This window comes from Xenopus laevis, chromosome 8S (genome assembly GCF_017654675.1).
Source record: "Xenopus laevis strain J_2021 chromosome 8S, Xenopus_laevis_v10.1, whole genome shotgun sequence".
Classification (NCBI taxonomy): Eukaryota; Metazoa; Chordata; class Amphibia; order Anura; family Pipidae; genus Xenopus; species Xenopus laevis.
Genome location: NC_054386.1, coordinates 592,321 through 664,409, shown reverse-complemented (window position 1 = coordinate 664,409; position 72,089 = coordinate 592,321). Strand labels below are relative to the sequence as shown.

Sequence of the window (72,089 nt, the reverse complement as noted above, 5' to 3'; positions counted from 1 at the left end):
TAAATTCAAAGTCTTTCGGCGAGTATCCTTGGCTCTTGGACAACTCCTCTGATTATTTTTGGACTCCTCTGTCAGAAATCTTGCGAGGTGCACCGGGTCGTGGCCAGTTTAGGGTGAAATGATGTTCTTTCCACTTCTGGATTATAGCCCCAGCGGTGCTCACTGGAACATTCAGAAGCTTAGAAGATATATCTGTAACCAATGGCATCAGTATGTATTACATCAATAAGGTTGCAAAGGTCTTGTGAGAGCTCGTTGCTTTTACCCATCATGAGATGCTTCTTGTGTGATACTTTGGTAATGAGAAACTTTTCTATAGGCCATCAATTAGGACTAAACCAGCTGATTTTAATTTGCACTGATAGTAACAGGATTGCTATAAAAATACTGACAGATTTCAGCTAGGCTTGCCACCCGGCTGGTATTTTACCGGCCTAGCCGGTAAAATACCTGCCAAGGCCGGGGCCGGTATTACAAATTTACGGGCAATGTAGCTGTCGGTAAATTTGTAATACGATCAAAAGGAACCCTCGGCCTGCCCCCAATCCCCTGCAACTTACCTTTTTTTTGCCTCTTCTAGCGTCCGCAGGTCTCCGTCACGTGGCCCGCCCCTTTTGATGTCACGCCCACCCATTTGAGGCCCCGCCCCCCAGCAGCCGGTAAAATTTTTTATAAAAGGTGGCAACCCTAATTTCAGCAGGTTTCTTGGCTTTCCATGACTTTTTGCACCTCCATTTGTTCAATACTTATTCCCTGTGTCATTTCAGTTTATTACACATATCTTCATTTATGGACTTATTTGTTTTACATTCTTTGTATTTCTGGATAATTTAGGTTCTTGTTGACATCTGGTGTAAATTTCATGTCAATAGCCCCATTAGAAATATATTTACTTAGAAAAACATTGACATGTTCAGTACATATTTTTATTGCTGTATTTAGTTGGGTAACATTTCAAGTAGTGCCTTATTTTAATCCATGAGTTGTATGGAATTCAATGTTGCAGATGTCGCACTGGCTTAATATATTAAATTGTATAGAAAATATCTTTTCTTCATTTTGTTTTGTGACAAGACCTACAAGTCTCACTAAATATTGCCTTTGAGTAGTTCCTCTGCACCAAACCATTATTATGGGTTAAAGGGATACTGTCATGGGAAAAAAAAATTTTTTCAAAATGAATCAGTTAATAGTGCTGCTCCAGCAGAATTCTGCACTGAAATCCATTTCTCAAAAGAGCAAACAGATTTTTTTATATTCAATTTTGAAATCTGACATGGGGCTAGACATATTGTCAATTTCCCAACTGCCCCAAGTCATGTGACTTGTGCTCTGATAAACTTCAATCACTCTTTACTGCTGTACTGCAAGTCGGAGTGATATCACCCCTCCCTTTCCCCCCCAGCAGCCAAACAACAGAACAATGGGAAGGTAACCAGATAGCAGCTCCCTAACACAAGATAACAGCTGCCTGGTAGATCTAAGAACAACACTCAATAGTAAAAACCCATGTCTCACTGAGACTCCTTCAGTTACATTGAGAATGAAAAACAGCAGCCTGCCAGAAAGCATTTCTCTCCTAAAGTGCAGGCACAAGTCACATGACCAGGGGCAGCTGGGAAATTGACAATATGTCTAGCCCCATGTCAGATTACAAAATGAAATATAAAAAAATCTGTTTGCTCTTTTGAGAAATGGATTTCAGTGCAGAATTCAGCTGGAGCAGCACTATTAACTGATGTGTTTTGATATAAACATGTTTTCCCATGACAGTATCCCTTTAAGGAAAAAAGTAGATGTGTAAATCCTGTAGGCTTGTAGAATGATCTTATTTAGCTGGAGGTGAGAGAGACTGATGGAGACTGCAGGAGGGAGTGGAGGAGGCCGATGGAGATAACAAATTAGGTGGCAGAGACTGATCCAGACAGGAAGTAACAAGGATTTCATTTAATTGAATATATTCAATATATTTCTAAAATTGGAGAACTGCAGAACAAAATTTAATTATAGTGTGCTTGACTTGAACTGAAATAATTGTTTGACATTTTTAGCATTTAAACTTTTTTTTTTAATTTATGATTTGTATAATCTCACCCATTATGTTGTACGAGATTATGGAAAACATTGTAAGACTATAGGGGTCATTACCGACAGACTGGGGACCAAAATGCAGAACCGTAAAGGAGACTCATTGAGCAACACTTCTTTCTCCGCTCTCGCTGCCGTATGCACAGACTTCAGTGTCGTAGATCAGGTGGTACAGAGAAAAACAATTCATGTTTAAATGAATCTTTAGTACTGTCAGGACAGTAAGACAATAAATCAGAAAGTATAAGTAAATGTTTGAAAAACATATTTATCTTGGCAAGAATGTCAGCTCCTCGTAGAGGGTCCATAGAAGAAGAGTAGCATTATGCAACATATCATCAATAGGTTCATCATATTCCTTCTCCTTTACTCACACACAAAACACTTTTTCATTGACAAGATGGAAATGAAAGGCAGAAATTGTAAGTAGTAATAATGGACTCTTCTGAAACTATATGAACATTCAATTCTACCACAATGTGTTCTTCACTCTTGTACTGTTGTATGCCAGTAACCATGCATTGACAGACATAATAATATATTAATATATATATATAATAATGACTCTTGTCTCCCGGTGTGTCATCTGGATCTTTCTTTTTGCGGACGTTAGATGTCTATTTTGAGTATGAAGAGAAGCTTATGAGTAAGTCTAATGTGGATAAATCTCTTTTGGACATCATTTCTGACCCTGATGGTGAGTCTGAACGTAATCCACTTCTAACAACCCACCGTACGTGTCTTTAGTTACTTGTTTTGTTTTAAAGATACATTAATGTTGTGTTTTTTTAACATTGTACAAGGAAATGCCCACCATATTTTTTACCAAAATGCAGAATTAAAGGGCTTCTGTCATGATTTATATTACAGTTTTTATTTCTAAATGACACTGTTTACACTGCAAATAATTCACTGTACAATATAAAATGTCATTCCTGAAGCAGCAAGTGTATTTAGTTGTAATATTGGTGTGTAGGTGCATCTCAGCTCATTTTACCTGGTCATGTGATTTCAGAAAGAGCCAGCACTTTAGGATGGAACTGCTTTCTGGCAGCCTGTTGTTTCTCCTACTCAATGTAACTGAATGGGTCTCAGTGGGACCTGGATTTTACTATTGAGTGCTGTTCTTAGATCTACCAGGCAGCTGTTATCTTGTGTTAGGGAGCTGTTATCTGGTTACCTTCCCATTGTTCTGTTGTTAGGCTGCTGGGGGTGGTGATATGAAGTGACTGAAGTTTATCAGAGCACAAGTCACATGACTGGGGGCAGCTGGGAAACTGACAATATGTTTAGTCCATGTCAGATTTCAAAGTTAAATATAAAAAAAATGCGTTTGCTCTTTTGAGAAATGGATTTCAGTGCAGAATTCTGCTGGAGCAGCACTATTAACTGATGTTTATTGAAATTTTGTAAATGAATGACAATATAATGTAGCCCTGCACTGATAAAACGGGTGTGTTTGCTCCAGAAACACAAATAGGTTTTATATATGCTGTGTAGCCATGGGGGCAGCCATTCAAGAACAGGATACACAGTAGATAACAGATAAGTACTACTATAGATTATATAAAGAAGCCGCTGTGTAGTCATGGGGGCAGCCATTCAAGCACAGGATACACAGTAGATAACAGATAAGTACTACTATAGTTTATATAAACAAGCTGCTGTGTAGCCATGGGGGGCAGCCATTCAAGCACATGATACACAGTAGATAACAGATAAGTACTACTATAGTTTATATAAACAAGCGTCTGTGTAGCCATGGGGGCAGCCATTCAAGCACAGGATACACAGTAGATAACAGATAAGTACTACTATAGTTTATATAAACAAGCTGCTGTGTAGCCATGGGGGCAGCCATTCAAGCACAGAATACACAGTAGATAACAGATAAATACTACTATAGTTTATATAAACAAGCTGCTGTGTAGCCATGGGGGGCAGCCATTCAAGCACATGATACACAGGTGATAACAGATAAGTACTACTATAGTTTATATAAACAAGCTGCTGTGTAGCCATGGGGGCAGCCATTCAAGCACAGGATACACAGTAGATAACAGATAAGTACTACTATAGTTTATATAAACAAGCGTCTGTGTAGCCATGGGGGCAGCCATTCAAGCACAGGATACACAGTAGATAACAGATAAGTACTACTATAGTTTATATAAACAAGCTGCTGTGTAGCCATGGGGGCAGCCATTCAAGCACAGAATAAACAGTAGATAACAGATAAATACTACTATAGTTTATATAAACAAGCTGCTGTGTAGCCATGGGGGGCAGCCATTCAAGCACATGATACACAGGTGATAACAGATAAGTACTACTATAGTTTATATAAACAAGCTGCTGTGTAGCCATGGGGGCAGCCATTCAAGCACAGGATACACAGTAGATAACAGATAAGTACTACTATAGTTTATATAAACAAGCTGCTGTGTAGCCATGGGGGCAGCCATTCAAGCACAGGATACACAGTAGATAACAGATAAGTACTACTATAGTTTATATAAACAAGCTGCTGTGTAGCCATGGGGGCAGCCATTCAAGCACAGGATACACAGTAGATAACAGATAAGTACTACTATAGTTTATACAAACAAGCTGCTGTGTAGCCATGGGGGCAGCCATTCAAGCACAGAATAAACAGTAGATAACAGATAAATACTACTATAGTTTATATAAACAAGCTGCTGTGTAGCCATGGGGGGCAGCCATTCAAGCACATGATACACAGGTGATAACAGATAAGTACTACTATAGTTTATATAAACAAGCTGCTGTGTAGCCATGGGGGCAGCCATTCAAGCACAGGATACACAGTAGATAACAGATAAGTACTACTATAGTTTATATAAACAAGCTGCTGTGTAGCCATGGGGGCAGCCATTCAAGCACAGGATACACAGTAGATAACAGATAAGTACTACTATAGTTTATACAAACAAGCTGCTGTGTAGCCATGGGGGCAGCCATTCAAGCACAGAATAAACAGTAGATAACAGATAAATACTACTATAGTTTATATAAACAAGCTGCTGTGTAGCCATGGGGGGCAGCCATTCAAGCACATGATACACAGGTGATAACAGATAAGTACTACTATAGTTTATATAAACAAGCTGCTGTGTAGCCATGGGGGCAGCCATTCAAGCACAGGATACACAGTAGATAACAGATAAGTACTACTATAGTTTATATAAACAAGCTGCTGTGTAGCCATGGGGGCAGCCATTCAAGCACAGGATACACAGTAGATAACAGATAAGTACTACTATAGTTTATATAAACAAGCTGCTGTGTATTCTTTTAAAAAACTTGAATCTTTTGGTGTTACAGTGCCTTTAATTATGCACCAATACTTGTGTTTCCCTCTCCTTGATCCACCCACAGTTTAAATGGCAGTAAAGTCTAGAATCAGTCCCAGCAGATGTCGGCACTTCCCGAAACCCACACATCACCTCTTCCAACTAATTATCAACACTTGTAAAACTGTCATCAGTCCTACAGCTTCATGTTCCTCCCAATGTCCTCTTCTCCAGTTACCCCTTGACTGGCCAAGTTTTTTCATAAAGTCCTTTTTCAGAAAAGGGTGATGCTCTTGCCTATCCTTGACTTCTTCAACCAGACACGTTTTATATCTTAGGAGAAAGGTTATGTATGATATAAAGAGACTATTTTTCAACTGTCCATCAGCAGTGACCTTCATTTATTAAAGAATCTGTTGACATGCAGTCTCCGATTTATCTTGCCCGAATTTGCTATTCCAGCATTTGTTTATTCCAAAATCTTGTTTGGATTCAGAGGAATGAATCCATGGAGTCAACAGACTGTGAGCCAGACTCTGTGTTTTACAGAGAAAGCTGCCAGACCCAGGCTGAAAAAAAGTTCATTATTACTCAATTAAAAGACATTTGGAATAACTGAAGCCATTAGCTTACTAAATATAGCCTGCCTGGAGTCTGAGTGTTTAACCATAAGTAAGAAGAAGAAGTCTGGTCAAGTCCATGTCAAGAGCAGCAGTGTCCCTGGGGAAGGAGAGCTCATTAGTATGGATACAATTATTAGCCATGTGTTTGTCAGTTGCTTGTATTATATCATAGCAGAACACATTGCCTTCATAATCAACCTTTCATTCAAATAAATCCTGCTAACTGTTCTGGATGAAAGTGGAACAAAAACATCTGAATCATTCTACATTTCACAGAGTTTATTCTCAATGAGTACAGCAAGGTCCTGACATCAAGCGGTCACTTATCTTCGTTCCAATACCGTGTGCAGATCTGTTACACCATCTTATTTCAGTATAAAACCTAAATCTCAGGGGCCGATTCACTAACTTCGAGTGAAGGATTCGAAGTAAAAAAACTTCGAATTTCGAAGTGTTTTTTGGGCTACTTCGACCATTGAATGGGCTACTACGACCTTCGACTACGACTTCGAATCGAAGGATTCGAACTAAAAATCGTTCAACCATTCGATAATCGAAGTACTGTCTCTTTAAAAAAAACTTCGACCCCCTAGTTCGCCATCTAAAAGCTACTGAACTCAGTGTTAGCCTATGGGGAAGGTCCCCATAGGGTTTCCTACGTTTTTTTGATCAAAGGATATTCCTTCGATCGTTGTATTAAAATCCTTCGAATCGAACGATTCGAAGGATTTAATCATTCGATCGAAGGAATAATCGTTCGATCGTACTATCTGTGCTACATCCTTCTACTTCGAATATCGAAGTCGAAGGATTTTAATTCCCAGTCGAATATCGAGGGTTAATTAACCCTCGATATTCGACCCTTAGTGAATCAGCCCCTAAATGTGAGAATAACTATGTTGAAAACAAGTTTGCAAGTGTGTGAGTTTTATTTGACAATAACATTTTTCAAAAAGATTACTACCCCTACTATTACTATTACTACCCCTCCAATGCCACAGAATGTAGTTCCACAGTATGTCGTTCATTGATAAAAAGACAAAAGTCCAACCGTTCCAAATGAACCCTAGTGCATATATGGTATTTTCAGTCAATGGGATGACAATGAGGTGTGAGTGAGAGACCCTCTTATTTAAATAATGGGGATCCAGCAAAACCTGATCACGCATGCAGAACATTTGGGGATTTGTATCAAGGCTCCATCAAAGGCGATGTCCAAGGACCTTTAGAAAGAGTTGTTGATGCCCATAAAGCTGTGAATGGTTACAAGGCTATCTCTGAAGAGTTTGGGCTCCACCAGTCGACCATCAAACATAACTCCAACTGCCATGCGTCTAATAGTCTGAGAGGTTCCAAAGGAACCCTGGGTAACTTCTAAGCAACTGATTTCTTTTCAATAAATACATTACCAAATAGAATATGTTTTGTTTCATTTGTTTAACTAGGTTTTCTTCATGCACTTTTGATACTTGTTTGAAAATCAGATGGTTTTAGGTCACATTCATATAAAAAATATAGAAATTTAGGGTTTATAATGTTTTAAGTGCCACAGTCAGGGGCGATCCGCCAATGAGGCGAGCTGAGGCGCTCGCCTCAGGCGGCATCGCCAGCTAGGTTTCCAGGGGCGGCAAAAAGCCGCTCCTGGTGCCTTTAAGAGCCGAATTTCCGGTTTTTGAACCGGAAATTCGGCTTTACTAGGGCGAGAGAGCGCAATTGCGCTCTCCGCACTAGCGTTGCTGCCTCCCCCCCGGAAATCGAATCGGGCTGGGGGGGCGGCATTACTGGAGCCACCTCAGGCGGCAATGGATACAGAAACGGCGCTGGCCACAGTTTCTCAATGCCTGTAGTAAACTAACTGTAAATCTTAGGATCACAATAGCCTTGGATATTATGTCTGTTTAAGAAATCATTCAATCTACTCATAAGATATTGATAGAATCTGCAACATCCCCCTGCAGGGCATTCCAGAAATTCAACGCTCTCACCGTAAAGAACCACCTACACTGCTTCAAATCAAAGTTCATTCTAAAGAGGTGACTTGATAGGTGACTATTTGTCTAGAATTCCCTTTGTTGCACCTGTAAAGAGTAATGATGTCCCCGCTTCTAGTGCCTTTTCTCCAATGACAGAAACCCAAACCTTGTCAGTCCCTTTCCTTTTACCAGTTTAGTTGCACATCTATACTCCCTTGAGATAATGCCGTTTTTTATGACAGACACATTACTTTATTTGCTTTACTAGCCCCTGCCTAGAGTTACTAGGGATGCACTGAATCCAGGATTCGGTTCGGGATTCGGCCAGGATTCGGCCTTTTTCAGCAGGATTCGGATTCAGCTGAATCCTTCTGCCAGGCCGAACCGAATCCAAACTCTAATTTGCATATGCAAGTTAGGGGCTGGGAGGGAAATCACGTGACTTCTTGTCAGAAAACAAGGAAGTAAAACATTTTCCCCTTCCCACCCCTAATTTGCATATGCAAAGTAGGGTTCGGATTCGGTTCAGTATTCGGCCGAATCTTTCACGAAGGATTCGGGGGTTCGGCCGAATCCAAAATTGTGGATTCGGTGCATCCCTAATAGTTACCCAGTTTATCCACAAAGACTCTTCTCAATTGTGGAGACCCCCCAACACACCATTACCATTTAGACACATTTAGGGGCACATTTACTAATGGTCGAATATCGAGGGTTAATTAACCCTCGAAGTTAAATCCTTCGACTTCGAATATCGAAGTCAAAGGATTTAGCACTATTCGTTCGATCGAGCGATCGAAGGAATAATGGTTCGACCGAAGGATTTTAATCCATCGATCGAACAATTTTCCTTCGATCAGAAATTAGCTAGAAAACCTATGGGGACCTTCCCCATAGGCTAACATTGAAGCTCGGTAGGTTTTAGGTGGCGAAGTAGGTGGTCAAAGTTTTTTTTAAAGAGACAGTACTTCGACTATCGAATAGTCGAACGATTTTTAGTTCGAATCGTTAGATTCGTAGTCGAAGGTCGAAGTAGCCAAAAAAATACTTTATTCTAATCCTTCACTCGAGCTAAGTAAATGTGCCCCTATGTGTATAACTTACATTTATGTTATTTCTGTCAAACGTCACAACTTACATTTATCAGCATTAACCCTCATCTGCTCATTTTCTGACCAGTTCTCCAGTTTTATCTAATTGGAACTTCTAGTTATGCACAATTTAGTACTGTCTGCAAAAATACACTATTTACAATGCCAACCTTAAGATCAAGTAATATTGGTCTGGAACATATTTGTACTGGGATAAAAAAAAAATTGACATAAAAATAGATTACAAAGAGTGGTTGTGAATAAAACATTTACTAATTTTACCACTGTTTTTAATAAACCAATGGGCCACGGTCCAAGCACAGACATTTCAGGTCCACAACTGACAAACTGGTCCAATTACAGAATGTTCCATTTACAACCATTCTTTGTAATCTATCTTTCAGCCAGTTCTCTATGTACAAATATTATGATCCAGGCCAATATTCCTTAATGGAATCTGTAACCTTCTATGTGGCACTGTATCAAATAACAAAATCTTGGTAAATCACATCCACTGCCATCCCTGTCTAGGCTTCTGCTCACCTCCCTGTAGGAGACAATTAAATCGAACTGTCAAGATCTATTATGCATAAACCATGCTGGCCCAAACTTATAGTATTCTGATTTGCAATGTATTCAATTAGCTTATCTTTTATTACACCCTTCAAAAGCTTTCCTACCACTGCAAGCCTACATTTTTACAAGATGGCAGGGCAGGGCTTTTTCAGAAAGTCCCAGAACCAGTGCAGTTGTTTCCAAAAAGGATTACTGGCCTCCAGTTAAGGCAGTTAAAATTGATAATGTCACTGTGGCACATGGATGTTTGTAACCATTGATTTAGTATTAGGGAGAACAGGGAAGTTGACGTCTCAAACAACAGCCGCTTCACATTCACATGAATAAAAAAGGTACTGCCTATGACAGAAATTGTGATGTCAGTAAAGCATCATTTAAGAAAACATGGCTTTCATGTTCAGAATTGACTGTATTTAACACAAGCATATGGTTTTGATACTAAACTCTATAGTTAGTATAGATATGGGGATATATCATTTATGTGACAGTAGGGAGGGGTGTGTGTATGGGGCTGGGTTTTACTTTGGAGGGGTTGGACTTGATGGACTTGTCTTTTTTCAACCTGATTTAACCATGTAACTAACTATGTAACTAACTATGTAACTAAGTTCTGAAGAATTCCATTGTACACTACAGAGCTTATCTGTTATCTGCTGTACATACTGTGCTTTTCCTCATTTTTCAGCTTTAAATGGCTGCCCCCATGGCCCGACATGGATTTGTGGAAAGGCCACAAAGGCCCGGGACTAGGGTGTCAGAATTTTAGGGGGGCGGCATGCTGCCCAACCACACCCACATTGGTTCAGTAGCCTGTACACAAAGCAAGGGGAGGGGATAGGGGTGATGAACTGCAGCGGGTATAGGGGCACCTGCTATTAGAGTTGCCACCCGGCTTAGCCGGTAAAATACCTGCCAAGGCCGGGGCCGGTACTACAAATATACCGGCAATGTAACTGTCGGTAAATTTGTAATACTGCCCCCAATCCCCCGGAACTTACCTTTTCTTTTGCCTCTTCTATCTTCCGTGGCGTGGCCCGCCCTGGCCCGCCCATTTTGACATCACGGCCCACCCCTTTTGATGTCATGGCCCACCCCATTGTGTCCCCACCAGCCGGTAAAGCAGTTTAAAAAAGGTGGCAACCCTACCTGCTATGTGAATCAGACCCTGCCCTTGGCTACACAGCAGCCTGTTTATATCATCTATTGTCGTCTTTCTGCAGCAAACATACAACATCTCCAGTGCAGCACAACAATACATTTTATTTCAATTCCTTTAATAGGTAAAATAAAAAGAAATAGACATGTTTTACACAGACCCTCTATTCCACAGACTGAATGGATACCATAATAGTCTGTCTCTGTTTGCAGGAATTACATCTAAATGATATCCCCTCATCCACCTCTCCTACATTGTGAAGTCCCTGTGCTGTGCCCTATTGTCTATGTACAGCCCCAGAATCTCTTCTCAATGGAACAAGACGACCCAGGGGTTGTATTACACTGTGAGATGAAGTCGGAAGTAAGCCCAGAATTCTCATCTGTTTTAGACTTCCATTGTAATATGTGTGATGTATAAGTTCTACAAGAACATTTGCATTTACCCAGGATTCATAAGGTCATTATTAGATAGACACAAGCAGTCAAGTTTCCATTCCTCGTTCAGTAAATGTTTCACGGCCCAGTCCTTAGTACTTAATGCAATACTTACGATCAAATCAGAAATAACATCAACTTCCATTTGTGCTGAAACTAGAGACAAGTTTTGAGTAATCAGAATACTGACAGATTAATCCATACAACAACGCTTATTAAATATTTCGATACATTAGGGGGCAGATTTATTAAGGGCCGAATGGTAAATTCTGATTTGAATTGGTTGTAAGAAGCTCTACCCCTTCTAACTCACTATACCACAGTGTGACAGGGTGTGGTCACAGCACCTCTTGGCCAATAACTGGAAAATGCAAATTACAATTAGCTACATGGGCATCTGCCCAGCAACTAGGCAGATCAAGAAGTGTAGGGATTTAAAGCCATACGGGCACATTAACCCTATGGGTCCCTACATAATGGTACAGTAACCCCCAGCATAACATTATCCCACCTTGCAATAGAGCAGTATTTCAATTATTTAGTCAGATGGTGACCTTGAGTAATTAATAGAACTGTAATCCCCCAGATTTTAGTCAAATGAAAATATAGTTCTTTTTAAACCTGATTGGCCTGTTTCCCAAATGGATGGGATAGTCCTGAACCCCACTCCCTGCTCCCTGAATCAGGAATTGAGCTCAAACTCCCTTGTTCCCATTGCTCTTCTGCCAGAATTTCATGATACCAAAGCCGGTCCAAAAGCTTTGTATGTAAATGTGCATTTTGCTATTGTGAGAATCGTGCAGCGTCTTCTAGTCCTAAGTATTTAAATGGGTTGTTCACCTTTGAGTTAACTTTAAGGGGCCAATTCACTAACTTTGAGTGAAGGATTCGAAGTAAAAAAACTTCGAATTTCAAAGTGTTTTTTGGGCTACTTCGACCATCGAATGGGCTACTACAACCTTCGACTACGACTTTGAATCGAAGGAATCGAACTAAAAATCGTTCAACTATTCGACCATTCGATAGTCGAAGTACTGTCTCTTTAAGAAAAACTTCGACCCCCTAGTTCGCCATCTAAAAGCTACCGAAGTCAATGTTAGCCTATGGGGAAGGTCCCCATAGGCTTTCCTAAGTTTTTTTGATCGAAGGATATTCCTTCGATCGTTGGATTTAAATCCTTCGAATCGTTCGATTTGAAGGATTTAATCGTTCGATCGAAGGAATAATCCTTTCATCGTTCGATCGCACTATTTGCGCTAAAATCCATCGACTTCGATATTCGAAGTTGAAGGATTTTAATTCCCAGTCGAGGGAATTAAATAAAAAAATTAATTAACCCTCGATATTCGACCCTTTGTGAATCGGCCCCTAAGTATAATATAGAGAATGATATTCTGAGTCAATTTGTAATTGCTTTTGATTTTTTGTATTTGTGGTTTTTGACATATTTGGCTTTTTATTCAGCAGCTCTGCATTTTTTAATTTCAGCATCTGGTTGCTAGGGCCCAAATGACCCTAGCAACTATGCCTTGATTTGAATGAGAGACTGAAATATGATTTAGAGAGGGACTGAATAGAAAGATGACTAATCAGAAATAGCAATAACAATATATTTGTAGCCTTACAGAACATTTCTTTTTAGAAGGGGTCAGTGACCCCTGTTTGATAGCTGTAAAGAGTCAGAAGAAATAATTTGAAAACTGTAGGAAATAAATAATGAAGATGAATTGAAAAGTTGCTTAGAATTAGCCTTTCTTTAACATAGAGGTTAACTTAAAGACGATGCACCCCTTTAATTGATGTGAGCACTATGGGGGAGAGATTGGGGAATTCTGGTTGGATTGGGAATACTGTATGCTGGGGGATGTATTACTGGTGCAGCCTTGATTCAGAATATTCACCGTGTGGGAAAACTATAAAATAGCTCATACCAAACCCATATAAATACACATTCTGTTTCATCAGATATTCAGTGTGACTATTTATGGCTACATAATATTAATATGGGTATTTATTCTCAGACCTGCATTTTCCCCTCTCCATTTCTCCCCAGTAAATCCGCGTATTGTTATTTTGTTCAGGACATGTCACCGTTGTGTTAATCGTCACAGCCTGAAGCCATTAAATGAGTCTGTCCCCTTCCAACGTTAACATTTCTGCAGACTGAGACGTGGGCCGAGCGAACGCACCTTTGATGCTTCCCGGGCGGCGTGATTTATCATTGCGTTCATTTGTGGTTCTGGTTATTTATTGGATCCTTTACTTGTTTGTCTGTTTGTTTGCGGCTGGAACAGCAGAAGATGCGGTTGTTCCTGATCTATTACCTTGCGAGGAACGCGGCAATACACATTAACAGAACTTTCCTTCAGCTGGGAAATATTTGGGATGGGTTCACCTGAAACATTCTCCATGTGTCGCTATTTATCAGCACAGCCCTGACAACTGAGAACACAAACTTCCTGGCACCTTTCGGAGGATTCCATTTTTCTTCTTCGTTTGGCTCGAGAAACGACGCGTGAGCTTTAACCGTAGGGCAGTCACATGATAGACATTTAGAAGAGTAAAGGTGGCCATACACGGGCCGATAAAAGCTGCCGACAGACCATGTCGGCAACTTATTGGCTCGTGTATGGGGCCCCCCATATTTGTTGATGCGGTCCCGCGATCCGATCACCCGTTTGGGCATCGTTAGGATCCGATCGATTGGATCAGCCGATATTGCCCACCTCAAGGTGGGCATGTCTGATCTGATGCTGATTAGTATCATATTAGTATCATATTAGTATCATATTGGCAATGGTCAAAAACAACACAAGGAATGCAGGTGCTGCCATATACCTTTGCTAACATTAAACTGAGAGCTTTATATCATGAACAAAAGCCAGCTCCTATTCTCCTAAGAGTAGGAGATATTGACTGAGGAAATCTGCATGCTTCTTCTGGACTCCTGAAACATACTGGGCCGTCAAATCTAGAAGATGGGCCCAATCCAAAATTGGGATTGTTTCCATGAATAAAGTCTTGCTCTTCGTTCCTCCCTTATATATGCTTTACTGTCCGTTCTGACTTTCACCGCAGCCCCTAGGAGTACTTGAAAGACTGAAGAGCTTGGAAAATTGCTTCCAGTACATTGGATGGGGTTCTGAACAGTTCCCTGGACCAAGTCCCCTGCACATGAAGATCTAGAAGATGTGCTCCCCAACCTAGGCCTGAAGCATCTGTGAATATCTCTATCCATGAAGGCTCCTCGAGAGGAAATCCTGCCCGGAGATTGTCAGGAACTGTCCACCACACCAGATGTTTTTTGCAATCTTTGGTAATCCGAATTGTCTCTGACCAGTCTTGATTCACTGCATTCCATTGCCTCAGAAAGGACAGCTGAATAGGTCTCATCCTCCATTTGGCCCATTTGACTAGACCTATAGTTGAGGTTAAGAGACCCAGGAGACTCACGGCTCAAGTGATTGATTTCTTCAAGAACTGAGTCACCTGATAGACCAACTGATAAATCTTCTGGGCTGGAAGAGAGATCATGCCAAGAAGAGTATCGATATGAGCTCCCAAATATATCATCCTCTGAGATGGAATCATCTGACTCTTTTGCACATTTATGATCCAGCCAAACCTCTCAAGTGCTGCTTGTAGACTTTGTTAATTTGTATATCCCACATTAACACCATCTCCCTTCTGCTATTAAAGACGCATGAATTGAGTTCAATTGGTGGTTTTGATTCCGTAGTGTAGTGTTTGATTTAATTGCTCTCCGCTGAGCTATTTATTCACATTCATTTAATCAATGACACACACAGGCTGGGTTCTATTAATACTAGGCAGGAGTTAAGTTGTTTAATTACCAGGAGCCTTAATTGTGATTAACTTTTTATCTCTGGATCAGCAATTGGCGTTTTCCTTCCTTGGGACCCAATGGTTGTAACGGGCAGGGTGTATTTTCTATGATGTACCTTAAAGAAGTGGTTCAGCTTTGAGTTAACTTTTAGTATGTTATAAAAAGGTCAATTCTAAGCAACTTTTCAATTGGTCTTCTTTTTTTTTTTTTTTTATAGTTTTGAAATGATTTGCCTTCTTCTTTTGACTCTTTCCAGCTTTCAAATGGGGGTCACTGACTCCATCGAAAACAATTGCTCTGTAAGGCTACAAATGTATTGTTATTGTTACTTTTTATTCCTCCTCTTTCTTTTCAGGCCTCTCCTATTTATATCCCAGTCTCTTATTCAAATCAATGCATGGTTGCTAGGGGAATTTGGACTCCATTATCACGAAAAGCATAAATCCATCGAATCATTTAGGATAAGATTACCGCTTTCCAAGTTGGGTCCAGGTGCTCATGCCCCAGACCTTCAGCGATTCACATCAAAAACAGCATTAAGCAGGCACCAATCCGGGACACGAAATGCGTCAGGCTTTATCCTTTTAGATGTAGTGTATAATAAAGTATCATACTTTTAGATTTAATTTTTGGCTCATTGAATCAATTTCTGTTGGATGTTCCAGATTGGTGACTGCCTAATGCTGTTTTTGATGTAATTTGGACCCTAGCAACCAGGTGGCTGAAATGACAAAATGAAGAGCTGCTGAATAAAAAGGGAAATAACTCAAAAACCACAAATAATAAAAAATTAAAACCATTTGCAAACTGGTTCCTCAAAATAGAGGACGGGTTTGTTTCCTCTGTAGTTACACCACTGTGTAACATGAATGTTTCAATTCTTTTTGACTCAACCTGGGTTAGTTCCCGTTCAGACATTTTTTTTTGTTGCTGGTTTTGTTCATGATATTGACAGTGGTGCAAATAAATGTAGGTAGGTGACATCACTCGACTTCAAAGCATTTTAAAAGAAAAAGGATTTATTACTTAAAGGGAATCTGTCGTCATTTAAAAAAATTTTTTTTTTTTGCATTTTTATAAAAAACACACATCCATAAACACTGTGTGGCAAATAAAATGTTAATCCACAAATCCATGCATAAGTTATTTTAGTTTGTATTTTGTCATGGGGGCTTCCATTTGTGCTCATTACACATTCATCGTGTGCTGCTCTAACAGCAGGCCCAGCATTACCTGTGTGCTTGGAGGCAGCCACTCCAGGTCCCTGCACTACCACATGAGAATCTAGCCCCTCCCCTCTCTGCCCATGCGTGTGATGTTTGGAGGAGAGAGGTCACATGGTTTGCAGGGAACCAATTACTTTCACTTTCCTACGTCCTGCTCTACAGCTGCACTAGCAGCCCCTCCTCCCACTTTTTACTTAACTACTTACTGCCTCCTTTCTCCTCAGCTATTTTAACCCTTCCTAGACTTCCTCTTAAATTTTCCTGGTTTTCAAGTATGTCCTTATTTTATCCTTTTTTCTATTCCCTGTCATCAGTCCTGGGAGTGGACTCCTGTGTTTCTGCCATTCATTTTTGTGTAAACAAATATAATAAACTATCTATAGAAAATATTTTTTCCAGTGTCCAAAATGAATTGTGTGTGTATGTGTGTGTATATATATATATATATAATACACAAAAGCCATGAATATCCTGTAAATTATATCCATATAAACGGTGAGTTCTGATGTCATCAGTTATAAACGGTGAGTTCTGATGTCATTTCTGTCACATGACTCATTTAAATTTGTGTATTATAATAAATAAAGTACCCCCAGTTGTAAAATATGAGGATATTAGAAGTTACCTCGGAGTTCCATGACCTGTATAAAAACACTCGGCCTTCGGCCTCGTACTTTTATATGGTCATGAAACTCCTCGGTAACTTATAATATCCCTATATTTTACAAAAGGGGCTACTTTATTCACTATATATATTTTTTTTTTTAAACGTAAGTGGGGGCAGTGATCACAGGACTATCTTATTTCAGTTCTGAAGTGGTGTCAGTGGGAGCTTATCTTGATTCCTGCCTATTGTACAATTGACAGGCTCAGCAGACAAGGCTCTATTTACATTACAGCAGCTTGTAGGAGGGAGGGGTAATGACATCACTCCAACTTGCAGCGCAGCAGTAAAGTGTGACTGAAGTTTATCAGAGCACAAGTCACGTGACCTGAGGGCAGCTGGGAAACTGACAATATGTCTAGCCCCATAGCAAATTTTAAAATTAGATATAAAAAAATCCATTTCTTGTTTTGAAAAACGGATTTCAATGCCAGATTCTGCTGAAGTAGCACTATTAACTGATAGATTTTGTAAAAAAAAAATTTTCCCGCGACAGTATCCCTTTAATGTCTGCAGTTATTAGTTTGATCCCTGGAAGAGTAAAAGGGTGTCAGAAATAGATGAAATAAGGAGCAAATGCGCTGTGAGTGCAAAGCAGAATCTTGTACTAACACGGTTTACTTATTAGGATACACAATGTACTTCCAATGTTGCCTGCACTTCCACAAACCAGCAGACGACGGTGATTAAAAAGAAAGAAACTTTATTTCCCCAACTTATTAGGATAGAAATGATCTTTCTTTAAGGTTTCATTTACTGTAGTTCTCCTTTAAGTTCTCCTTTAAAAGATTTATTACTTTCAATCACACGTCAGGTTTCCCAGTACTACAACAATCCTGGCCTTGCTAATTGCTCTTGTCTTTTTCTTGTTCTCATTTAAATTGATATACTGCATATTTAACCTATTCTCAATATATACACCTTTAGGTGGGAATAATTGTGTATATTGTGTATACAGCGCAGTGATTTTCCCTCATTCTACATGGCCTTTTTGTGTGGCCCTGCCCATATATTATGTATAAAACATTTCCCTGGTTTTACATTTTTCTTTACACCATTTTCTCTGGTTCCCTGAAAAATGTAAAATTCGCTTCTTCATAGTAATGGTAACGGAAAAACATAGGGAGTTTGCAATGTGATTGTTCTACTGGTTATGGCCCTGATAATTCTGTTCTGTTTAATTCCAGACGGACCTTGAACAGTATCGCAAAGTAGTTTCCTTGCTGTATCTTCTCATTGATCTTATGTATCTGGGCTTCTTTTTTGCCACATTATTCAAGGAAGTTTCCAGGCATCTGCTATCTTTAAAGAAGAAGGAATACAATTGTCTACTTGGGGTGCCAAAAGTTAGTCACCCCCAAGTGACTATTTAACTTACCTGACACCCCTGGCTGGTGTTCCTATCAGCAGAAAACTGCACGGGCCCGGGGTTCTTCTAGTGAGCACTGCAGAGCCATCTTTTTCCTGTTTCTTCAGTAGGGATGTAGCGAACTGTTCGCCGGCGAACTAGTTCGTGCGAACTTCGACTGTTCGCGTCCGCCGCAAGTTCGCGAACGTCGCGCGACGTTCGCCAATAGGCGTTCGCGTCAAAATCGTTCGACCATTCGACCATTCGATCGCTAAAATCGAACGATTTTCGTTCGAATCGAACGATCGAAGCCATTGGATTGAATGAAATCATTCGATTGAATGGCTTCGATCGTTCGATTCGAACGAAAATCGTTCGATCGAACGATTAAAATCCTTCGATCGTTCGAATCGAACGATTTTCGGATGTTCGAAGTTCGCGAACTGTTCGCGAACTGTTCGCATTTTTTGCCGGTGTTCGCGAACGGCGTTCGCGAACACATACTCGGCAGTTCGCTACATCCCTATTCTTCAGGTCTTCTTGCGGCTGAACAAGCGCATTAAAGCAAAAAGCCAAACTTTAACGAAGAAGTCAGCTCTTTTGCTCTACTGCGCCTGTGTCTGCCCGGGGAATTGAAAAACGGAAGAACCAGGAAGTGGATCTGTCCATGTTGGTCGCTAGAAGAACCCCGAGCCAGTGCAGTTTTCTGTTGATAGAAGCACCGGGGTGTCGGGTAAGTAAGTAAGTAAGTAGTCAATTGGAGTGGTAACTTTTGGCACCCCCAAGTAGAAAATAATATACCTTTTTCTTTAAATCAAAATATCGTTGTCAAAGATTAATAAACGACTCTGGTCATCTACTTAGAGGGCCAAACCTCATGGATTGTAGATTAATTTCCAGAAGAATTTTACTTAACTACAGCCTGTTGCCATATTTTCCACCCAAATGTTTCTTCAGCCAAATTCTTTATTCTGAATGGGTTCAAACATTAGTAGAGGACATTTCTTTAACATCTGATTCTTCTTTGACTTGACCTTCTGCCAACTCATCCAAGGCCTGTCTCATAGTGCACTTAACTGATCTCCTCATCTTGCCATTTATACAGAGCTTTTCCGCACCTGCCAGCTATGGGATTGGAGCTGCTAAATCCAAAGGGTAATATGAATGTGAATTACTGGTCTTTACTAGAGAATAGGGTGACTGTGACTGGTTGGCAGTTGGGCATCTGCAAACTTGCTTGAAATCTTGGGAAAGTTGATAGAACTTCCACATTGTGATGATAATCAATTCCTTGTTCCAGTTATGTTGCCCCAGATGAATTCCTCGTAAGCATTTTTGGGCAGTGTGGGTTTTGAAGCAAGTATTACCTGCAGTGCTCACTATTACTCTTTTTACTGCCAATAAAGCCAGTAGCACAATATGGACTACTGGGTTATATAAAACTGAAGAATTATCAAATTCTTGAAATTTCCTGAGCCAGGAATTTTCCTAGACCCAGGTATTCATAGTAATGTCTACAGGGCAGCCATCAGGGGGGAACAGGGGGGAGAGTTGTAGGGGGCCCCTGAGGGTAAGGGGGGCCCGGTCATGCCATACTTACTTGATTAGCCGGCCCCCCCCATCTTTCTGAGAACTGCTGACTTCGGGAAGGCATGGACGTTTAAGAGGCCCTGGCCACCAATTTTCTTATAATGTGGGGGGGGGGCCTGACCACCAATTTTGGCCACCAGTTTTTTTTCTCATGTGGGGTCCTAGCCACCAATATTTTTTAATGGGGGGCTCTGGCTACAAATGTTTTTTTATGGGGGGCTCTGACCACCAATATCTTTTTATTTTTTATTAACATGTGGGAACCCTAGCCACCAATATTTGTTTTGTTTTTTTACTGTGTGGTGGGGAGGGCGGACCTGTAGGTGGGGCTTGCATTGGGCGCAGCCCTGGGGGCCCAGGAAATTTTGTCGTACGGGGCCCTGCGATTTCTGATGGCGGTCCTGAATGTCTACAATGATTCTACTCTTGGTACATTTTACCATCTTGCTTTTTAATTCCAGCCAGCTCTCCCAGGTCATGAATACAGGCTCACCGTTTGTGATGGAAGGAGTGAAAACCCTGGTTCTAAAGCAGCAGGTACAGAACTTTAAGGATAAGCAGCCATTGCTCTAGATAAAAACCACCTTGGACAGACATCTACATCTTTGGGACAGTGTAACAAACTGTTCAGCAATAACTTTTACACCTCTGCATGAGCCATAGATAAAATATAAAGTGAGTAAATCCAGATAAGACTTGAATGTACAGAGGAAAAAATCTGCCATGTCTTGAATTTTAACTTAGTTTTAATTAACTTAGTTTGCCTATTCATATAAAACCCTGAATTTGTTATTTTGCGTTGGTGTCAGAAGAGTAAACAAGATGATCTGCCAACTAAGACTGTGCACGGTCCTTCATCATCAGTAAGAGATTATTAGCCAGTGTGCTCAGAAAGTATATGCTTGTTGCTGTAGTTATGGCGCCCAAAAGCTAATATGGCTGCATGGGAGAGGTACGCTGTACTGTACATGCAATAAAGAGACATGACACCATAGCTGGAGTGGAGAAAAGGCCGCAGCATTTATTATAACTCAATAAACTTTTAACAGCAGATTCATTAATGCCAAATAAATGAATATAAGCACATTAGAGAATGTGAATGTATGTATGGCAATGACACCTAGCCAGCCTCAGTCCATTTAACAGGCCGCCTATTGATTGACCATTTGTGAAAAGGCTCAGCCTTATCCAACTCCTAGCCATGAGCCCTTTGTTTAAACCTCAAATTTCCCTCCATGCTGCGACCATTTTTTTAATTTTTTTTTTTTAATTTTTTTTTTTATAATTTGATTTATTTATTTATTTTTTATGATAAAATCATATTTTAACATATTTAGGGAGGGTGGGTGGGGGATTCAAGTGAACAAGCTATCCAGCCGCCAGAACAAGAAGAAGAGGTATCTCTTCTGGCACCCCTTTTTATACCCCCGAACTTCCCGCTCTTAAGATCACATGGTTACAGGATCCAATCATGCCCTGAGATAACCTTGCCCTTTGACATCATAACCCCAGCAACTAACACGTGACAGCTCACCTTCTGTCCCACATTAACCAATGCACTGCCAACAACCCTCCCATGCAGGTCCATGGGAAAATGAATTTCCCTGCACCTCACATTATCTGTCCATAATTCCCTAAGGGGCCCATTTACTTAATTCGAGTGAAGGAATAGAGGAAAAATAGTTTGAATTTATAATGGTCAAATATGGCTACTTCGACCATCGAATGGGCTACTTCGACCTTCGACTTCGAATCGAACGTTCCGAACAAAAAATCGTTCAACTATTCGACCATTCGATAGTCGAAGTACTGTCTCTTTAAAAATTTCTTCGACCCCCTAGTTCGCCACCTAAAATCTACTGAGGCCAATGTTAGTCTATAGGGAAGGTCCCCATAGGCTTCCTAACAATTTCCTGATTGAAGGAATATCCTTCCATCGATGGATTAAAATCCTTCGAATCGTTCGATTCGAAGGATTTAATCGTTTGATATAACGATTATTCCTTCGAAGATTTTACTTCTACGGTTGAATATTGAGGGTTAATTAACCCTCGATATTCGACCCTAGGTAAATGTGCCCCAAGTGTTCTGTATTCCACTTCTTCTCGTGGTCAATCCTGGTGATTTGGTCACTGTTCCCTTTAGAGGGAAGAAAAGTCTATACTACCCAAGTTTCTTTAAAACTAGTTTCACTATGAAATACTTTATATTTTTGCATTTTACAGATATGCCAATGTTCCAGTGTCAAATAGAGAGAAGTCTGTCACAACTGTAATACATCTTGTGCCTTTATAAACAGACCCCTTTGTGGTATCTTTATATAATACACAAAAGCCATGAATATCTTGTAAATTATATCCTTATAAACGGTGAGTTCTGATGTCATCAGTTATAAACGGTGAGTTCTGATGTCATTTCTGTCATATGACTCACTGAAACTTGTGTATTATAATAAATAAAGTACCCCCAGTAGGGATGTCGCGGACTGTTCGCCGGCGAACTTGTTCGCGCGAACATCGGCTGTTCGCGTCCGCCGCAAGTTCGCGAACGTCGCGCGACGTTCGCCAATAGGCGTTCGCGTCAAAATCGTTCGACCATTCGACCATTCGATCGCTAAAATCGAACGATTTTCGTTCGATTCGAACGAAAATCCTTCGATCGTTCGAATCGAACGATTTTCGGATGTTCGAAGTTCGCGAACTGTTCGCGAACTGTTCGCAATTTTTGCCGGTGTTCGCGAACACATTATCGGCGGTTCGCTACATCCCTAACCCCCAGTTGTAAAATATAAGGATATTAGAAGTTACCTCGGAGTTCCATGACCTGTATAAAAACACTCGGCCTTCGGCCTCGTACTTTTATATGGTCATGAAACTCCTCGGTAACTTATAATATCCCTATATTTTACAACAGGGGCTACTTTATTCTCTATATCTTGGATCATATGGCCGTTCTAAAGTACATGCGTTTAAATGTGCCCACAACATATGCTGTCATTCTGATTTCATCTGTTTAATATTAAAATCAGATATATAAATAAATGTGCCCACATCTTCACCTGTGTTACTCTCACTAGTTTTGTTCAATTTCTCTCCATGACTATCCCAGTACTAGAGTTTATATGTGTGATCTGCAGCCATTAAGCTTATACGTAACAGAATCCTTCGATTCGAAATCTTAGTCGAAGGTCGAAGTAGCCCATTCGATGGTCGAAGTAGCCCACAAAAAACTTGAAATTCAACGTTTTTTAACTTTGAATCCTTCACTCGAAGTTAGTGAATCGGCCCCTTAGTGTTGTGTGAGCCCTGTTGCAAGTGATGGGTTAATCTAGGGACCTTCCCCTTCCAAGCAGTTTTCTATCCTGTTTGTTTTGGAGACTTAAAACAAGAAGCTTTGTGATGTGCCTGGACATTTGATACAAGCCCTGGGCACAGAACTTTCTGTCACACATCACGCTGGGCCAGTAATAAATATATAATGAAATGTCAGCTGTTTATTCCAAAGCACAAGCCTCTTTGGGCAGTGGGAAGGAGACTGTGGATTCATATATTTGTCTTTTACTGTCGCTTTATGTTCTAGGCAAGGGGATGAAGTGTCTGCTGAATGATCAGTCTCTCTCTCAGCTTAGATTCCATTTTATATACAAACTTTCTTTTAGAATCTGCCAGTTACCAGGATCCTGGACAGTATAATGGAAGTCTAATCGGGTAAGAAGACTACGTGAAGGGGCACATTTACCTAGGGTCGAATATCAAGGGTGAATTAACCCTCGATATTCGACTGCCGAATTGAAATCCTTCGACTTCAAATATCGAAGTTGAAGGATTTAGCGTAATTCGTTCGATCGAACGATCAAAGGAATAATCGTTCGATCGAACAATTAAATCCTTCGAAACGAACGTTTCGAAGGATTTTAATCCATCGATCGAACGATTATCCTTTGATCAGAAAAACCTTGTAAAGCCTATGGGGACCTTCCCCATAGGCTAACATTGTCCTTGGTAGGTTTTAGATGGCGAACTAGGGGGTTGAAGTTTTTTTTAAAGAAACAGTACTTCGATTATCAAATGGACGAATATTCGACTGATTTTTAGTTCGAAACGAAGGTCGTAGTCGAAGTAGCCCATTCAAAGGTCGAAGTAGCCAAAAAAACATTCGAAATTTGAACTATTTTTCCTCTATTTTCCTCTATCCCTTCACTCGAGCTTAGTGAATGGGCCCCTGTCTGTATAGAGAAAAAGAGTGGGGATATTGGCTAGAATGAGATTATGAAAGTATGGGACACTTCCCAATTAATACCTGATTACACTTATCTCAAGCAACTGAATTCTGATTCGATTTATTTTGTTCAAGAATTAATCATGTTGCCCCTGTACAGAATCATTTCTGATCTGCTTCTTTATAGTTTACTGATAATATCAGAAATATGAATCTTATATTTTCTGTTTCATGTGTCAGTTTTCATATGATTTCTTATAATACTGGGATGGGATCCAGAAATCAGTTATACAGAAAGCTACAAATTACAGAAAGACCATCTCCCATAGACTCCATTATAATCAAATTATCCACATTTTTAAAAATAATTTCCTTTTTCTGTGTAATAATAAAACAGTCGCTTCTACTTGATCCCAACTAAGATATAATTAATCCTTATTGGAAGCAAAACCAGACTATTGGGTTCATTTATTGTTTTTATGATTTTCTAGTAGATTTAAGGCATGAAGATCCAAATTATGGAAAGATCCATTATCTGGAAAATCCCAGGTCCCGAGCATTCTGGACAACAGGTTCCATACCTGTACTTGATCCAAACTAAGATATAATTAATCCTTATTGGAAGCAAAGCCAGCTTATTGGGTTTATTTCATGTTTATATGATTGTCTAGTAGACTAAAGATATGAAGATCCAAATTACAGAAAGATCTCTTATCTGGAAAACCCACACATTCTAAATAACAGGTCCCATACATGTACTTTAAAATGAGTGGGCTCTCTGTAGATGTACACACACACATTGGACATGTTCTATGCTCTGCTCTTGCTGAAATCCTCCTAGATGCCTCTTGGTTTACAAATAAATATGGGTCTCAGAGGCCTTCCCTGTATTTTAAGCCATCTCTTGTCCATGTTGGCTACTTGTGTTTGTTTTTGATGGTATCTTTTATTTTTATTTGCTCCAAGCTACAAATGTATTAATTCATGTGTTTTGGAAAATACGCGCCTTGCAACCAAACCCCGTCCAAAAAAATATCTCCATCTGCCAAAATCCATGAAAGGAAACGTCTGGGGCAGTCTGTCTGTGTATCACTTGTGATCGGAGTGTCCCAGGGTTGTGCAGTGCACTCAACATGTACATACACAGTCCTACACCGATTTACTCTTCATTCAACATAAGGGCTACTCAACCCAAGCCACAAAATAGTTGCCTGCATTGAGAAATGTTGGAGTACATATTGCACTTCTCATTAAAGTAGTTGGGTTTGTTGAAAAGGTTGAAAACCTGTATCGCATTATGGCTCCCTAAGACCTTATGTTGTCTTCTCCTGGCCTCTGCTATACAGTATATTCATTTGCATGATCATAATAGAGCTCTGCGTGCTACAGTGTATTGTCATATCACATGGCACAGTAGGCCATCGTAGAGATTTATTAGTTGGGTTCAGGTTCATTAAGGGTAAGGGCACATGAAAAAAATATATATAATATAGATGGTACCACTCGAATAAATCAAAAAGTGTCGTTGTTAAGTAAATAGCAAGGAGATCCACTCACAGTTCACCTCAGTCCCAAGGTGCAAAATTCAAGACACTATGGGGCCGATTCACTAACTTTGAGTGAAGGATTCGAACTAAAAATCATTCGACTATTCAACCATTCGATAGTCGAAGTACTGTCTCTTTAAAAAAAACTTCGACCCCCTAGTTCGCCATCTAAAAGCTACCGAAGTCAATGTTAGTCTATGGGGAAGGTCCCCATAGGGTTTCCTAAGTTTTTTTGATCGAAGGATATTCCTTCGATCGTTGGATTAAAATCCTTCGAATCGTTTGATTCGAAGGATTTTATCGTTCGATCAAAGGAATTATCCTTCGATCGTTCGATCGTACTATCTGCGCTAAATCCTTCGACTTCGATATTCGATGTCGAAGGATTTTAATTCCTAGTCGAATATCGAGGGTTAATTAGCCCTCGATATTCGACCCTTAGTGAATTGGCCCCTAGGGGTGGTCACTATGTAAATCTGTGCAGCCCTGAACTGCAAAACATACAACTGAAAGGTTGGATACAAATCTGATTTTTCCATAATATCCAATTCAATTGGATACAACTCTGTTTTTTCCATAATAGTTTCAACTTATTGTTGGGTGTTATCCAATCACAAAGCAGTTTTTTTTTATGATAGTATGCTTGGTAGTGACTTTTATTTACAATGGCCTATCTAGCATTTTCTGAGACCCCACAAGCAAAATTATTTCTGTTAATCATTCGGTAACTAATTATCAGTCAATCCCCCAATGGACCCCTTATACCTCCCAATCCTGCAGCCAAAGAGTCTGTTTCCTTTATAGTAATACGTCTGTTAAATCTGTTTTATAATGCTGTCATTATAAACCGGAAGTGATGTCATTATAAACCAGAGGTGCTGTCATTATAAACTGGAAGTGATGTCATTATAAACCGGAAGTGAAGTCATATACCTGCACCCGGAACTTCTATCTGCAACCCGCAGGGTACCGCAGGTTTTCGCAGGTACCCGACCCGCTGCAGGACTCGACCCCCTGCATAGAAAAACATGCAGAATCCACCAGCTAACAGTCACATAACAGACCAATGGGATATGTTTGTATGCTAGTAATGTAATGTAATTATCAGCCCGCAAGGACCAAATGTGGACAAGCTCAATTTGCCTGTTTGCCCTGTTTGTCTTATCTGAAATTTTCATTCCACTCGAACCTCGGAAAGGTGTGAAGGCTTCACCAGGTTGCTGAAAATTTTATCACATCCAAGAAAGACTTCTCTGCCCTTGTAAAGTTTGCTCTCAAATTAGGAGGAAAATCCTTCCCAGTCAATTCGTATTCCATGTCATAAACTCCTCTGGGCTTCATGGGGCCGGACAACTCTTGTCAACAATTAATGCACAAGGACTCATTGAAATGGATCAGGTGTATTACTATTATGTATTTCATGCCTGAAGGATGGAAAGAAAACCATTGATTTTTCCTGAATAAAACAATAGGCAAAAAGAATGTACAGTACAAACTCATCAAACTCATGTTAAACTAGGTGGTATAATGTGGCTTTAAAGACAAGGAAAGTGTAAAATAGAATAAGACTAGAAATGCTGTATTTTGTATACTAACCATAAACATGAACTTACTGCACCACAAGTCTAATCAAACAAATAATTTATGCTTTCAAAGTTGGCCACAGGGGGTCACCATCTTGTAACTTTGTTATACATCTTTGTAAGACCAAGACTGTGCACATGCTCAGTGTGGTCTGGGCTGCTTAGGGATCGTCACAAACAAAGCTGCTTGAGTTCTGCATGACTGGGAAGTAAGGCGGGGGCTCCCCCTGCTGTTCATAAGTAGGATTGTTTCCCTGCAGAGCAGTTAGGGACCGTCTGACAATTCCTATCCACAGCAGTAAATGAAGGGAGAATTTCACTGCATACAGTCAGGTTTCTTATAAAAACAGTACACATTTTTTAATTAAAGTATATTGGAGATAGGTGTCTTTTTCATTAAAGAAAGTAAAAATTGGATTTTATTTTTTTGCCTTTCCTTGTCCTTTAAGGTAAAGATCTAAATCAGAGCATTACAATATATTGCTGTCTAGTAAATGTATAAGAGCCCTTATACGTGGATTATAAACTAGCAGCTTGTTTATGGTTCTTTTATGTTATGGGATGCTTCAGGAACAGTATAAGGGGCCGATTCACTAACTTCGAGTGAAGGACTCGAAGTAAAAAAACTTCGAATTTACAAGTGTTTTTTTGGGCTACTTCGACCATCGAATGGGCTACTTCGACCTTCGACTACGACTTCGAATCGAAGGATTCGAACTAAAAATCGTTCGACTATTCGACCAGTCGAAGTACTGTCTCTTTAAGAAAAAAATTCGACCCCCTAGTTTGCCATCTAAAAGCTACCGAAGTCAATGTTAGCCTATGGGGAAGGTCCCCATAGGCTTTCCTAAGTTTTTTTGATCGACGGATATTCCTTCGATTGTTGGATTTAAATCCTTCGAATCGTTCGATTCGACGGATTTAATCGTTCGATCGAAGGAATAATCGTTCGATCGCACTATTTGCGCTAAAATCCTTCGACTTCGATATTCGAAGTCGAAGGATTTTAATTCCCAGTCGAATATCAAGGGTTAATTAACCCTCGATATTCGACCCTTTGTGAATTGGCCCCTTAATGTTATCACATATTAGCCACATTTCTTTCATGTTTTCTCTTATTATTTAGTTACAATGAGCAGTAGAATGACATAATGGCAGCTATACTGTAATCTTCTCTGCTTTACTCACTCCTTATTTATTTGGGTCACATTCAAAGGCTACTTATACTTACACTTATACACCAGATTTCTGCCACTTGGGAAAATTAGATATTTCTCCAGCAAAGACCGAATACACTTGAAAAAAAAAAAATCCCCTCCAGAAATGAGTCTCTGCAGTTGATAAATAAAAATATGTTCTGCATTGTAATCAGGTTGATGTCCTTGAATTATTCATTTGCATCTTTGGAAAAGTCAGTACATTCTTCTTTAAAGAAAAAAAACTATAACAATAAAATCCTCTATATTAGAACTGCTAAAATGCTGAAACCCGAACTCTCATATTCTATTAGTAAATATAACAAGTATTTAGGGGCCAATTCACCAACTTCGAGTGAAGGATTCGAAGTAAAAAAACTTCGAATTTCGAAGTGTTTTTTGGGCTACTTCGACCATCGAATGGGCTACTTCGACCTTCGACTACGACTTCGAATCGAAGGATTCGTACTAAAAATCGTTCAACTATTCGACCATTCGATAGTCGAAGTACTGTCTCTTTAAGGAAAAACTTCGACCCCCTAGTTTGCCATCTAAAAGCTACCGAACTCAATGTTAGCCTATGGGGAAGGTCCCCATAGGCTTGCCTAAGTTTTTTTGATCGAAGGATATTCCTTCAATCGTTGGATTTAAATCCTTCGAATTGTTCGATTCGAATGATTTTATCGTTCGATTGAATGAATAATCCACTATTTGCGCTAAAATCCTTCGATATTCGAAGTCGAGGGATTTTAATTCCCAATCGAATATCGAGGGTTAATTAACCCTCGATATTCGACCCTTGGTGAATCGGCCCCTTGGTGTCTGAAAATTGGAGAGTTCAACACTTTAAAATGGTTCACGTGGGTTATGGGAAATTGTATAAAAAGTCTTGTATTATTAGTGTGTCGCTCTCAGACCTATTGCCCAATATGAACCCAACTAGACGTAAACTTATTTCACTACTAATGGGACTGTCCAAAAGTGAACAAGGTATAGTTATCCTTGGAAAAGTTTTTGTCTCTAAAACTGAAGCTTAAAATGAATCTAAGCCCAAAATGTGCAGAGTCTCTAAGAGCAGGTCTGAAGAGGCAGTGAATTCCCAGAAGGATTTATTGTCAAACCTAATGGTGCTGTTTTACAGCGGATACAAAAAAACGATTGTTCTTAAATTGGCTGTCTGAGTCCTTCAATGACTGATATTCTATCTCTTCTAAACCCACTTTGTAGGCAAGAAGCAATAAGGATAAAATCAGCAGAACCTTAAAAGATCATTTGCTGAAATGTGGTCAATATTCTGGGATCAAATTCTATATATATACAGATAGCTCCACCATCACATACTTTGCACTTGCTACAATATTAAGCGAATCCATAAAGGTTCAATGAAAATGTCTTTGTATTCTTTATTTTGTATTCATTTTATTACATGTGTACTATTTTAGAGTTTTGTAATATTCGCTGAGTGTTACTTTAAGGTTAGGTAGTTTAGTAGTTTAGTTGTATGATTGGTGTAACTCATGGGTATTAATCTCTTGAACAATCAAGATGGCTCCACCTACTGTTTTATAACTCAATGAGCTTCACTGTTCAGCCTTCATCAAAGTTTCTGCTTGTTTAACTTGGAAAAACAATAAAAATCATTTAGTACAATAAAATGCTGATACTTCTGCCACAGGGTTTCCTCCTAACCAGTAAAATACAATGATCTAGTCCTACTTCCATATACACTTGAGTGTCAGGGTGCTGTCAGGGTGCTGACCCCTTTTACCTCCTTGGTGGAACCTCGGCTGCTCAACTAACTGGTCTGTGTCTATTTCTTTGCGCCTAAAATGGGCTCCACGGATCTGGCCAACCACAAACGAACCCAATTATATGACTTACCTTGGCTCCTCGGCAGTGTATCAGACGTTAGGTTCCTTGTGTTGCCCACTCTTATCTGAATGCAAAATTGAAGTGGCCCACTGATCTACAACTTATATAGACTTATATAGACTTATATAGACTTATATAGACTTATTTATATAGACTTATATAGACTTATATAGACTTATATAGGCTTACTTATATAGACTTATATAGACTTACTTATATAGACTTATATAGACTTACTTATATAGACTTATATAGACTTAAATAGACTTATATAGACTTATATAGACTTACTTATATAGACTTATATAGACTTACTTATATAGACTTATATAGACTTATATAGACTTATATAGACTTACTTATATAGACTTATATAGACTTACTTATATAGACTTATATAGACTTACTTATATAGACTTATATAGACTTATATAGACTTAAATAGACTTATATAGACTTATATAGACTTATATAGACTTATATAGACTTAAATAGACTTATATAGACTTATATAGACTTATATAGACTTATATAGACTTAAATAGACTTATATAGACTTATATAGACTTACTTATATAGACTTATATAGACTTACTTATATAGACTTATATAGACTTAAATAGACTTATATAGACTTACTTATATAGACTTATATAGACTTACTTATATAGACTTATATAGACTTAAATAGACTTATATAGACTTATATAGACTTACTTATATAGACTTATATAGACTTACTTATATAGACTTATATAGACTTATATAGACTTATATAGACTTAAATAGACTTATATAGACTTATATAGACTTACTTATATAGACTTATATAGACTTACTTATATAGACTTATATAGACTTATATAGACTTACTTATATAGACTTATATAGACTTATATAGACTTACTTATATAGACTTATATAGACTTACTTATATAGACTTATATAGACTTACTTATATAGACTTATATAGACTTATATAGACTTATATAGACTTACTTATATAGACTTATATAGACTTATATAGACTTACTTATATAGACTTATATAGACTTATATAGACTTATATAGACTTAAATAGACTTTTATAGACTTACTTATATAGACTTATATAGACTTACTTATATAGACTTATATAGACTTACTTATATAGACTTATATAGACTTATATAGACTTACTTATATAGACTTATATAGACTTACTTATATAGACTTATATAGACTTACTTATTTAGACTTATATAGACTTACTTATATAGACTTATATAGACTTATATAGACTTATATAGACTTATATAGACTTATATAGACTTATATAGACTTATATAGACTTACTTATATAGACTTATATAGACTTACTTATATAGACTTATATAGACTTACTTATATAGACTTATATAGACTTACTTATATAGACTTATATAGACTTATATAGACTTATATAGACTTATATAGACTTACTTATATAGACTTATATAGACTTACATAGACTTAAATAGACTTATATAGACTTATATAGACTTACTTATATAGACATATAGACTTATATAGACTTATATAGACTTATATAGACTTAAATAGACTTAAATAGACTTATATAGACTTATATAGACTTACTTATATAGACATATAGACTTATATAGACTTACTTATATAGACATATAGACTTATATAGACTTACTTATATAGACTTATATAGACTTATATAGACTTATATAGACTTACTTATATAGACTTATATAGACTTACTTATATAGACTTATATAGACTTAAATAGACTTATATAGACTTATATAGACTTATATAGACTTACTTATATAGACTTACTTATATAGACTTATATAGACTTATATAGACTTATATAGACTTACTTATATAGACTTATATAGACTTAAATAGACTTATATAGACTTATATAGACTTACTTATATAGACTTATATAGACTTAAATAGACTTATATAGACTTATATAGACTTATATAGACTTATATAGACTTATATAGACTTATATAGACTTACTTATATAGACTTAAATAGACTTATATAGACTTATATAGACTTAAATAGACTTATATAGACTTATATAGACTTAAATAGACTTATATAGACTTATATAGACTTATATAGACTTATATAGACTTAAATAGACTTATATAGACTTATATAGACTTAATAGACTTATATAGACTTATATAGACTTATATAGACTTATATAGACTTATATAGACTTATATAGACTTATATAGACTTAAATAGACTTATATAGACTACCTAAGGCTAATCCCCTTCCCTCCTGAGTGACATAGCTGAGTTATAGCTGCTCTTGAACCTTTTTGGGGTGGTTCACCTTTAAGTTAACGTTTAGTATGTTATAGAATGGCCAATTCTAAGAAACTTTTCAAGTGGTCCTCATTATTTATTTATATTGATTTATTATCATTTTTAAATTATTTGCCTTCTTTTTCTGATTCTTTCCAGCTTTCAAATGGGGGTCACTGACCCATCTGAAAAACAAATGCTCTGTAAAACTACACATTCAGGGGCATATTTATCAAGGGTCGAATTTCGAGTTTATGGGAGTTTATAAAAAACTCTAGTAAACTCCCATAAACTCGAAATTCGGGGGAAAAAACGACCAATCGAAAATTATTAAAAAATTCGATTTTTTTTTTTTTTTTAATTCAGGTGAATAGAATTGACCTGAAAACTTGAATCATAATTTTATATTTTTCAAAAGTCCACCAAATGACTCCAAATTGATTGTAGGTGGTCCCCCATAGGCTAAAATTTGTATAATTAAAAAAAATATATACAAATCTCTTGTCCCAGCTAGTACTGCCCAAAGGTAAGTACCTCTTGTCCCAGCTAGTACTGCCCAAAGGTAAGTACCTCTTGTCCCAGCTAGTACTGCCCAAAGGTAAGTACCTCTTGTCCCAGCTAGTACTGCCCAAAGGTAAGTACCTGTTGTCCCAGCTAGTACTGCCCAAAGGTAAGTACCTGTTGTCCCAGCTAGTACTGCCCAAAGGTAAGTACCCGTTGTCCCAGCTAGTACTGCCCAAAGGTAAGTACCTGTTGTCCCAGCTAGTACTGCCCAAAGGTAAGTACCTGTTGTCCCAGCTAGTACTGCCCAAAGGTAAGTACCTCTTGTCCCAGCTAGTACTGCCCAAAGGTAAGTACCTCTTGTCCCAGCTAGTACTGCCCAAAGGTAAGTACCTCTTGTCCCAGCTAGTACTGCCCAAAGGTAAGTACCTCTTGTCCCAGCTAGTACTGCCCAAAGGTAAGTACCTCTTGTCCCAGCTAGTACTGCCCAAAGGTAAGTACCTGTTGTCCCAGCTAGTACTGCCCAAAGGTAAGTACCTGTTGTCCCAGCTAGTACTGCCCAAAGGTAAGTACCTGTTGTCCCAGCTAGTACTGCCCAAAGGTAAGTACCTGTTGTCCCAGCTAGTACTGCCCAAACCCAGTGTAGCGGTGGCAGCAATGATAACCTCTCTCTCTCCCTGCCAGCACCCTAAACCTTCCCAATTCAAATTGAGGACCCCTCCCAATTGAGCATTTCTGAACTGGGTGGGAACAGAGAGACTACCCAGTATTTTTTTTCCTAACTTCGCCTTCGACCTACTCATCGTACCCTTAGTTCTGGCCAAGCAACAACTGTAGGAAACTGTATGGAACCTCCACCATAAATACAGTAGCTACACAATATACAACTATGGATTGTGGTAATAAGATACAAATATGTCTTTGTAATAAAGGTGTGAGCATATAGTGAATTGTTCCATAATAGTTACACAGAAGATGTAAGAAAAGGCAAATGTCCGCCAAGTTCAGCCCTTCCTCCTGCTGATTTCATGCTGCACCTACAGTATATTGTGACTGAATGAGATCTCTTCCCAGTCCTACAGATACTTACTCACTCGATACTCACAGACATACAATTGCCAGTCGGAGACCATAATTCCAATGAAACCCATTGAGTGCAAGTGATACATGTTGCCTACAAACACATTGGGAAACAAGAATTGTCCATATAATCTGTGGGAATAAAGGGGCTGAATACTGGATTTCCATCCCCCTTCCTGCAATACTACATAAAAGATCAGAAATAGAGGCTTTCCAGAAACTGAACTGAGTACTTGAGAGTATATCACATCAGTCTCTATGTTCACATTAAGTTTGATATATAAATTCCTTTTCCTCTCAGCCGATGACTTATTTTGCCTTTTGCACTTCAGTACAGGGACAGTGTTGGTTTTGCAGCATTTTCTTCTGTTTTCTTCTGTTTTCTTCTGTTTTCTTCTGTTTTCTTCTGAATAAATATCAATCCCATCGATGCCTTTCGCTTTCTGTTGCACAATTACTTCTCAACCTGACATACAGTTTTTGCTTCTGATTTCTGTTGCATTATTTATATCGCTCCACTCTCAAGATTTCTTGTTGGTGTTTCTTCTCTATGTTCATCTTTTTTTCTTATTACTACTGTTTCTCATTACACACTGGTCACTTGGCAGCTAATTGTCACTTTCATGCTCCGATTCATTCGTTTTTGAATATTGTATTTTAAAGAATAATCACTCTCTCTTTAGATTCTCCCAACACGGAAACTGAAAACTGGGTCACCTATTGTCATTAAGTTGATTTAGTCCATAAAAGCCTCCACATGCCCAATAGTAATATTCCCACTGATCTCTTTATACTAAGTGCCTCTGAGGTCTCTGTCCTAGTTAAATAACGATTCTAATTTCAGATTTACGTGGAAAGAAATTGACATATGGGAGCCATACTCTCAGGGACCACATTATTAACCCTCTCTTGTTACTACTCAATAAAAAGTTACTGAGAGTTTCCACACTGGAAAATAATGTCGTTGAACAATGGGTAACAAATGGGGTAATGGCGGAGCTCACCCAGTGCGTTCCAATCCCTTGGCCGACCGCTGCTCTCGCAATACGCCAGTCACTTCCAACTGGCTCCAACATGCAGACAAGAGCTCGCTGCGGAGCGCTGATCCGAATAATCCAGGAGACGGTATAATATCAATGCGGCTTTATTACAGGGTACCCTTCTGCTCCAAGTAATTGTAAGCGTTGTTATAAAGCCAGATTGATATTATACCGTCTCCTGGATTATTCCGATCAGCGATCCGCAGCAAGCTCTTGTCTGCAAAATAATGTCGTTGGTTGGCTACATTTTGCTGATCCCTCTGATTGAACCAGTGCCACATTGGGCACCCTATATCCAGAACCCAAGCTAAGCTCCCTGGTCTCGGCTCTCACTTCTGCCTCTAACCGCCGCCTTTCACCTCGGGGGGAGCCCTCGGCTAATCGAATGCCGCCAGGTCAGGAGCAAAGCTAACGGTTCTGGATGAGCAAAGGGGCACGATCATCTCACCAGGATACTGGAAGGAAGAACCACCAGGAACAGGGAGGCCGGGCAGCAGAAGCCGAGAATCGTCAGACAGGCCGGAATCAGGAAATAGAGCGGAGAATAGTCAGTGGACAGGCAAATGGTCAGGATTAGAGAGTTCAGAGTAGTCACAAGGCAGGATCAGGATTGGAGAAGTCGGAGTAATCAGGCAGGCAAGGTCAGGATTGGAGAGATCAGGATAGTCAGGCAAAGTAAGGGTCAACTGAAATAGAATGGAAGGAAGTGCACAGAAGAAAAGGAAGCGCACACATAGAGTAGTATTGTCTCAATTAAGATAATTAATTAAGCCCATAGAGCCACAGAGTGTTTAAAAAGGGTGCCTGGAGAGGCATAAGATCCACCAGTGTGATATTCTTCAAGATTCCCCCTTTCAGTTATTTACTCACAAGATTTCTTGGATTTTTGAAGCATATAGTAATGTTTGTTCTTTGCCTTATAAGTTTTCTCCAGTCATCCACCAAGTAGTATAATGAAGATATAAAGCAAAATATAGTATAATATTGCTTTAATAAATGTTAAAAATCACCATAAAACAAACAATTTTCTACTCACAAGGATCACCACATCATAAAGCAAGTAGTACCCAAAGCAAAATAAAAGTCCGGACTTCTCTGGGACCAGGAAGGCTTCTCCTGTTAAGTCTGTGATCGATGAATAAATCAAACTGCTCCACTATCCAACGCGTTTCGCAGTCTCCCTTGACCTCTTCCTCAGGGAAGGTGTGATGATCAAGTCCTCAAGTCCTCAAGTAAAGGTCAATACACAGAGGATCAAACAGACAGGATCCAATATACTAAAGCACCAGGAACAACTAATTGAACCTAACAATGGGCAACCATTTACACACTATAATCCCCTTTTATACTTTTGAATTTCGCGCCATTGCGTGTGACGTCATCACGCCGCGCATAAACCAGGAGGCGCCACGTCATAGGGGAACCAGACACGGAATCGATGCATTCGGCGGGCACAGCGGACGCCCCCACATGCCAGGGAGCATAACACTGGACCACCAGGGTAAGTGGCTACAGTCCTTACAGCCAGGAGATGATTGATCAGATTGGAACTGTGATTAGATACCCTTTTTTTGGTTGAATCTTGGTCTGTTTTTTTATTCTAAATGTTCAGCTATCATATGAAAACAGCAAATCAATCAGTGGGGGCCCACACATGGAGAGATTATGATACAAGTGGGTCAATAATGACAGATCCAGATTTAGATTCCTCTCTGAGAAGTAATTCTGCCTCTTTATAGGTCCCTGGTGAGGCCTCATCTGGAGTATGGGGGCAGTTTTGGACTCCAGTCCTTAAGAGGGATATAAATGAGCTGGAGAGAGTGCAGAGACTAAGTGCAACTAAACTGGTTAGAGGGAGGGAAGAGTTAAATTATGAGGGGAGACTGACAAGGTTGGGGTTGTTTTCTCTGGGGGAAAAAAGGCGCTTGTGAGGGGACATGATTAGACTTTACAAGTACATTAGAGGACATTATAGACAAATAGCAGGGGACCTTTTTACCCATAAAGAGAATCACGTACCAGAGGCCTCCCCTTCAGACTAGAGGAAAAGAAGTTTCATTTAAAGGAACAGAGTAGGGGGTTCATCACAGTGAGGACAGTGAGGTTGGGGAAAGCACTGCTCATCTGCTGGGGGACAAGGTATTGTAAATGTTGTTGGTATACATTTGATGTTGTTGTTACTTTGCTTTAGATCTGTGTAAGTTATTGCCATATTATTATTGCTATATTATTATTGCTATATTATTATTGCTATATTATTATTGCTATATTATTATTGCTATATTATTATTGCTATATTATTATTGCTATATTATTATTGCTATATTATTATTGCTATATTCTGCCTGGATGTTGCCCAGTATCTGTTCTGCATCGTTCTGAAGCCTCACTTGCCATTGCCTCCCTTCTACATTGTCTGCCTGTTACTGTTACTAGATAATTACGAGGGACTATCCACACAACACACAGGGATGTGACACTGGAACCTAGACACATTGTGCCTCAGATTGCAAGCTCAGAGGACGAATGAAGACCACATGCCTCATTCTCATATTGCTAAAGCACTGCTTCATGTTATCTACATATCATTAACACAATCAGCCCCAGTGAATTGATTTTGGTGGTAACATTGACCTCAGCAATGTTCTGAATTAAAACACTTCAAAGCTCAGATAGTTCTGTAGGCCACCATCGCTGATGCTCTTTAAAGACAAAGGAAATGGGGAAATGGTCCTTCCTGTTAAGTGTAAAGAAACCACATTTAAAATAGTGTAACTTAATCTGTCGTTTTTTTCTGATCATCAGTGGAATCATTTTTCAAAGTAGAAAAGGTCCTCCATGGTTCACCATCTCTACTTTTAAAGGTTCTGGACTATTGAGCTGTACCGGGGCAGCTTGTCACGTGTGGCACATGGAGTATGGAGTGGATCGGAGTGATCCCAGGTAACTAATCTGGTACATCAGTGGAATAATAACATCAAATTATATGCCTTTGGAATGTGTGCTATTGAGTATATATTTATAGATATGTGTTTATATCTTTTGGCATGTTATACAGCATTGTATATTCTTTTCTTTTGTTATCTTGACATACTCAATCTGCGTAATATATTCTATTGTGTTTATGGAAAACTCAATAAAATTATTGAATACAAACAAAAAAAAAATAATAACAAGGTATCTGTGTCAACCAGAATGCACCTGGAATTTGTTTGTAATCGAATATAATTAGCATTTCCAGTCTTTAACAATGGGGGATTAGATGTGTATCTGTTAATTGTCTGTTGACCAGTTTTTGGTCCTACACCCTAAGACACACACACTGAACACAAACACATTTAAATATAGACGAGTAGAAATGTTGTTATGGAAGGACAAGGATTTATTTAAAGCATTTTTAATATTTGAGATGAAAAGGGTTGTCTCATTTTTTTTTTTCCCCTAATGAGTGAAGGAGGAATAATTTGTTTGATTGGGGCAGTTTCAGCAAGCTACTAGTTGTACAGAATGTTAGGAACCTAGAGTCCAGGCATATGTAAATATGCGAATAGTTTCAGGCGGTTGCTTGTTTGAAATGATGTTATTCCATTGCTTGGTGTCTAAATTATCTGAGTTGTTGTGCCTGTTCTTTCCTGGAATTCAGTACTTAATAGATACAAAGATAAGAGAGTTTGCCTGAGAACTGACTTGAAATTAAAGTAATGATTATAGGTTTAAACAAGGATTCTTCTCAAATGTATAAGTGATGTTTTTATGATTTGTCTTGATCAACACTAGGACGAGGTATCTGGAAAGGAAGAGCAGCTGGTTAGTGATGAGAGGTTTGTTTTCCAACTGCTTCATCAGGATAAGCCCTCTGGTTATTCCCCATGACTCAACCTTCTACTCAGAGGCATAAATATTGGGGCACAGGGGGGCCTGAACCGCAGAGCTGATAGTAATCTCTCTCCCCAGCTGGTCTGCTGGTTTAATTTGGGAGGGCAGCTGCTTGTGGGAGTTGTGAGTAGAACTGCAAAAGCCAGGCCATTACTACTTCTATTTACAAATATAGGTGACTAGAACAATGAAGAGACTTATCTAAAAGTTGGATGGCAATGCCAGAATACAGGTCAGCTCTAGCTTAGGAAAGGTTTGATAGGCTAAAGTAGATACAGAAGGAAGGTCTTTAGAGACTTTAATTAGCATGGTTCCACTTCAGAAACCTGATTGAGCCAAGTCAAACCTAAGAAATATGTTGTCCAAAAACGCACTGCCAGCTCTTATACCATACCACCAGTATCCTGATATAAATTGTTTGGAAATGAGGAGAGCACCTGTAAGGTCTTATGTGTACAGATTCAACCAAAGGTCTCAGGTTCTGCGCAGATTATGGAAAAGGTGGTCTTTTATCAATTTGTTTATGCATTACCAGCTCAGGTGCAATACTTTACAGTAATGGAGAACTTCACCTAAAAGAGATGGTTCCAGGAGCCGGCTATAAACTAGAGGGTGAGAAGATACCCCTGAGACCTGGACTTATGCAGGGCTAGGCCAGTGAGATAGCTCAACCCTAAACTGAATTGACAGATCAGGGGTAAAAATAAAATAGTATTGAGCTTGGCAATAACTGGGGCATCTGGAAGCAAATTACCCAGGAATGTGGGAATGTAATGCAGTAAGATCTGTCTCTGTTTGCTAAACCTATACGTACCCCTGAACCCTGTAATAATAATATGTATAATTAAAGCAGAAGGCCGCAGAGTGTCTGTCTAATTATATTCTGGAAGTCTTCTTCAGTCTTGAAAGCTCTGGTTCATGCCAGACTGGTGGACACCAAGATCCTAGATTTGTTGTGGTTAATATTTTCGTGTATAATGCTCTAATGGTGAGTGATTGTCCACTGTTTTGGGACTTGTGGGGAAAGGTAGAAGGACTAGTTGAGATCGATGTGTCTTCACTAACCGCTCATGAAAAAAATTGCATGCAAAGGACCAGCAAAAAGTTTGAGCAGTACTAGTGAACATGAATTAATGATTAAAAAGTAATTTTATTCGAACAGCCTAACGTGTTTTGTTCCTTACAGAACACTTACTCATAGGCTCTACTCATAGCCTATGGGCCCATGGCTAAGTGCCCTAGAGGCACGAAATGTGTAGGGCCAGTAGGAAACCAAAAATGGAGATATTTTACTTTATACTTGTGACCATGTGGTTTTTCCACTGAGCCTAAAGTCCCCTTCATTGGTATTGCTGTTGGTTATTCTCGACCTGAGGGGCTGGTGCACCCGGACCACTGTTTCAACTTGGCAGCAGGGCCAGAACTAGGGGTGGGCAGAAGAGTCACCTGCTTAGGGCACATCAATGAGGGGGCACTGGACAGGTGCCTGTTGAAGGGCCTTACCCTAGTACGAGTTTGCCTGCTCCCTGGTTCTCGGGTTCACTGGGATGTCTACTTCTGCTAACCCCCTCCCTCGACCCCTCAAGGTGGCCGGCCAGGTTCCCTAGGGTCCCCTTTTGGCTTGGCCTGCCCCTGTTGGTGAGTGTATCGACATTAGAGATTTGTAGCACCTTTATCTGTTTCGAATAATTGAAACCCTTTCAAATACAGTATGTCACATAAATCTAATTAAGCCTTAGAAAGACTGAGGATCATAGGTGGGGAGGTGAGTCTGATACCCTATAGAGAACTTGAGGCTCACAGAGAAGCAATAAATAATTGTGACACTAATAGAAGAATCTCACAGTTAATGGTTTAGTCCCATCGTTCTAACTCTTAAGTGAAATGTAGTCTCTATTCTTGTAATTAAGTAAATGAATTAATTAAATTCAATCCATACCCAATGCCCAGGGTGGACAAGCTGAAATCAAAGACCCCTATAAAGAGCTATATATATATATATATATATATATATATATATAAGGCATTGGAAGTTTGTTACTGTCCCCGTGCCCCCCAGAAGAAATGACAATATAGACAATATAATAGAGCAAAGAGATCTGACAGACTGAATGAAATAGAATTATGTATTGTGTCCTGATGTTGTTATTAAGATTTTGAAGGGGATGTTATGTACCATCATCTTCACCCCCACCCATCCCATGCCGGAGCCTCCTCCTCTTCATGAAAACTCCTACTGGTCCTTCTGTGCTTATAAGAATCCTCCGTAGAGAAGTGCTAGAGCCGAGCAGAGAGGAGGCAGCCTGAGCCCACACAGGAGCTCTCACTCCACATTGTACATCAATTACTACGGTGGGTGAGTACAGATGAGTGTGAGTGAGTGTGTACTTGTGTAACAATTCATTACTTTACTCTCCATTGCTACACGTGGACTATTTGAGCACAAACTACTGGCATTGCTGGAGACACAGGTAGGGCTCCTCTTATTGTATTTGCTGTGGGTTTTGGGACATGTCCTGCCTTCAGGTGTAGGTTTTCCCAATTCTTTCATCTACAATAGTGTTAGAATAGTGTTATGTGCACATTCATACAAGAATTCATACAAGAAAATGTGTTTTGATATGTGCACATTCATTGCACAGTGACGTCCGTGCTGGGATTAAGGACCATTTGGCACAATTTGTGTTGTATTTTTGTTGCACAGGCCATTATTTTTATAATGTTGCCTCTTTGGCATTATGGGATACATGGCCACTCGCACTGTTTAATTATTACAAGGTACTGATCAATAATATAAGCTTGTACTGGGATGTTAATATCATTGGACAATCAACTAGAGCACTACACTATATAGGGTATCTCTGATCCATTAAATCACTGCCTCATGGATTATATTGGATTATTACTGGACATTTATGTTATTAGTTGGGCAGTGTGGTGTTGGTTATTACTAAGTACATGTAGGGCACTGTTTTGTGGGTTGTTGTTGGGCAAATGTGGAGCAGTGTTGTGTAAGTTATTGGGCACATGTATTGCAGTGTTGTATAGGTTATCACTAAACCAATTTAGGGCAGTGCCATGTTGATTATTATTGGGCACATGTAGGCCAGTACTATGTGAGTTATTTGGCACACATAGGACAGTTCTGTGTGGGTTATTACTGGAAACATATAGAACAGTGGTATGGGGCTTATTGCTGGGTACTTATTTGCTTATCTCAAAATTGTTACAAAGTATCTTATTTGCACCTGTGGCTGTTTTGGGCTCTCTGCCAAAAGCCAATTAAGTTAGAAACTTTGTTTATTTTTCTGGCTGTTCAGTGCAGAGAAAAACTGCACTTTCCAGTACAAACGAGGGACTGCGGGTTGAGCTGTGAAAAGAGGGACTGTCCCTCCGAAAAAGGGACAGTTGGGAGGTATGGTGTGATCTTCAACTTGTGACTTGTTACTCTTTTCCCTCTCTCTTCGTATTATAATAATTTGTTTGGCAAATCATTTGGAATTATGCTTCTATAATGCACCTGCAAATCTCTTACAATTAGTTAGAGCTCTGCTGTTTTGTTTATGTGTTGATTTCCAGTCGTGTGTAAAAGCAGAAACATGTTGGCAGGTGGTAACGTTATACAGTTATACAGCCAGAGAGCCCTTTGTAATATATTATATTATTAGATTGTGTCACATGATCAGTAAAGATTATTATATATATATGGTAATTAGTATTTTGCACTGGTCATACAATGCTAAATCATGTTATTTTACCCTATTAAAATTATTAATGGTACTTCATTGTAAGTTATACATTCTGTATAATATGTCATTGTATTAATCTTCTTATTCTGAATGCTATTTGTTATCATATTGATTTTTATGGTTAACTGTGAAAACCAAATAAAATATTTCAAATCGGAAAAATATTAATGGGATTACCATGGGCCCAGTGCAAATGAACGAATGCTTCTTCCATGACTAATTAATGCCACTGGCCAAGAAACAGAACCACTACACTAGGAAAGTGTCTCTAAGTGGGGAAAGAATATTTTACCTTCTCAAAATATGTTAGGGAAAATAGAGAATCTGGTTGGCTGAGGATTCCTTTGACGTGTTTATAGTTAATAACTGACCACATTTCAAGGATAACTTGCCATTTGATTGTTTAGGAACACCCTGATCTAGCAATTTGACCCACCTTGAATTTATCAATCATGGATCCAGTAGAACAATTGAATGTGCATGGTTGCAGCTGTTTCTCATGAGTTAAGGCCGAGTTCTTCAGTGTGTTGATGGATCTATAAAAGCTTTATAGCAGAAATCATCCAATTGAAATTAAGTGTGAATGTGAGGCCCTGTCTTGTCATTTGGCTCCAGTAGTGGAAGTCTCCCTGTAGGAGGTAAGTCAACATTTACTGGATATGGTCTGTATTTCACCGAATGAAGGTCTAGCAAGTGTGGAGCGATCATGTTCTACAAGACTTTGACATATAAATCAGTGGTTTTTACGTCTTATTATCCCTTTGAGGCCCAGTATTTAATTAGGGCCCCTCTACAATTCAGAAACAGGTTACAAATACATGTAAGAAATCCCCTATTAGACATTCAACACAGTTCTAAGAACATCAGATCAGTAAAGCCCTTTGGGGTGGGCTTCAATGAGAATCCAGGACACAAAATATGCATTTTACCCAAATATGTCCCTAACTGGCCTTCAGACTCCCCCCACCCCCGCAAAGTTTCAGACCCATCAACTTCAACAATGATGAAGGTTATGTGACTGAATGAAAACAGGAAAAGGCTTTCATTATAAAAATGTTAAATATCTGTTGCGTGAATATCTATTTTTGTCCATTTTGGTTTGAAATCGCTGCTACATTACACCAGTGCAAATAACCAAAGCAACTTATCATTGATAAATACTGTGTAAAGCTCCCCATAAACGGCCGATATAAACTGCAGGCAGACTAAATTGGCAGCTTATTGGGCAGTGTATGGGGCCCTCCCACGGGCTTCACCCAATAGTTATCTGAATTAAAAACAGATATCAATTGGCCATGTTCTACTGCATTGGTTCCAACTGTTGGTATTCTCGTTGTTGTGATCCGATCATCAGGGCCTAGAGTCAATGATTGAATCAGCCCAATATCTCCCACCTCAAGGTGGTCGTATTGGGGAGAAATTTGCTTCTTTTTCCAACCTTGATAAATGAGGGGACCTCTGCATGAATGGCCACCTTCAATTCTAGAAGCCATTGTGGACTTAGTATACATTTGCTTGAAGTATGTTGATTTGTAGAGTTTGGTGAGTAGGAAGTTTTACTATTGACCATCTTCTGTGTCTAAATAGCCTGAAGAGTCTTCAGCACATGGAAAAATTCTATATATACCTTCTTATGAAAGTTTCTTGCACTTGGCTTTTATTAGAATTAATCAAAGGTATTGAACCATAATACAGGTATAGGACTTGTTATCCAGAATGCTTCAGACCTCTGTATTTCCTTACATTTAGGGGCCGATTCACTAACTTTGAGTGAAGGATTCGAAGTAAAAAAACTTTGAATTTCAAAGTGTTTTTTGGGTTACTTCGACCATCGAATGGGCTACTACGACCTTCGACTACGACTTCGAATCAAACTATTCGAACTAAAAATCGTTCGACTATTCGACCATTTGATAGTCGAAGTACTGTCTCTTTAAGAAAAAACTTTGACCCCCTAGTTCGCCACCTAAAAGCTACCGAACTCAATGTTAGTCTACGGGGAAGGTCCCCATAGGCTTTCCTAAGTTTTTTTGATCGAAGGATATTGGTTTAAATCCTTTGAATCGTTCAATTCGAAGGATCTTATCGTTCGATCGAAGGAATAATCCTTTGATCGTTCGATCGCACTATTTGCGCTAAAATCCTTTGAAGGATTTTAATTCCCAGTCGAATATCGAGGGTTAATTAACCCTCGATATTCGACCCTTTGTGAATCGGCCCCTAAGTCTACTAGAAAATCATATAAACATGAAATAAACCCAATAGGCTGGTTTTGCCTCCAATAAGGATTAATTATATCTTAGTTGGGATCAAGTACAAGCGACTGTTTTAGTTTAACACAGAAAAAGGAAATTTTTTTTAAAATTTGGATCCAAGCTTACCCTCCTACACTAAAAGAAACCAGCTGAACTACAAGACCTATGTGTTATGGAAGCAATTTCATACAAATTCAGTAACTCAAAAAAACGTTCCAAATTCATGTGAAAATGGAAAATATTCTTATATACCCTAGATGGCAGTGAAAGATGTAAAATACAAGCCATTCTTAAAAGTGCAACTGCGACACATGACTCTAATTAATAAGGCCACGATCCTTCTAGAAGCAAGTGAAATTTATTACTGTATTTAATGTACTTGTGTGTTTTTTTTGTTTTTTTTTAAATGTATTTATTTTTTTTCCCTCTCTTTTCATTTTCATTTTGATTACTATTTACATGCATTATCCTGTATATGGATTTTTGTGATTACTCATTGTCATTGTTCCTGTATCATTCTTTAAAAAAAATAAAAAGTCAAAAAAAAAAAAAAATGAAATGGATAAAATGGAGTCTATGGGAGACGGCCTTTATGTAATTTAGGATAAGGATAAGGGGTTTCCGGATAACGGATCCCAAGCCTGTATCCACAAGTCGCCAGTGACAATGTTTTTTAATCCAATTATCTTTACTGATTGATGTGCCTCTTCTGTTCATGTGGGATTGTGTGTTTGTCCCATTACAGTTGTATTTTCTCCAGTAAATATGGGTTTCTTTGGGTCCCTTTATGGTCAATATCCGTCTATAGCTGCAGAAGTATGTTCCTGTTATTTGTATGTAAATCATACACTAGAGAAAAAGGTGAAGTTCATTCCCACTGGAGTTCTTTGCTGAGAGCTGTGTGCACATTCTCTATATAAATTCTGTAACAGTTGCACCGAGACTATCACACTGCATGTTGTCATATCCAGAGTAAAAAGGAGTGTTTCACACTGATTTATTGAATATTTCTGCAAATACCCTAATTATTGTCTGGTGCAGGGGAGGTGGCGGCACTCAGCTCACTGCACTGTAGGACAGGAACCAATCAGCAGCTAGCAGGACCTGATAGGGAACTGAAGCCTGTCTGTGCGTGTGTGACTGCAGGGCTGTGATTGGCTGTCCCCTCCTACTGTGCTTCTGACAGGGACACGCCCACCCCTCATTTGAAACAGCGACCAGAGAAGATCTATGGGGAGCTCCAATAAAGGGGTGAATTTTGAAGACAATATTAATTTACAGCCAAAAATAAAAGCAGCACCACATAGTATTCATTATTGCCTACAATATTAGTGACTTTTCATTTATTCTACATGTCTCCTTTAAGGCAATGAGACACAAGATTTATAACTAAAATGACCTAAATGGTGAGTGGGGAAATCAAAATCATCTATAAAACATCTTGGAATAAATCTACCATCTGATCTTCCCAGATTATATTCAATGAATGACCCTCCTTTATTACATTACAACTTTTTGTGATAAATGGGAAAATGTTCCTGTAAACCTGAAAGAGAGGGTAACCTTTTACAAGATGAAGGTTTTTCCTAAATGTATCTATCCAATGATCAATTTGCCTCTACTCCTAAACATACCGACATAAATCTTCTTGACTCTACACTGACTGAATTCATATGGAACGGGAAAATCTCCAAAAATCGCATTAAGGAAACTGAGAAACCCCAAAATCAATGGTGGACTTAGGGGCAGATTCACTAAGGGTCGAATTTCGAAGTAAAAAATACTTCGAAATTCGACCCTCGAATTGAAATCCTTCGACTTCGAATATCGAAGTCGAAGGATTTAGCGCTAATCCTTCGATCGAACGATCGAAGGATTTTTCGTTCGATCGAACGATTAAATCCTTCGAATCGAACGATTCGAAGGATTTTAATCCAACGATCGAAGGAAAATCCTTCGATCAAAAAATCACAGGCAAGCCTATGGGGACCTTCCCCATAGGCTAACATTGACTTCGGTAGCTTTTAGCTGCCGAAGTAGGGGGTCGAAGTTTTTTTTAAAGGGCAAGTACTTCGACTATCGAATGGTCGAATAGTCGAATGATTTTTACTTCGAATCGTTCGATTTCGTTCGATTTCGATCGAATTCGAACGAATTTAACCAATTCGATGGTCGAAGTACCCAAAAAATACTTCGAAATTCGAAGTATTTTTCATTCGAATCCTTCACTCGAGCTTAGTGAATCTGCCCCTTAATGTTCCAGATTATAGAACCTTTAATCTTTCAGCATTGACTCGATACATTATTGAATGGTTCTCGGAGTCTAGTAAATATACAAATCCCAGTCTAGAACTAAACAGATTCTCAGGAAAATATATTAAACGATTCGAACAAATTTAGTGTAAGATCGAACAATTTTACTTCAATGTGTAAAGACTTAGAAAATGGTTGTAGAAGGGCCCCATTGGCTATGATAGCACTTCGGCAGGTTTAATTTGGCAAAGTATTGAAGTCAACGTTTTTTAAAGAGACAGTACTTCCATTATCGAATGGTCGAATATTCAAACTATTTTTACTTCGAATCAAATTCGAAGTAAATTCGAAGTCGTAGTATCCTATTCGATGGTCGAAGTATCCAAAAAATTACTTTGAATTTCGAATTGTTTTACTTCGAAAATTAACTCGAATTCACTTCGACCCTCGATAAATCTGCCCCTAAACAAAACTATAACTGAACTACAAGATCTATGTGTTCTGGAAGCAATTTCCTACAAACTTTATAATTCTAAAAAAAAGTTCCAAATTCATGTCTAAATGGAAAACATTTCTATATAATGTAAATTGCACGGAAAGGACTAAAATAGAAGCCGTTTTAAAAAGTTCCAACCCAACACACGACTCTTCCTAATAAAGCCATAAGTCTTCTTGAAGCAAAGGAAACTCGGAAACTTTCTATATTTCTTTATTAAATGTTTCAGTTGATGTTTTGATTATACTTTTTGTTAATTATTGTTTAGCTCCATCATCCTGTTATGGATTTATATGAATATTCATGTTTACTGTACTGCATTTTCATTAAATACAAAAAAGGTGAGTGGGGGTATTTATAAAAGCTGAGATGTCTCCCCCGTGTCATATGTTCCTGCTCACAATGTTCTCATCAACTGGGGAGAAACGGAAAGGCTGAAATTTATTCCAACTCAGCTCACTTTGCCTCAATTCGCTCCCTTCCAAGTTACTCATTAAGTGAATAAATCCAATCTCTGCTTTGCAATGTGTATTCAGCACAAACCTTCTCTTGTCTCTAAAGGACAACTGCTCCCTTTTTCCAAAATCTCTAGGATTCGACATTATCTAAACCTGCGCCAGGAACATTTAACCAACATCCTCAAAACTAATGTTAAAGTCTGTATCGTAGAGATCTAGTGCAGGAATAAATATAGTCAGGAATCATTTGCAGCAAGTGGCTGACGTCCTCAGGACTTTAAAGTGAAACTATTGGGAAAATGACATTTTAATATTAGCTTTAGCATTCTGAAATAAGGACATTTCTAAATACAAACAATTAAATATTCTGTAGTGTTTCTGAAATAATCAAGTTTATCTTCACTATTCCTCTCTCAGCATCTGTTTCTCTTCATTCTGTCTTCATGCAGCAGTTGGGTGTCAGATATTCACTGACAGTTACATCCAATATATCTTATAGGGGGGCTCCTTCTGCCTAGAAGATGTATTAGAGCTCACTCTATTAAACTCACCAGACATCATGTCTCTCTACATGCAGAATTTGTGCAAAAGGCAGTTATTTTGTTAGATTTTGTTTGTACTGGAATCAGTTATTTGAGTGAGCTCTAATTCATCTGCTAGGAAAGGAGCCCCCCTATAAGATATATTGGATGTAACTGTCAGTGAATATCTGACACCCAACTGCTGCATGAAGAGAGAATGAAGAGAAACAGATGCTGAGAGAGGAATAGTGAAGATAAACTTGATTATTTCAGAAACAATGCAGAATATTTAATTGATTGTATTTAGAAAGTTTCTTAGTTCAGTATGGGGAAGTTTATATTACATTCAGAATTCTGCACTGAAATCCATTTCTCAAAAGAGCAAACAGATTTTTTTATATTTAATTTTGAACTCTGAAATGGGGCCAGACATATTGTCAGTTGCCCAGCTGCCCCCAGTCATGTGACTTGTGCTCTGATAAACTTCAGTCACTCTTTACTGCTGTACTGCAAGTTGGAGTGATATCACCCCCCCCAGCATCCTAACAACAGAACAATGGGAAGGTAACCAGATAGCAACTCCCTAACACAAGATAACAGCTGCCTGGTAGATCTAAGAACAACACTCAATAGTAAAATCCAGGTCCCACTGAGACACATTCAGTTACATTGAGTAGGAGAAACAACAGCCTGCCAGAAAGCAGTTCCATCCTAAAGTGTTGGCTCTTTCTGAAAGCACATGACCAGGCAAAATGACCTGACAATAATATTACAACTAAATACACTTGCTGGTTCAGGAATTCATTTTTATATTGTACAGTGAATTATTTGCAGTGTAATTTAGAAATAAAAACGACATCATAAAAATCATGGCAGAATCCCTTTAAGTTCATTAATTCCTTTTTTCTGCTTTTCAGATTTTGTTCATCAACCCAACAATGATGCATTTCATTCAGTACACACTGGCGGTTTCATGTAAGTCCATTTCTACTTATGAACGTGCCCCTTGGGTCTGGGCCAAACCTGCTCCTTGTATTAAATGTAAAATGCAGTGTCCCGTGATTCTAAGAATGTTTTTTTTATAGACATCTTTGTGCAGCTGGCAGCAGCCGTTGGACCTGGAGAATGTGAGTACATTGTGTGATCAACAAATAAAGTCACATTGTACATTGGGGGACAAATACTTTATTCTGCTCTAATAATCAGTCACTGCAATCAGTCCGATAAAAAATGACTTAGGGGCAGAGGTTGAGGGGAATTTTCAAATTGAAAAAATGAGTATTTCAAGCTATTTTTGTGTACTTCAGCTAGGGAATAGTCTAAATTTGATTTGAATTTGCAAAGAATTAGAAAATTCGAATATTGAAATTTATCATGTACTGTCTCTTTAAAAATGAGACTTCAAACATTCGTCATCTAAAACCTGCCGAATTACTGTTTTAGCCTATGGGGGACCTCCTAGAACCTATTTGGAGTCAATTGGTGGACTTTGAAAAATCTAAGTTTTTTGGGGGGGAAACTTTGAATCGAATTGGATCGAATGCGTTGTTCCTTCGATCGTATGATTAGAATTCGGCTAAATACCGACCTCTTCGACCCAAAAAAAACTTTGACTTAAATGATTAAATTCTCTTTAATTTTATAAAAGGTATAAGAGTGCAATATACAAAAAGATGTTACAAAAAGAGACATACATTCAATAATACAATTACAAACAGTTGTAAAATAAAAGGGAAAACATGGAAAACCATATTTAACTCCAAAGATATAGAATTCCTGGTCCTGGAGGCAAAGGGAGACAAATGGGAGAACTTCCATCACAATTGGTTTTCCAAAGTTCTTCTACAATGGACAGAGATTTCCCACATACTGATGCCATTCATTAAATGTACAAGATATAGAGGTCTCTTGATACAACTTCACAACCCAACAATAACACAATTTGCTATGGGGGAAACGTTTCCTCTAATCACAACAATGAAGTAACAAACTCTATTGACTTTCATACGGGAAGCTCAGCTCAGGGACCATTCTGCAGTCCCCCCACCACTGCTCTGCGCTTAAAAATCAGAGTCGCGTCGCTAGTGTGAAGAACACAATTGCACTCTCTGTAATAGCGGAGCCAAAGCTCCAGGTTCAAACCCTGGAAATTCAGCTGACGTAACAATACTGGAAATAATTTGGAAATTGGAAATAGTTTTGCAGTCGTTGCACCTGAGCTTCGTCCTCTGCTGAATGGTCTAATGAAGCCCAGTGATACATCAGCCTAAACATGAAGATAATTGCAGGGTTCCCACAGCAGCTTTGCATTAATTGCATCTTTATGTTTTAATGCAACTTACACCCAGTCTCTAAACTCAGACACATTCAGTGGGGTCCGTATTGACACAATGGGCCCAACTCCCAGTTCAGCTCCTGCAATTACAAATGAATTCTTGGGCGAGATGTTGCATTATGGGTAAAACAAATCTTTCTCTCCTTATATCATTCCTTAACTGTGATTATTAGTCAATTTATGTTCCTTTTTCAATTATGTTTAGAAATGTAGCAAGAAGTTTTGGACACAATAATGGATGTAAATTTACACCTATAAAAATGTAATTCAGCCACAATGTGCACCTACTGAAAATGGGTGTAAGTGCCCCCTGGTACATGTGTTTCCATCAGCGCATTAGGTGCAGAGTGGGGTGCAGAGTGGGGTGCAGAGTGGGGTACAGAGTGGGGTACAGAGTGGGGTACAGAGTGGGGTGCAAGGGCTCCTGCTTTACTTGGGCCCATCATTTCCCTGGAATAGGAGACCAATAATGGGAGAAGAAGTAGATGCCCATGTCTCACCCACACGTCACCCATACATGACAGACTCATTATCTTCAATAGCATTTCTCGTGGTCCAGCTCAACGTTTCGGGGGGACATTCAGTCCCTTTTTCAGGTGATTTTCTTTTCTGAAGGATCAGATTGCCCTTTATTCACTCCCCGGCTCAACCATTTTCCCTTTCTAGGTGCAAAGACTGACACTGAATTGCAGCAGAACAATGGACTTTGTTCTTCGTTTTCTACTTTGTCCCCGATAGAATCTGAACCCCATAATGTGAATTCCCTTGCAGGGGAAATGAATTGGTTTAAAGTTGCCTATTGGTCATTTCGATGCGGCGCCATTCGATGAATGACTTGTCTGTGTCCCTTTCAGCTCCGATTCCCATCACCTGCACAATGACGGCTCTGGATCTCAAACAAGAGTTGGTTCAGGTCCTTTGTCCCCCTGGATGTGCTGAGCAAAAACTCTCAGTCTATGGAGATGTGGTTTACGCAGCCGTTTCCAGTATTTGTGGCGCAGCCCTGCACAGGTATATTCCAGTGATTCTATTTGCTGAGACACTATGTGATGCATGCTGGGAAAACTTTATTATAGTATGTTACATTCTGGTTAAAGAAGGTGCAATAAATATATAAGACTGGATGAAGAGGTTACTGATTGGAATACATTATTTGCAATGAGAGCTGCATCCAGTCATAGGAGAGGAAATATATTATATATTGACTATTAGAAGAAAGACTAAGAAGCAATGTTTCCAGTAACTCTTTGCAGCCAATAAGATGTGTGCGTGTAAATGTTACTGGTTACTATAGGTGATTACACCATTAGCAATTGTTGCTTCATTTGCTCAGGTTCGGAAGCCAATAGCAACCAATCAGCAGGGAGTATTTACTGGTCACCCTTTTTGAAGGCAAACATCTTATTGGTTGCTATGGGTTACTGCTACTGGGCAAATTTACTATTAAACGTATATTACATATGGGAGTAAGAAGCGACTACAAGGGATTAGTAAACAGGGTAGGACTGAGGCATTGGGAGCCCCCAGGGCTGAGACACCTCCTCACCATGTCCAACCAATCCCCACCCTGTGCCCAGGTCACATGTCGCTCATCTCCTTCATTGAAGATCGGGGGAGCCTGGGCTAGTGGGGCCTATATGGGCCGGGATTGCCAGTGTCCCACTAGCCAAGTCCAACACTGTTAGAAGAACAAAGGACACTAAATAGGATATTACATTTAGCTCCTCTTAAAGTTCTTTTTCAGCAGTGCGCTGGGTCTAACACCCACTTCTTATTTACTGTAATAGTATTGGGGTCTGACCAATGACATCCGTCCAGACTTTATTGATGCTGGTTGCACAGACACATATACATATATATCACTATATACATATATATCATTATATACATATATATCACTATATACAAAGCAAGTGAGTGGCCTCTGGAAGGGTAGTGTTACTGCAGATTATGGGGAGCACTTGTTTCTCTGCAGTTCACATCTATATTATTTGCTTATATTATTGAGCCATACAGTGGTTGGGTTTTGTTGCTGCATTTTTAATGTGTAACAAAAAAATCCTAAAATTGATGATTTCAGGAAGGCTAACGTATGGATATTAATATTAGAGAGAACCAGTAAACCCCCGATTCTCTAAAGAATCGTTAATGAAAGAATGGTAACAACAGTGAGGCAGCAAAATGCGATGGGTGCTGATTCACTCGGCATCCCCAGGCAGCAACTGGCGACGCTAATTTGTGGGGATGTAGAGTGAATCTGTGCCGATTGCTTGTTATTACCTATCTGCTATTAGAATTCTTAAATTTTGAGTTTATTGGTAGTAAAGTGTTACTGAAAAATTTCTTTATAAACAACATTTTTTGTGAAAATGTTCTCCTGTCCTTGAATGAGTTCTCCCTGGTGAGCTGTACTTAAAATCTTGACTTTAACATCAGATGAACGCTGCACTCTTGAAAATGCAACATAAAGTTGACCATGACCAAACACAGGCTCAGATAGGTAAATGCCGACTTTATCCAATGTTTGTCCTTGTGATTTGTTGATTGTCATGGCAAATGCAGCCTTAATGGGGAATTGTCGTCGTTTAAGTTTAAAAGGTAATTCCTGGTCAGAACTGGTAAGGTCAATTCTGGGAATCAAAACAGTATCACCGCTATGGGATCCTGTAAGCACTTCTGCCTTGATAACATTTTGTCTCATGCTCTTCACAACCAACCGTGTACCGTTACATAAACCTTGCTTAGTGTTAGGGTAGGGGCACACGGCGCGATTTCGCCGCGATTCTGCGCTGGGCGAGTTGTCGCTGCGTTTTTTAAGCCGAAATAGCTTTGCTAACTTTGGCGCTGGCGTCAATGCAAATCGCGGCGAAATCGCTGCGCTAATTCACACGCGGCGATTCTTTTTCTACTGTCGCCCGGAAACGCTCAGCGAGGCAACTTCGGACGACAATAGAAAACGAATCGCCGCGTGTGAATTAGCGCAGCGATTTCGCCGCGATTTGCATTGACGCCAGCGCCAAAGTTAGCAAAGCTATTTCGGCTTAAAAAACGCAGCGACAAATCGCTTAGCGCAGAATCGCGGCGAAATCGCGCCGTGTGCCCCTACCCTTAAGGTTTCTTAACAGCATGACTATTGTTCCTACTTTGAGTATAAGATTGTGTTGTGGTAATCCAGCATTGTTGATAGTGTTTAAATATTCTAATGGGAAGTTAAGTTTCTCACTTTCGTCTTCAGAATCAATACAGTCAGTACTCAGAAAGACACAGCTTTGTCCAGGAAGTAATGCAATCACTTGGTTGTTTATCATGTCAACATCAATATTTTTTGGAGATAATATAGCCCGTTTTGCTAAAAATGGCCACCCACGCAGGTACGCAACCGGTTCCCCTCCTAGAGTGACGCTAGCGCCGCCATTAGACAAACTTGCAAAGGAGTAGCAAGATGGCCGACGCTTATACAGACTTTAGTGGGCGGATGACAAACTCGCAGAGGAGTAGCAAGATGGCCGACGCTTATACAGACTTTAGTGGGCGGATTTGGCAGTGGGCGGATGACAAAGTCGCAGAGGAGTAGCAAGATGGCCGACGCTTATACAGACTTTCGTGCAGGTACGCAACCGGTTCCCCTAGTGTGACGGTGAGCGCATCTGCCTCCCTAGATCCTAACCTTCCAGCGGTCGCCGCCTGAGTGAGCAGGAAAGAAGAGGCGGCGGGAGGCAGAAGGAGACGGTGAGCGCATCTGCCTCCCTAGATCCTAACCTTCCAGCGCATCTGCCTCCCCGATCCTAACCTGTTCTGATCCTAACCTTCCAGCACATCTGCTAATCGAAGGCCGCATCTATGTCTTTCGGCTGAAGTTGCGCGCGCATCTCATAGATCCTAACCGAAGTTGCGTGCGCATCTGCCTCCCCTCCACTCGGGACATAGATAGGCCTTCGGTTAGTATATAGGATGGCTGTAAATGAGGGATATATATAGATGATTAGTTTACCAAGTACTTCTCTCCTCCATGGTTCCCCACCCTACTGGACCAACACTTCTAACTCTGCATGTAACTCTGCGTGAAATTCACTCTGCGTGTAACTCTGTGTGTAGCTTTCAGGCAGTCAATTGTTTCTCCTTCTCACTGTAACTGGAGGAGTCGCAGTGGGACTTGGATTTTTAGTGTTGACTGCTGGACTCATATGGACCAGGGAGCTGCTATCTGGTTACCTTCCCATTGTTCTTTTGTTTGGCTGCTGGGGGGGAAAAGGGAGGGGTGAAATCACTGCAACTTGCAGTACAGCAGTAAAGAGTGACTGATGTTTATCAGAGCACAAGTCACATGACTGGGGGCAGCTGGGAAATTGACAATATGTCTAGCCCCATGTCAGATTTCAAAATTGAATATAAAAAATCTGTTTGCTCTTTTGAGAAATGGATTTCAGTGCAGAATTCTGCTGGAGCAGCACTATTAACTGATGTGTTTGGAAAAAAACATGTTTTCGTGTGACAGTATCCCTTTAAGGAAGATGATGTTTTTTCTTTAGCTACATATGAGTGTATGACTTGTGCAGACCAGTTGATATGAAGTTGGAATGAATATCATATTACAAAATAAATAATAGGGCAGGTGCCTTTTTCTGATTGACTTGTTAATGTGAGTATAAGACTCAGCAAGTTCACCTGTCTCAGTGCCTGTTCTTCTGCTGCAGGGGTGTGCTCCCCAAAAACGGAGGAATGATAAACGTCCATAGACTGGCGGGACAACAAGATTACCCAGCATCCTATGCAAATGAAATGCAGTCAAAGAGCCTCAGTATGTGGACGTCATCCTTCTCTGTCTCCAGTAAGTACAGTGGGTGGATAGGACAGAGGTGTCTGCTATACAGGGTGGGTGTCATTATTGTGCCATATCTGGGGGCATGTAAATACATAGGACCTGTTATCCAGAATGCTCCCGACTTACTTGGGGCTTTTCAGATACGTGGTTTTTCTATAATTTGGATCCCCACTCCTTAAATCTACTAAAAAATCATTTAAAGTGGACCTGTCACCCAGACACTAAAATCTGTATAATAAAAGTCCTTTTCAAATTAAACATGAAATCCAATTTCTATTTTTTATTAAAGCATTCATAGCTGTTGTAAGCTCATTTAAAAATCTCAGCTGTCAATCAAATATTGTCTGCCCCTCCTCTATGCCTTAGCCAATTACTTTCACTTTCCATTCAGCACTTCCTACATGTCACTGCTCTCCCCACATTCCCCCCAATCTCTTCACCATTTAATTGTGTAACCAGGACATGGGGATGGACATCAGCTCCCCCATTCTGGTGCACAAACAAGATTCTGAGATGATACAAGACTTGTCTTAATAACAGTGTCCCACAAAATGACTCCTGCCTGCTTGTTATAATTATGAATTCCCAGACTGAAGGAAACAAGAATCAAATAATTTATATAGTGTAATTAAAGTTCATTTTACTTGACTAATGTGATAAAATAGGATTTGGAATCATTTTTTTGGATGACGGGTCCCCTTTAAATAAACCAAATAGGATTGTTTGGTCTACAAGAATGATTAATTATATCTTAGGTAGAATCAAGTATAAGGTACCGTTTTAACATTATAGAGAAAAAAAAACAATAATTTGTAAAAATTAGAATTATTTGATAAAAATGTCAATGGGAGATGGACTTGCCATAATTCTGGTAACTTCATACAGTGAATATGATTGAAATATGTATTTGCCTTGTGTTGCCTTTTCATTGAAATAACAAAATATGTACAGAGAAGAAATATTAATTATAGTCTAGGAAATTAAAATGCATCTGAGCTGCCGCAGTTTAGACTTCCCGGTGGGTGTGAGACACGATCATTACTTTGTCTGTGAACTCAATTAACTTTAATAATATTCCTTAGAATTTACACTGGGAGTTACATTATGTCATAAAGGAGCTTGGGCCGGAATCAGCTTTAGGTTTATTAATGTCTCCTCAATTAACTGCCAAACTCATTTCTCATCATAAAATGTACTAACGCGGAGTTAATAACCGCGTCCTTGTGCGTTTCGTTCGTTTCGTGTGTGACATCTAGTGGCAATAAAGTGGATTCTCGCAGTAATGCAGAGACGTTGCACTTTTTGCTTTTGCTCTAATTCCATTTAAGCTTTCAACAATAAATCTGTAGCTATTAAACAATGCAGTGTAAGGGGAGGTTTATATTCAAATTGGCGATTTTTATCTCAAATCTCAAAAAAATTTGCAGTCTCCCTTTTTTTCTAAAAAGCTCTAAAAATCTTACATTTATTACCGTAAGTGTAAAAACCATGAAAACCTCTAATGTCAAGTAAAAGTTGTCGATCTGCTATTGGACGGCTTTACATTAATTCAATCTTTTAGAGAGATTTTTTTTCCGGATTTTTTCTTTGCTAGTCATGTTTTTAGTACGTTGTTCGTGGGCTTTTTTGTTCGTAATTTTCATATTCGGATCTTTTAATAAATCCAATGACAAATGGACAATCTGACCTTTAATAAAGAGGCCTCCACAAGTTCTTTTAAAAGTCACATAAACACGAAACTCGAATTTGCAGCAGGTTAATGAGCTCACTCTGCTCACGTTCATAACTTGGCCCAGCCCTGCAAACAACTCCTTAAAGGAGAAGAAAAGGCTAAAAGTAAGTAAATTTTATCAGAAAGGTCTATATAAATACACCAGTAAAGCCTCAAAGTAATGCTGCTCTGAGTCCTCTGTCAAACATCACATTTCTTTCCTTCTATTGTGTACTCATGGGCTTCTGTATCAGACTAACTGTTTTCAGCTTAAACCTCCAGGGCTAGGGCTTGAGCATGCTCAGTTTGCTCCTCTCTCCCCCCCTGCTGTAATCTGAGCCCAGAGCTATGAGTGAGCAGGGAGAGACTCAGGCAGGAAGTGAAATCACACCAAGCTAATATGGCAGCTGCTATCCTAAACAAACAGAGAGAGCTTCTAGAGCTGTTTACTCAGGTATGGTAAAGTATTCTGCAGAATAAATAGTGTTATTAGCTTGTACTATTGTGGCTAATCTATTGGTAATAAACTGCTTCAGTAGCTTTCCTTCTCCTTTAAGTATTCATTAGGATTGTAGTTCTGGAGGAGAACATTTGAAGGGATTAGAGGGTTCGAGTTCCCAAAGAATTATTTTAAACCATCTGAAAGAATATTGTGTTTCAGTTCTTAGACGTGTGTCACCAAGAAACTAGGCCGACATTACCTAGTTATATAGTAAGTTAGGTTGAAAAACTATCAAGTTGAACCTTTTAAGTCTATTTATAAACTGCCAGTTGATCCAGAGGAAGGCAAAATAAAAACCATCTGAAGTCTCTCCAATTTGCCTCAGAGGGGGAAAAATTCCTTCCTGACTCCAAAATGGCAATGGGACCAGTCCCTGGATCAACTTGTACTATGAGCTCTCTCCCATATCCCTGTATTCCCTCACTTGCTAAACACCATCCAACCCCTTCTTATACCTATCTAATGTATCAGCCTGTACCCCTGATTCACTTCCCAGCTCTCCCTGTAACACCCCTTTCCCTCCTCTAATCTCATTGGCTCCCTCCTGTCTGCTGGGAGGAGCTACTGGTGAATAAAGCATCCGACCCTTCCTTGTACCTATCTAATGTATCAGCCTGTACCCCTGATTCACTTCCCAGCTCTCCCTGTAACACCCCTTTCCCTCCTCTAATCTCATTGGCTCCCTCCTGTCTGCTGGGAGGAGCTACTGGTGAATAAAGCATCCGACCCTTCCTTATACCTATCTAATGTATCAGCCTGTACCCCTGATTCACTTCCCAGCTCTCCCTGTAACACCCCTTTCCCTCCTCTAATCTCATTGGCTCTCTCCTGTCTGCTGGGAGGAGCTACTGGTGAATAAAGCATCCGACCCTTCCTTGTACCTATCTAATGTATCAGCCTGTACCCCTGATTCACTTCCCAGCTCTCCCTGTAACACCCCTTTCCCTCCTCTAATCTCATTGGCTCCCTCCTGTCTGCTGGGAGGAGCTACTGGTGAATAAAGCATCCGAACCTTCCTTGTACCTATCTAATGTATCAGCCTGTACCTCTGATTCACTTCCCAGCTCTCCCTGTAACACCCCTTTCCCTCCTCTAATCTCATTGGCTCCCTCCTGTCTGCTGGGAGGAGCTACTTGTGAATAAAGCATCCGACCCTTCCTTATACCTATCTAATGTATCAGCCTGTACAACTGATTCAGGGAGAGAATTCCACATCTTCACAGCTCTCACTGTAAAAAACCCCTTCCAAATATTTAGGCTGAACCTCTTTTCTTCTAATCGGAATGGGTGACCTCGTGTCAGCTGGAAAGACCTGCTGGTAAATAAATCATTAGAGAGATTATTATATGATCCCCTTATATATTTATACATAGTTATCATATCTCCCCTTAAGCGCCTCTTCTCCAGAGTGAACATCCCCAATTTGGCCAGACTTTCCTCATTTGTATATAAAGAAATATTTACACTTTATTCACATCTCAGTATCTTCCCATTTGTTGAGAGTAGTTATTCAGCATTCATTTTGGTCCAATCATATGCAGAGAATAATGAAAGCTAAAGGACTCTCCATACAATATGATAATATGATTAACCAGACAACAAACTAGTGTCAAGCTAATCAAGCGAATATCTCACCTTGTGTCCAGACTCTTTAATAAAAGATACACAACTAATCACAGAATATTTATTTCCTAGACTTAAAAAGTGATACTGCGTGAACTGGGCAAGTAATAGGGTTTGAGTGTCGATAAAACGAAGATCTGATCTCTGATCTCTCTAAGAGATTGAAAGGCAACTTAATACTAACTAGTTGCGCTAACTAACAAATTGTGTGTTACTTGCAGAAGCCGTAAGTCGAGGGCTGGAGGTTTCAGGAAAACCAGTGGCCACTCAGGTCGCTCCAAGTAAGTCACCTGCTGTGGGGTCTTAATTTCTGTAGCGCCAACACATTTATTCAATTTATTTACATTAGTCCCTAGTACAGTAGAGCTTACAATCTAAGGTCTCTATCACATTCACACACCGAAGGTTGAAATTTATTAGAAGCCAGTTAACTGTCTGTATGTTTTTGGAGTGTGGGAGGAAAACTCAGAGGAGTACTCAGAGGTAACTCATACTCACTCATTGCACCCTAGGACCCCTTGTACTGCAACTTTGCTTCTCAATGCACCGTTGTGTATGAGCTTGACTTGTTATGTCCCGTGTAAAAAGGAAACTCCTTCTGAAGAGAACATGCAGCTCTGTCCAACAAACATAAAAGCAGGACCATTCCACTGGTATGGAGCAGCATGTGGGTGCCATTTTTAAGTAGAAACATAATTTCTATGAATGTGGGTGATAGTCACACCCCAACTGGACCAGTCACATGCAGAACCTTTTGGGCTTACTTGGTCTACAAGGGTTGATGCAACTGCCATAATCCACTGGCCAGCAGTGATTCAGCTGGTAGAGACATCCAAAGGCCAAACATGATTTTTAATTTGAGGAAAATGTCTTTGTTGCCAGTTAAAGTTCTATTTTCATTCTCCTCTTCTCCATTTGTGCAGCCAAACGGCCGAAGAAGACTCCACAGAAGTCAACAGGCAACAAAGGTAAAGTGCAACATCCAGTTTATGGGTTATATAGTGAGACATGAAAACATCTACCCAATGAGTGAATACAACTATTCATTACACTACATTCTGTTTTAGGGTCTGTACTGGGGCTACTTCCTAGAAACCCTCCCAAATAGGCATGAGATCTTCTCTAGAATACATGTACCTTCTCAAAGGGAGGGGACTCAAGCCCAAGGAACCAAACTAGGCTATGAAGGCATGCCATGCAGATACCTATAACATGGAAATAACTTTTAACTGGGCTTATTGGCATTCTCAACTAGATCGACTTGAACACCCGTAAAGAATTAATACTTTTTAGCGACCAATAAAGGAAATCCAGTCGGTTAAATATTGGGGTTTCTCCAAAGGGGCAGCAAAGGAGAAACCTGTGGGGTCAACTCATTAGTCAATTATAAGATTTATTCCTGAATGCTTCAAAATATCTCAGTATAAGAGTCGTTGGAGAGTTGTGTCTATGGATAATCTGCATCTAGAAGGAACCATGATTCAAGCTGCATTTAATAAATATAAAGGTTAAGGGGGTTTTAGGGCCACCCTTGTCATAAGAGACAGTAAGGGGTAGATTTACCTAGGGTCGAATATCAAGGGTTAATTAACCCTCGATATTCGACTGTCAAATGTAAATCCTTCGACTTCGAATATCAAAGTCGAATGATTTGCCGCAAATAGTTTGATCGAACAATCGAATGAAAACGATTAAATCCTTCGAATCGTTCGATTCTAAGGATTTTAATCCATCAATTGAACGATTTTTCTTCGACCAAAAAAAGACTGCAAAGCCTATGGGGACCTTCCCCATAGGCTAACATTGACTTTGGTAGGTTTTAGGTGGCGAACTAGGGGGTCGAAGTTTTTTTTTAAAGAGACAGTACTTCGACTATCGAATGGTTGAATAGTCGAACGATTTTTAGTTCGAAACGCTCGATTCTAAGTCGTAGTCGAAGGTCGAAGTAGCCAAAAAAATCATTCGAAATTCAAAGTTTTTTTTATTCTATTCCTTCACTCGAGCTAAGTAAATGGGCCCCTACGAGTGCATTTTTTAAAAATCCAGCAAGAATAGTTGTATCCCAGATAGTAGGAGGCAGTCAAGTCTATGCCAAGGTGGCTTTAAGGTCAACTGTTACCGCATCAAAATGAATCTTTATTTAATATATACACGTTATATTTCTGAATTACCTTTATTGCTAATGAGGCTGGAGTAACTGCCAAATTAATTAATCACTCTAGCTGTATTAAACCAAATTGCGAGGAACAAATTCAGAAACCATGTAAAGTTCTGGAAGCTCGTCTAGATATTCTGACCAGAGGAGTGGCTTGTGATGTAACATTACTGAGCTGGAGTTCAGATAACTTTTTTGCACAGGACTTGTAAACATTTAATACATTGAGGACTGAAGAGAAATGTGCACATGACTATGGAGGGTACATTGACCCAGGGTTGTCAAGGTGAGTCTAGAGGTGGGAATGGACTATTTTTGAGTTAATTAACATGGTTTGTGCTTGGGATAAAGCCAATACTAATCAGGCTGGTGAATAAGCATGGAACTAGAGTAAGAGTAACAATCTTATTTGAAAATAGTGAATAGTCTTTTTGAAAACTTACATTTTGATGATTTTATTGATGAAGGTCATCTATTGGGTGCAGTTGTACACTCTTGTTTTTGTACTTTTTTATCTTTGTGGAGGTGCAGGTAGAGGCAACTGTAGTGAACGACCACATCCCACCAGGGGGAGGGTGCTTTACAACTGTCATTTTGTCCCCATTATGTAAATGAGCCATGTCTAATGCCTTCTAAGAAGATGTTATTGTTCATCTTGCAGTTGTAGCCTTTCCTAATATGCCCTTGTCTAAAGCTCCCCATAAACCATAGACCTATGGCCAGCTTTAGTCTTACCATTGCCCACAGATCTCAAGTAACATTAAGGCATTTTCTTCTCTTTTCAGACTGTAAAGCAGAAATTGCCTTCGTTATTGACGGCAGCAACAACATTGGGCAGCGTCGCTTTAACCTGCAGAAGAATTTTGTGGCCAGGGTGTCCATGTTGCTGGGCATTGGCACAGAAGGCCCCCATGTGGGTGTAGTTCAGGCAAGGTAATGAGGGGTAGAAGAAGAGACCACCTACAACTTCATGGATATACCATACAAACAATTGTTTTTTATCTCTTCCTTCCCAACAGTGAAGAGCCCAAGTCTCAGTTCCTTCTGAATAACTTTACAGCCCCCCGGGACGTTCAGTTTGCGGTGAAGGAGATCAGCTTTAGAGGGGGCAACTCCAATACAGGTAAATGCTATCATATATATATATATATTTAGGTATATACTGCGAGACCATTTATCACATGCAGGGAATCTTTACTATTTTTGTTGGTTCTCCTCCATTGATGAAAAGCTTTGCTTTGTATTAAGTCAATTTTAGGCCCACTGTATTGCTGGTGCCAATGGGATCTTTTTATTTGCCAAAAGGAGACGGGTGACTTTCTGTTCTTTTCTCCTGCAGGCAAAGCTATAAAACACACAGCCCAGAGCTTTTTCACTGCTGCTAATGGGGTCCGAAAGGGCATTCCAAAGGTCATGGTGGTGTTTATAGACGGGTGGCCCGCTGATAACATTGAGGAGGCAGCAATTGTGGCCCGAGAGTTTGGCATCAACGTCTTCATTGTGTCCGTGGCACCTCCAGCGGCAGAAGAACTTGGAATGGTGCAGGACACCGATTTTATAAACAAGGTAACAACAACTTCACAATGTTCTGACGATTCGGAAAAGATCGCTGGCTTTCGCCAATTATGTAAAATAGTGTATTAAATATTTCACTATTATTATAAATAAGTGTAAAGACTGAGTTCACGCTTCTTGCTTTCTACAACCACTACTTTATTAAAAAGGCAAAATAAAACATATACGAATAAATACATTACTGGATAACACATCTGACAACTTACTATTATAGTTCTAAAACAATCTAACTTTCTCTAAACAATTTCCTTTGTGTTACATGTGTTACTATATATATATATATATATATATGTGTTACTATTTACTACCAGAACTGTAGTGTGTCTAAAAGAAGGCAAAGTAGCCTCACATTCTAGGCCCTTCTTTATATCAATGTCCCTTTTTTTAGACTGATAGAAATTCTAGAATTCTGCCCTGTGGTTGGTAACATGTTTGGTGTTACTATCCCTTAAACAGGAGGTTCACCTTTAAAGGGGACCTGCCACCCAGACACAAAAATCTGTCAAATCAAATTAAACATGAAATCCAATTTCTATTTTTTATTAAAGCATTCATAGCTGTTGTAAGCTCATTTAAATATCTCAGCTGTCAATCAAATATTGTCTGCCCCTCCTCTATGCCTTAGCCAATTACTTTCACTTTCCATTCAGCACTTCCTACATGTCACTGCTCTCCCCACATTCCCCCCAATCTCTTTACCATTTAATTGTGTAACCAGGACATGGGGATGGACATCAGGTCCCCCATTCTGGTGCACAAACAAGATTCTGAGATGATACAAGACTTGTCTTAATAACAGTGTCCCACAAAATGGCTGCTGCCTGCTTGTTATAATTATGAATTCCCAGACTGAAGGAAACAAGATTCAAATCAATTAAACAGTGGAATTAAAGTTCATTTTGCTTGACTAATGTGATAAAATAGGATTTTGAATATTTTTTTGGGTGACAGGTCCCCTTTAAGTTAACTTTTAGTATGTTATAGAATGGCTAATTATAAGCAACTTTTCAGTTGGTCTTCATTAATTATTTTTCATAGCCGTTGAACTTTTGGCCATTTTTCCTCCGACTCCAGCTTTTACATGGGGGTCACTGACCCCATCTAAAAAAACAAATACTCGGTAAGGCTACAAATGTATTGTTATGGCTTCTTTTTATTCCTCCTCTTTCTGTTCAGCCCCTCTCCTATTCATATTCCAGTCTCTTATTCAAATCAGTGCATGGTTGATTGGACCCTAGTAACCAGATGGCTGAACTGGAAAACTGGAGAGCTGATGAAAAAAATTTAAATAACTCAAAAACCACAAATTTTAAAAAATGAAAACCAATTGCAAATTGTCTCAGAATATCCCTCTCTACATCATATTAAATGTTAACTCATAGGGGAATAATCCCTTTAAACAGCTTTTTTAGTATTGTCTGAAAAGATTAAGAGGCACCATTTTCCCACTGGTTTATATACATGAGATAATTATCCAATGCCTTCCATCTCTCTAGGCAGTTTGCAAAAGCAACGGCTACTTCTCCTACCACATTCCAGGCTGGTTTGGCACGGCCAAGCATGCAAAACCGCTGATGCAGAAGTTGTGCTCCCACGAGCATCTCGTTTGCAGCAAGACTTGCTACAACTCCGTCAACATTGGCTTCCTCATCGATGGCTCCAGCAGTGTCGGGGACCTGAACTTCCGCATGATGTTAGATTTCATGGCTGATGTAGTGCGAGCATTTGAAGTCTCAGATATTGGTACAAAAGTAGGGGCTGTCCAATTCACCTATGACCAACGCCTCGAATTTGGTCTCCATGACTACTCCAATAAAGACGACGTGCTGAGCGCTCTCCGAGGTATTCCCTACATGAGTGGTGGTACTGCCACTGGGGATGCCATCAACTTTGCTGTGCGTAATCTCTTTCCGTCAACTAAGGGTGGGAATAACAAGAACTTCTTGATCATCGTCACTGATGGACAGTCGTACGATGACGTAAGGGGCCCGGCCAGCTCAGCGCACAAATCAGGTACATCAGTTGTCCTTATGTTACTCTTCTATTTTATACACATTTGTTTAGTTGTTGCCCCAACTTGTTTCAGTTCCCAAAAGTTAAGGTCACATGGCAACGTGGTCCTGTATCATGTGGCTATTGCCTAACAAGAGCTGGTTAGTTTGGTGTCAGGCTTGGGCAGAGTATCAAGGTTGGGGAGCAGTTCATAGTGATTGGCTGATACAAAGGATGTAGGTTGTAATATATCTAATAGCAATGATACGCACAGTCGTTTCAGGCTGGAGCGCCATGTTGGGTTAGTCTTAACACCATTGTTTGTTTACACAAAGTGAAGAAGCCTTGAAACATATAACAGGTAGAGACTATCCAGTGTGGGGTTGTCCTGCAGCATTGTGTGAGCTGATTGGGCCATTACAGCCTGGCCAGGGTGTTTTCTGCAGTCAAGTGCTGGTGTGTTTGATGCCTAGAGCTGCCTATAGCTTTCAAGATTTCCCATGGTATTCCCCCAGAATTTCCATAGAAGGCTATATTACATTTATTTAGTTAGAAGCTGCAGTGGAACACTGCTTAACATGCATTCTCCTAATGATATGGGGAAGGATGTCATCTATGTAGAGAAACATATAGGAAGGCCTATACTACTATCTGCTTGTACCTCACGGCACTGGTGTAACTACTTCCCCAGCCCACACTGCAGTTTGGATTGTGCCACCTTCCATCAATGAACAAGTGGATGGGGTGGCTGAAGAGAAACTGTCTGTGGATGTGTGTTTGGACCCCCATCCCCATGAGGGGGTCAGCCTGTTACACCACTGCATCTGGGGTACCAAAAAAACTGAAAACACTCTGGAATCTAATCAGTAGGAATTGTTGGTAGTTTGCACAGATAATATTGTCACATTCTAAAGGTGGCCATACACAGGCCGATAAAAGTTGCAGACAGACCGTGTCGACAGCTTATTGGCCCGTGTATGGGGCCCCCCGACGGGCTTCACCGATCGAGATCTGGCCGAAAGTCGGCCATATCTCGATCAGATGGGACATCTGGCCGCATCTATTTGTTGGTGTGTTCCCGCAATCCGACCGCCTGTTCGCTAGGATCCGATCGTTGGGCCCTAGGGCCCACGATCGGATCAGCCCGATATTGCCCACCTCAAGGTGGGCATATCGGAGGGAGATCCGCTCGTTTGGCGACATCGCCATCTCTCCATGTATGGCCACCTTAACTTGCTCTGCTCCAAGGTGCTGACAATATACTTCACAAGTGGAGAAACTGATTGAGAAGACACAGTATTTAATTGGTACCTTATCTACTGTATATTCAGCAACATTCATCCTGTACTAAACAGAGGGAAAACAAATACTATTACGTAATTCCCCAGAAGTAGAGAAAGAAAGTGAAATGCCTCAGTACATTAAGTTGATTAGATGAGTTACCCTTTGGGACACTACAGTGGCAGTTTACAGTGAATATTAACTGCCCTTATGTGATTACAGGTATCACGGTTTTCTCCGTGGGTGTAGCGTGGGCACCGATGGAAGACTTGAAGGACATGGCATCTACCCCGAAAGACTCCCACACCTTCTTCACCAGGGAGTTTCCTGGGCTGGAACAAATCACTCCAGACTTGATCCGTGGAATCTGCAGAGACTACCTGGACTCACCTAAATGAGGAACCCAGCAAGACCCCCGTGAGAGGAATGGGAGAAAAGGAGCTCAGAGACCTCTCATTGCTGGTTATCATGATACACCCAGTGTCTATACCCATCAGCTACAGGGACACTAGGGCTACACTTACAATCGCCTATTTCAACCAAGATTATGTTAAATATTATCATTTCCAATATCTGTTGGGTGGTTTGTCATTAGGACTCTCCTATTTGATTTAGGCCAATCACAGCAGGTCTACTAGAAATGTGACCAACTAGTTACCAGCACCAACATCACTGGCCTTTCTCCATCCAAATGGGCACAGCATATTATATATATATCTATATTTTTATAAAATCTATAAAACTTGGTGGCATGTGAAATATAGTTTTTTTCTTCGCCACTTTTACAACGTTTTCTATATTTAAAAAATAAAATAAAGTAGATGTTTCCTGTCCCAGACCAGACTCTTCATTCATGAGCTGCTCCTCCAAACAGTGTCCCTGTGCCAAATGGACCAAACGCCCCCACCCAACAGCATAAAAATCTACTCCCACCTCTGAATGATTTATTGTCCCCCCCCTCTGATATTCATAGAGTAATGAAATGGGGCAGAAGCTATTCATTAAATATGATACTTGAACTGTAATAACTTCTAATATTGTCCAGTAAATATTATTTTCCACTTGTGATGCTGTAAAGCTGATTTATGACATCAGAAGGAACGAACCCAGAGTTTAAATTTAAAGTGGACATACAAATTCATATAAAAGGAGGTTGGTCCTTTAAATAGTGATTTGTCTATAACTGCCCTAAACCTTCACTTTCCTTATTAGAAATAATGTTGCCACACACCCAACATATAAAGGCGTTTAAGGTTCCCTTGACAACAACGGTGGTGGATTCCCAAGGAATCTGTGATGGCGCCAAATTCTCCCATTATGGAAACCTGGGGACAATACGGCTGCAATAGAAAAGCTGAAGTCCAAGTAAGGGGGGTCACTATTTGCCCCTCTCTCTCTTGGTTGTTTTTCAGAGTATTAGCGTCTGAAATGATTGGGTGCATTAAAACAGAAGAGTGAAAATAAAAAATAATCCTATCTGACCCCCATGTGGAAGACGCTCGCTAATGTATCAACAGATAAAAGCTGAAACCCCTGGGTTATAGTAACTTGCATTTTGTACTTCAACCTCTGTTTCATTAGAAATCTCGGATATTTGAAGGAACAAGTATTTTGGTAGATGCTTCCCACAAGTGTCCCTGTTTCATTGTTCCTGAGCTGCGTAACACATTTATGTCTCTATATTTAAGAGCCAAAATGAATAAACTGTATCAGACCAAAGCACTTTGTCTTCATTGAATGCATTGCCTGACTTCCACTGAATCCTGACTTCATCCTGAATGATGTTTAGTGCTGCCCAGAATCAACATCCCTCGCTGGCAGCTCAGACTGTAAAACCTGCCAATTGCCACACGTTCCAGTGTCAGTGGTGCAGGGGGTGGAGGGGAGAAGTTAGGGGACCGGCTACTAAACAGCTGAACCTGTTAAACTAAAAGCAGGGCACATACAGTATATCTAACAGTGATCCCCTCGGGGACAACATATTGATCGCCGACCCCTTGGATGTTGCTCTCAGTGGTCTCAAAGCAGGAGCTTATTTTTAATTCCATGGAAGCCAGTTTCATTGGATAACACAAGCTGCCCTTGATTTAGGGCTCGCACACATTTCAGGTCCAGACATTTGTTCGTGGATTGGTTGTCCACATGTTGTGGCGTGTAATCGCTAAACGCAGGTTGAACGCAATAAAAACGAATGCACGGGAACCCTTAAAGTTAGAGGCCCAAGGAGATTTGTTTTTATTGATGTTTAAGATGAAACATCAGTAATTTTCTTTTTCTGTTGCTCTAAAATACTCTACTGTCTAAAGGTGGCCATACACGTTACAATTACAATCTTTCCTGCGACCACAGAAAAAATAGAACCTAAAGATTGAGCAGTGACCCCCTTGCTGATTTCCAGTCATCTGACCAAAACCTTTTGCCTTGGCTGATCAACGAGACCAACAATATCCAAGTCTTCTGCTGAAATCGGTCAACTTGTCTCCCGTCATACACGCACCCAATATGGTACAATAAGCTCCGCGCGTGTATGACCTTTAGGGAGACACAAAGAACCACCATGTGGCATTCCAAGTCAATAACCACTAGCCAAAAGTCTACCTTTATGTGGAGTTCTGAATCGTGCACAAGTTGCTGTTACTGACATTAGCAAACTGCAACTCTCTATTGAGAAGACCTTGTGTTCAGTCTGTAGAGCAGGGGTCCCCAACCTTTTGAACCCGTGAGCAACATTTAGAAGTAAAAGGAGTTGAGGAGCAACACTAGCATGACAAATGTTTTGGAGTGCCATATAAGGGCTGTGATTGGCCATTTGGTAGCCTCTATTTGGACTGGCAGCCTACAGGAGACTGTTTGGCAGTACTTCTGGTTTTTATACAACAAAAACTTGCCTCCAAGCCTGGAATTAAAAAATAATCACCTGCTTTGAGGACACTGAGAGCAACATCCAAGGGGCTGGAGAGCAACACGTTGCTCACGAGCTACTGGTTGGGGATCACTGCTGTAGAGTGATTAAAGTGACACACACAAGTAAAACAATTATAAGAGATAAATTGATACTTAGCTCAGTCACTGAGGGACCCTCTATAAAATGGCTCAGCAGTAATTCCAATATAACCAGCCGATCTGAAGTCCAGGCAGGAGTCAAAGAGCCTTCCCCCAAACAAAGCTTTATATATATATATATATTTGTTTTTCCTACATAGAATATATGAAGTATATACATTTTAGCAGCTAGCATATTATATAGTGAATAAAGTAGCCCCTCTTGTAAATATAAGGATATTATAAGTTACCGAGGAGTTTCATGACCATATAAAAGTACGAGGCCGAAGGCCGAGTTATACAGGTCATGGAACTCTGAGGTAACTTCTAATATCCTCATATTTTGCAACTGGGGGAACTTTATTTATTATAATACACAAGTTTCAGTGAGTCATGTGACAGAAATGACATCAGAACTCACCGTTTATAACTGATGACATCAGAACTCACCGTTTATAAGGATATCATTTACAAGATATTCATGGCTTTTGTGTATTATATACGGTTAATATACATCATTTTTGAGTACATCTTATCAGTTAACACACATATATATATATATATATAGTGAAAATCAAGCATTAACCAGTGTCACTTTCCTTGAATTGCTAAAAGCTCTAAACTCCATCTTGAAGGTGATATTCTCTTTATCTTCTGCTCTGTCAATCACTCATTTTCCTTACAAAGTCTCTATTGCAAACAGTAGCCAATAGTATTTAAAGAACCGCTTAGCTGAGAATAAAGTGCCATCATGTAATACATTTCTTGTTTCAAGTTTTCCCAGGTCCCTAAGAGTATCATTGTGCCAATGTTATTCCAGTTTAGGACTGGTTTTATTTTATGGTTTTGCTTTGACTTTAAAGGGTGAGAAGCTAAGGATGAGCCGACATTCTGTTCTTATAGGGAAGAACTCTTTTTTTGGATCACAATTTCTTTGTATTGATTCTGGCATAAGCAGCCAAGAATTTCATCCTAATGTTCAGAATAATAACAGTCTAACATCACGTATCTGATCAATGTCTGTTTTTGGTTGAAATGATATTTCTACACGACAAATAATTTACTAGTAGGTGTAGTAGAGTAATAGAAAACCAACAGACCCAACAGTCATGACTTGCTGCTGATTCTGTGTCATTGAATCATTTGTTGTTCCAAATAATAGCAGCATGGAGTGAACTCATTCATTCTGTGAAAAAACAGGAGTCAATTCCAGTCCTATTTATTTAATGAAGGAATGAGCAAATGTTGCACTGCTGGTTATAGCGCATTTCTCTCTGAAACTCTGAGTCAATTGGATCCTTCCAGACATTGTTCAGAAGAACAGCGGACTATGATTAAAAAGTTGATTGGAGAGAACATGTGAAAAATGAGAGGCTGCTCAGCTAAAAAAACCTCAAATGCTTTAAAATAGCAACCAGAATCTGAAAGATGTGAAAGAAAATAGAAAGTTCCATTGAAATGGATAGAGGAATAGGCAAAATGGCACAGACTCAGCCAATGATCAGCTCCAGGAAGATGAAAGAAGGAGTAAAGTTACGCGAGATAATATTACAACTACAAGTGACCACCTGAAGCCAAACTATTGGCAAGAAGCCCCCGCAAAGTCCCATTGTTGATATTGTGCTGAAGAGCTTACAATTTGCGAACACAGCACATTGATTGGCCTACAGAGAAATGGCACAACATTTTGTGGCCTGATGAAAGCAAAATTGTTCTTTGTTTGTTTGTCAGACGCCCCCCAAACACTGAATTCATGAATAGCAGGTATGTAGGTGTGGATACAAACGAGCGTTTAGAATAAAGTCACCTTTTGCAGCAGATTTTCCTGCGCTCGTTTGTATCCACACGTGGAATTCATATATTGCTGGCTTTGGATGGAAGCAGGGTGTTGTGATTCTGGAATATTTCCCAAGGGCAACTAAGTAGCAGTCTACTTGCTTATTCAAACACTGAATCATCAGCACCACAATATCCATATTTCTACGTGATGTCAGGGACTGTCCACACTTGTCTTTTATTAACAACAATCTGAACTGCAACATTGGGGTCATGAATCTGATCCAAATTTAGGCTGCAAGATTGCCATGTTCAATTGCACGAATTGTATCCTGCGACAAAAAAGTGTCCCAGTGGCAATTGTGTATATGAGAGCGG

General features: G+C 39.5%; 1 protein-coding gene across 1 annotated transcript; it reads left to right on the top strand.

The window, feature by feature from the left end:
• The first annotated feature begins 41,449 nt into the window (after positions 1 to 41,449).
• coch.S (cochlin S homeolog) lies at positions 41,450 to 67,666 on the top strand. Its single transcript, XM_041574992.1, has 12 exons — positions 41,450 to 41,517; positions 49,815 to 49,872; positions 49,983 to 50,024; positions 52,087 to 52,243; positions 55,927 to 56,060; positions 60,112 to 60,171; positions 60,814 to 60,858; positions 62,831 to 62,978; positions 63,065 to 63,168; positions 63,385 to 63,611; positions 65,117 to 65,633; positions 67,116 to 67,666. Exons 2-12 carry the CDS (start codon positions 49,836 to 49,838, stop codon positions 67,289 to 67,291), a joined length of 1,647 nt encoding a protein of 548 aa, XP_041430926.1. The 5' UTR covers positions 41,450 to 41,517; positions 49,815 to 49,835; the 3' UTR covers positions 67,292 to 67,666.
• The last annotated feature ends 4,423 nt before the right edge of the window (positions 67,667 to 72,089 follow it).

What these genes read in the sequence shown, in the direction of transcription:
- coch.S (XM_041574992.1), top strand. Translation starts at nt 49,836, where the DNA reads ATGATGCATTTCATTCAGTACACACTGGCGGTTTCAT. An exon ending in GTACACACTGGCGGTTTCAT is followed by an intron (nt 49,873 to 49,982) that starts GTAAGTCCATTT and finishes TTTTTTTTATAG; the next exon opens with ACATCTTTGTGCAGCTGGCA. An exon ending in ACACCGATTTTATAAACAAG is followed by an intron (nt 63,612 to 65,116) that starts GTAACAACAACT and finishes CCATCTCTCTAG; the next exon opens with GCAGTTTGCAAAAGCAACGG.